The following is a 72,089-nucleotide window of genomic DNA, read 5'->3' as shown; positions in this document are numbered from 1 at the left end:
AAAACTCATACATCCTCTTTGAGTATTCAAGAGAAGTCGTTGGTAATATTCTTCAATATTTGCTGCAAAAAATTTGGTTAAAATCCCACTTTTAAGTTGTTAAATGAATTAAGCTACGCTATTTTAATTATTATGTAGCTACACATCCACATAAGAATAATTTTCCTAAACAATATAGAAAAATAAAAAAATTGTATAATCTACAGATTATAACTGTTGAAAGTTATTTGAACATTTATTTTCTAGTGTAGATAAATCGAATAAAATGGACGTGGGGTATAGGCTGTTAAGATTTTAAATTTAAATTATTAAATAAGTAAGATCAAAATTGAATATAAACTCGTCATTACCTGTAGGTACATGAGTCTTCCAATTGCGAAGCCTTTCTTTCGAGGAAACCACTTTGAAGAATCGTCCTTCCAAACAAACTTGGTTGGAAACTCAGCATAAGTCAGACTTCAAGCATAGGGATATGACATGTTCGCCGCCATCCATCCCAAAAACATGGACTTATGAGATATTGCTCTTTCGACGATATCATTCACATTAGAAGTTTCACCATAAACCACATGTTGCTTATCCACCAAATGGAATGGAAATCTAATCACAAATGGTTCTTTCTCTTGGATTTCGTATCTAAATAGACGCCAGACTGCCTCACATGCCGAAATGTACCTACAATTGTAGTAATTCCTAATTTTCCTCAACAACTTGTGTGGCTTCTGACGGATCACCAGCATTGTATAGAGTAGTTGTTACGTGGTCATTACCCTTGTGTACATACTTAAACAGTTACTTAATAGAACTTGTTTGGCATGTGTATTCCACATTTATGTGGCACCCGAACTTGAGCAACAATTCTGGATTATACGGAACAATGAACCTATTGTCTAGTACACATTCCTTTTCTTTACTGTTCGACCGTTATCAATACGCCTATATTTGGAAAATCCGGTCTCATCAATGAGTGTTCACTGTCTAAACTCTTTAGGATAGAACTTTGAACATGATCCATTCTTTATGCAAGGTGAATTCTTGTTGTACGGACCACATGGACCATATACCATGTAATTTTGAATAGCTCCATGTAGATTTGGCCTTTTATTTTCATCAGGAATCTCAACTGTTATAGATTTGGCCTTTCATTTTCACGTCAATTTCAGAGAGGAGAGGAGAGAAGTGTGGGAGTGGAAATGGGTTACGGGCTTAAGCCGTTGGGATTCAGTTTTTTTTTTTAAAAGTCAAAACGGCACCGTTTGGAGGAGTTATTAACAAACCGAAAACCCTTTAAAAAAAATCAACCAGTTCTAACGGTTCACCGATTAATCACATATACGACCGGTTTTGTAATGAGTTTTTTTGTCAGACGATTTACTCATAACATCTGTTAAGTCATTTTTAAATTTTATAAAATTATTTATAATAATTACAAAAAGTGCTCATAATAAAAAATTTCAAAATTTTATAAAAATATTTTATTTAAAATTGTTAATAAAATCTTAGTTGTACTCTGTTTCAAAATAAATAATTATAATGATATTAGTATTTTATACAACAACCCATACAAAAAAATTTTAATTTCATACAATATTTTTTTGTTCATTTTTAATAGCTCATAAATACAAAAAAATATTGTACAGAATTTAAATTATTTTTGTATTAATTTTTATATAAAATACCCATAACATTATAATTATTCAGAAGTTGCATATAATTCGAACCTTATGAATTTAATTTACTACGTATTTGCCTAAATCGAATTTATTATAGAGATGCAAATTCGATTTATTTAATTTAATTTATTTTTGTATGTGGTATGATTTGATTGAAAGAGCAACAATTTATAATTTGACCTAGCATCAATAAATGCAAATTATGATTTGATTCTTCTATAATTTTATCTAGCATCAATAAAATTCCACTATCACTGTTTTTTAAAAAAATTAAAATCTAAAACGATGGTTAAAAATAAATAAAGAGGATAGATTTAATTCTTCTATAATTGTATGCATTTTTTTTTTGATTTGCGTTTTTATCACAATCTACAAGTTCTATGTTTTATAACTTAACGATAATTCATATATAGTATATAAATAAATTTAATTAGAATAAATAACAATTTATTTATTTTATTTTGACTTTATAAATGAAAAGACTAATTCACCAATATAACGAATTATAATTAATGTAATATAATTAATTAAGTAATATAAATTATTATAAATTATATTAATTATATTAATATTTAAATATCTAATCATATTAATTAGTTGATATAATTAAGTCAGTGCAATAAATTGTATTGAATGAGTTAAAACAATTAAATCGAGAAACACTCTCTAAAATATGCCACGTCAGTTTCACCATTAAGTGCAGACATCCGATTTTTATATAATAGAATAGATTCAATTAGGCATAATAACTACTTTGTTTCCATTTGTAAAACAAATGTAACCACTTATTATACTAATGTTAATTTGTAGTTTTTCTTCTAATTGCAAGAATATATTTTCTTTACAAAAGAGCTTTACACTGGAGATATTAAAAATATTAAAAATAATACTAAAACGGGAAATAAAATTGTATTTATATTCATAACAACTAAATGTCTAAAAATTAAAAGAGTATAATATATATATCACACAACTAATTTGTTGATTTAAATATAGTTTAAAGTAAATACAAATATATTAAAAAATATTACTTTTCACGCACATATTATTTATATGTTTTATATTTTTAATTACGTAAGCTTAATTAGTTTAGGTCTTACTAATATAAGTAAATATATAATGTGATAAGAATGTATTTAGAATTATATTATTTTTATTTCGTTTTTCTAAAAAAAATTAAAAAAATAAAAAAGGTTAATATTTTCATGTATTATATATAATATTTTAAATAAATTATATTTCAAAATATTTTGATGAAAATTTATTTTATATAATAATATTTTTAACAAAATTAGTTAATTAATAATTTTTTGAATATAATAATCTAATTATTTGTCAAGTAATATAAAATAAAATTTTAATTATTTTATATTTTTATGTTACAGTTTAAAATTTTATTTTAATATAATTTTTTAATATTATAAAAATTTATTCTATAATAACTAATTTTATTGAATAAAAAATACTCATATTTTTGTATTTATATATTTTATATTTAATTAGTTAAGAATAAAAGATTCTGTCGCCATTTAAAGTATTACGTATTAAAGTATTGCCATTGATGAGTTTGAAAAACTCTAAATTAATATTAGTGATGAATAAACATTATTAATATGATTAATTATAAAATTATTAATTTGAATTTGGTTTATATGTGTTAATTTAATAACTTTGTTATGCAGATTCTGATGTTGGGCCGAAAAAATTGGCTAGCCCAACATGAAGCCAAACATTCAGCTTTACCCAAAATTTGTAATACAATAAGTGGCTGAATTGTTTCTTTGATTAGTTGGGCCAGAACTCAATCATTATTACTATTAGTCCAAATTAATTTTTGCTAGCTTGTTTGGTCCGAAATGAAGAAAAGAGAGAAAGCAAATGCTTCTTGCTTCCAACGGATCTCTCTCTCATGTGATGGATTCCAAATTTAATTCAATTATCATTAATCACATGGGAACCATGAGAGAGAAATTAGCAATTGATTTGATTGTTCTCATCAATGCTACACGCTACCTAAAGCAAGAAAAAGGGAAGTGAATTAATTCAGTTTGATTTCTTCATTCAAATTCATTAAAAGCTTTCTCTCTTCTCTCTCATCTCTCCTCTTGCATTCGGTCATTTCACAGAGAAAGCTTGGAAGCTTTTGCAAACTATCAGAGTGATGAAGAAGAAGCTAGAAGCAAGCTAAAGACCATTGTAATGATGGCAAGAAAAAGAAAATAAAAAGTATGCTGCGGCTGAGATCTTCACCAAAAACGGGTAAGATTTGGTGAAGTAATCTCATGCTCTCCATATCCAAAAATGAAAGAAGATGATTTCGGTCAGAGAAAGAAGATCCTTAAGGGATGGCTTGTCTCAGCTTTTGATCAACCACCACAGGAGGTAGCTACAGTAGCTACGTGATGGAGGATACAGAAGTTTAAGCAGAAGAATCTGTCATCATCAAGAACTCATCAAGGGCTAAGGATCTTTCTTGGAGAGCAAGTCAAGATGGATGACTCGGATTGGTGAAGATTGGTGCAAAAGAAAGACACAGAGGTAATTGCATGTTGGGTTATACATTCAGTTTCCTCTCCTCTCTCTCTGGCCGAACCGGTTTGCATGAAGAAGAAGAAGTTGGCTTGGTTCAAGAACTTTAATCTTGGAGGCTTCCCCTTCTATAAATAAGGGAGAACAGCCAAGACTTGAAGTAAGGAGTGAGAGTGCAAGGCACAGAGTTCTTATAGCTTCCCAAGTTAACAGAAGTTCTTCTCCTTCAATATTTTATATTTTGTATTTCTCTATTTAATTTTGTCTGTCTTGAGTCTCATGGAAAAAGGCAAACAGTGAGGTTTGTAAGAAAAAGCCATAGAGCGGAAAAAGACAGAGAGTGCAAAATTAAAAGAAAAAGCCATAGATGTCCTTAGATGGGTTAGCACTTAGCAGTTGAAAACTTGGCAGTAACCAAGTCAAGTTCAGGATTGGGGTTTAGATTCTGGACTTGTCCCGGATAGGAAGGGTAGTTCCTAGGGAGAATTGGTGTATTTAATCATGAAGATTATAGTGAAATTCCATCATTGTTGTGATGGAGACTGGATGTAGGCTGCATTGCACTTGGCAGCTGAACTAGGATATATCGTGGTGTGATTCTCTCTCTCTCTCTTCTACTCCATTTCTGTTTCTGCTGCATAGGAGATAAAATCAAAAAATATCTCGTGCCGGATTATGAGATAAAAAGAAAAAGTCTCGTGGCTGGGTACGAGAGAAAAATCAAAAAGTCTCCAGAAGTTGTTTCAAAGACCAGCAAGTTTTAATAAGCGAAAAAAGGGGCTAAGATTCAACTCCCCCTTCTCTTAGCCACTGAAAACCATCAAATGGTATCAGAGCTTGGTCTCAAAGAGATCAAGCTTTGCAGCTTGGAGAAAAGATCCAGATGGCAGAGAACAGTGGCTCAAACTTGGTGTCCTACAATCTGACAGAAGGACAGTCAAGCAATAGACCTCCTCTCTTCAATGGGAAGAACTATACCTATTGGAAGGAGAGAATGAAGATTTTTGTGTAAGCTGTAGATTACAGACTATGGAAGATCATCCTGGAGGGTCCTCAATATCCAACCACCACAAGTGCTGAAGGAGTAGTCTCACTTAAACTAGAAGCCAATTGGACCGAAGAAGATAGAAAGAAAGTGGAGCTCAATTCTAAGGCTATCAACTTGCTCAACTGTGCAATCAGCTTCGAGGAGTACCGACGGGTATCACGATGCACAACGGCAAAGGAAATCTGGGATAAACTTCAAGTCACTCATGAAGGAACCACCATAGTAAAGAAGACCAGGATGGACATGCTGAACAGAGAATATGAAATGTTCTCAATGAAGGAAGGAGAATCCATAGATGAAATGTTTGAAAGATTCAACATCATCATTGTTGGCTTGGATGCTATAGGGATTAAGTATCCCGAATCTGTGCTTCTGAGGAGAGTTTTAAGATGTCTTACAAAAGAGTAGGAAATAAAAGCGTTGTTAATATCTGAGAGTAGTGGTCTTGATTCTATGACATATGATGACTTGAGAGGAAATTTACTTGCTTTTGAAAATACTTACTTGAAAAAGGATTCAAAAAGAAAAAGAATAGCTCTTACATCTGTTTCTAACTCTCTAGATGATGAATCCAGTGATAACTCCTCTGAAAATGAATTTGTGTTGTTTGCCAAAAAATTTAGGAAAATGGTGAAGCTCAAGGAGAGAAGCAAGGAAAGCAGCTCTAGGAAACAAAGGAAAGATTTCAGCAAGTTGATATGTTACAACTACAAAGAAACTGGGCATTTCAAATCAGATTGCCCTAAGTTGAAGAAAGAGGAGAAGCCAAAGAAGGGAAAGAAGAAAGGTCTGATGGCTTCTTGGGAGGACTTGGAAAACGATTTAGAAGATGATGAAGAATCAGAAACCAAATCCCAACCATGTCTTATGGCAGACCACGTTGAACAGGTAGTCATTCATAACCCTGACACTGAAGCTCTTCATCTTATGATAGATCACCTTTCTAAAAAAATTAGATGCTTCTTGCTTGATAACCAAGATCTTGAACAACAAATCACTATTTTTAAAGCAAAAAATAGTTTTCTCAAAGATAAATTAAGGTAGGCTGAAGCTGCTGTTGAACTTATTGAAGAAAACAAGCAGCTAAAAGCCCAACTTAAAAGTTGTGAAAGTGATCATTCTGTTGTTGCATATATAGACTGTTTTAAAAGAAATGAAGAGTTGCTTAAAGAGGTCAATAAGCTTAAAGAAGACTTAGCGAAGCTCACTCAAAGTTTTGAAAATCTAAATCAAATCTTGGCTAGTCAAAAACCTTTTTATGATAAAGCTGGCTTGGGTTTCCTCAAATCTGTTGAGAAACCTTCTTTTGAAAATATTGCTTCATCTTCTAATTACAAGGTTTCAAAACCCAGCAAGCTTTAACAAAACAGCAACCCCAAGATTTTGTAGACTATGTAACCGAAATTGCCACTTTCCCATTCAATGTTTCTTTGGTGAAAGAATAATTGGTGACAAAGTTTAAAAAGTTGTTTTTTATTATAATGGATTGGGACATAGGAGATGGTTTAACGTGAAAGGATCCAAGAAAATTTGGATACCTAAGGTCACTTGAGCTCATTTTGTAGGTATGCCTAGCATCCAAGCGGAAGGACAATATGTGGTACATGGACAGAGGATGCTCTAAGCATATGACCGGAAAGACAACCTTCTTCATAAAGCTTGATGAGTATGATGGAGGATTTGTCACTTTCGGTGATGATGGTAAAGGAAAAATAGTGGCTATTGAAAAAGCTGGTAAAAGCTTCTCATCTTGTATAAATGATGTTCTTCTTGTTGATGGTTTGAAACACAATTTACTAAGTGTAAGCCAATTGTGTGATCTAGGATATGAAGTTATTTTTAGAAAGTTTGTGTGCTTAGTTATATGTGAAAAATCTGGGGATATTTTGTTTGAGGCTAAAAGATGTAATAATGTGTATGGATTGACTCTTGAAGATTTAAAAGATCAAAATGTAATATGTTTTACCTCTCTTGAACTGAAAAATGGCTATGGCATAAGAAATTGGGTCATGCAAGCATGTACCAAATTTCTAAACTTGTTAAGAAAAACTTGGTAAGAGGAATTCCAAACATTAAATTTGATAAGGATATTACTTGTGATGCTTGTCAATTAGGCAAACAAGTAAAAACCTCTTTTAAACTAAAAGATAAAATTTCTACTAAAAGGCCATTAGAGATGTTACATATTGATCTTTTTAGTCCAATAAGAACTCAAAGTTTAGGAGGTAAACACTATGGTCTAGTGGTGGTAGATGATTACTCTAGATTCGGTTGGGTACTTTTTCTTGCTCATAAAAATGATGCCTTTTATGCTTTCTCAACCCTTTGCAAAAGAATTCAAAATGAAAAAGATTTAAAGATTGCCCATTTGAGAAGTGATCACGGAAAAGAATTTGAAAACCAAGACTTTGAAAAATTCTGTGATGATTTTGGAATTGCTCATAACTTTTCATGCCCTAGAACCTCTCAACAAAATGGGGTTGTTAAAAGAAGGAATAGAAGCCTTCAAGAAATGACTAGGGCTATGCTATGTGAAAATGAGATTCCAAAATTCCTATGGGCTGAAGCTGTGAATACAGCTTGTTATATTTTGAATAGGACTATTATTAGAAAAGGGCTAAAGAAAACTTCTTATGAGCTATGGAAAGGAACCCCTCCTAATCTTAAGTATTTCCATGTTTTTGGATACAAATGCTTTGTACTTAACAATAAAGAAAACCTTGGTAAATTTGATCCAAAATCATGAGGGGATGTTTGTTGGATACTCCACCACTAGTAAGGCTTATAGAATTTACCTCAAAGATCATAGGACCATAGAGGAATCCATACATGTTTCTTTTTGTGATTCTAATTCAATATCCAGTACTGTGATAGAAGATGATACAGATTGTGAAGATACTGTCAACAAGGAAACCAGTGAAAAAAATCCCAGATCTGCCCAAAATAAAGAATCTGTCCATCCAATTTTGTCTCGTCAGGATGGAGGAGACATTTCTGTTTTGTCTCCTAAGCCAGCAAGAGAATCTGAAAAAGATCAACCCACTGAAGCTCATCAAAGCTCAACATCACTCCGGAAGCCAAGAGAATGGAAGTCCATGAGGGGTTATCCTCATGACTTTATCATTGGTGATCCCTCTCAAGGTGTGACAACAAGATCCTCAACCAAAAAGTAATCCGAACCAAGCAATTTTGCCCTCTTGTCACAAATGGAGCCCAACAATGTAAAACAAGCTCTTGAAGATCCATCATGGGTCAAAGCCATGCAAGAAGAGCTTGCTCAATTTGACAAGAATGAGGTTTGGACACTAGTACCTTATCCGGATGGTAAGAAGGTAACAGGTACTAAGTGTGTTTTCAAAAATAAATTAGGTGAGGATGGAAAAGTTGTTCGTAACAAGGCTAGATTAGTGGCCCAAGGTTACGATCAAGAAGAGGGTATAGATTTTGATGAGTCTTTTGCTCCGGTAGCAAGAATGGAAGCAATTAGGTTGCTTCTTGCCTATGCTGCCCATCAGAATTTTAAAATGTTTCAAATGGATGTCAAATGTGCTTTTCTTAATGGCTTTATTGATAGGGAGGTATATGTGGCACAACCCCCCGATTTTGAGGATAAAGAATTTCCAAACCATATTTTCAAACTCTCTAAAGCTCTGTATGGCCTTAGACAAGCTCCAAGAGCTTGGTATGAAAGGCTTAGTGCCTTCTTGTTGGAAAATCAATTTCAAAGGGGTGCCACCGATACCACTTTATTTATTAAAGCATATAATGATGATATTCTTCTAGTTCAAGTTTATGTGGATGACATTGTGTTTGGGTCGGCCAATGAATCCTTGTGTGAAGAGTTTGAAAAAATCATGACTAGTGAGTTTGAAATGAGTTTAATGGGAGAGCTAACATTCTTTCTTGGCCTCCAAATTAAACAAACTCCTAGTGACACCTTTATTCACCAAGGAAAGTATGCCAAAGAATTAATAATCAAGAAATTTGGCCTAGAAAATTCCAAACCAATGGGAACTCCAATGCATCCAAACACTAAACTTGAAAAGGATGATAATGGTAAAGATGTGGATGAAACAAAGTATAGAGGAATGATAGGTTCACTCATGTATCTTACTTCCTCTAGACCGTATATTGTTCAAAGTGTGGGTGTATGTTCAAGATTTCAATCTCACCCAAAAGAATCCCATCTTTCGGCCGTTAAACGCATCATTAGATACATTAAGGGAACTAGTGATTATGGCTTATGGTATCCAAAATCTGATGATTTTTGTGCAGTGGGATTTTGTGATGCAGATTATGCGGGAGATAGGGTGGATAGAAGGAGCACATCCGGTATGTGTTGCTTCCTTGGAAGCTCACTCAATATGTGGTCAAGCAAAAAACAAGCCAAAGTAGCTCTATCCACAGCCGAAGCTGAATATATTTTCGCATCTGCATGTTGTTCACAATTAATTTGGTTGAAAACACAGTTGGAAGATTACAAATTAAAAATCAATAGTATATCCTTATTTTGTGACAATATGAGTGCTACAAACATTTCTAAGAACTCTGTTCTGCACTCAAGAACTAAGCACATTGAAATCAAATATCATTTTATTAGAGAGCATGTGCAAAAGGAAACTATTGATATTCAATTTGTAAAATCTGAAGACCAACTTGTTGACATTTTTACAAAACTCCTATGTGAAGACAAATTTTGCTCTTTAAGAAAAAGTTTGGGAATGATAGAATTAAGCTCTGTTGAAAATTTGTGAATTTTTTATTCTGTTTGGTTTTGTCTCGTAGGAAAGCAGGAGACAAATTTCAGGCTGTGATGAACGGGCCATGATTCAGGGGGAGACTGAACTGATGTCAATTATCTTAGGCCCCACCAAATCTCTTTGACCTTACTCTGACCCGTTTTTGAGTTTCTCATTTTTTTAATCACATTGTTTTTGGAAGGTGTCATATCAAATCTTGTAGAAAAGTGTTGTTGTCAAATCAAATCTTTATCCATCCCTCATCCCTTGATTCTAGGAGCTAACCATTCAATTTTAATTTTAAAATCCCTCATTGGTTAATAACCGCGCTCCTTAATGGGTAATAACTACCCCACTTCTCTCTCTAATCAGCATTTAATGCTCCCTTAACCTCCCACCTTTCTCCACTCACCTCGGCCTCTCTCTTTATCTTCCTTCTCCCTTCTCCATTTTTCTTAACATGAAAAAGAAGGTTGCCCCAAGGAAGAGTAACCGAACTCCCTTACCAAAAAGTCCCCCATTCTCAACTCTTCAAACCCATACACACATTCATATACACTCCACATCCTCCTCATCTCACTCACCATCATCCAAACAAACTAAAATAATGAGAAGGAAAGTGATAGTGCAGAAAACTTCATCAAGGAGAAAGCCTGGAAAGAACAAGGATCCAATCATGGAAGAAGAAGAAGAAGAAGAGGAGTCTCAAACCTCCATTCCTCACTCACCACCGAAGAAGGCAACACCACATGCGTCTGCTCGAAGCTCTCAGAAGACCAAAAGTTACGTGCTACGTAACACAAAGGAACCACCGAACCTGGAATCCCTGGATTTCAAGAATAGATACAACAAAAGTCATTCTCATTTTGATCCTGGAAGGTTCAATTCTTGTGCATCTTATGAGTTTTACAAAGAGGTGTTGAAGAAACGTCACTTGTGTGCTTCATACATAGTGAACCTTGAATCTCTTGCTACTAAAGGAATCGACTTTATCACTCTTTTTGAGAATATGAAGTGGTCTCCCTTGTTCAAAATTCAGAAACCTGTATACCATGCCTTGGTCCGATAATTTTATGCAAACATGAGGTTGATTGATGGTGCGATTCACTCCTATGTGAAGCGGATTTACATGACTCTGAGCAGAGAAACTATAAGCGCTGCCCTGGGTTATGTTGATGAAGGTCCAGCAGCTTATATATCAGAAAAATGGGATTCTCAAGTTGGAGTCACCCTTCAGATTGCTCTGCAATAAATCTGTGAGAATCTATCTGGACTGGATGACACGATTCCAACTCACAAAGCCCTTGGTCCAGAAAGAGCTTTGCTGCACAGAATCATTACTCACATTCTGACTCCACAAAGTGGTTCACACAATAGAGTAACCATTTCTGATTCTCTTGTGCTTTTTGCTGTTATTACTTCATCTCCTATTTCCTTTGCATATCTCATGGTTAGGCATATGTGGGAATGTGTTAGAAGCACCAAAAAGGCTAACATTCCCTATGGCATATTTCTTACCTACATCTTCGAATATTTCAATGTTGATCTAACCAATGAAGATGTAGAGAACAAAGTCTCATCAATTAAGGGAGGAAGAGTTTCAGGTAAAAGCACCAAAGAAAAACAGTCAATGCCCACTGACAGTGATCTTGAGAGCCGCCCAGCCGAGCCATCCAAGGTGGCAGAATCGATCAAGGCAGTCTTCACTGAGTTTTCTAACATGTCCAATTTGATGGTGCAATCATACAAGGCCGCTCGTAAGCTAGCATTCGAAAATGAAAAAGTTTGGACAAAATGCCAAGAAAGAGTGGGACTGATGCTTCAGAATTTTGAAGAAGAATTTGGGGCTGCCGATGATAATGATGCAGATGGCTTTGAGTACAATTTATCTGATGATTGATCACTATGTTTCGTGTTGATTTCTGGCTCTGTTTGGCTTATTTTGATACTTCGTAGGCTGTTTGGATACTTTAGACCTGTGACACTTTGTTAAACTCTTAGTTATTTTTGTGCTGTTTATATTTTGGATATTTTGCATACCATTGTTTTTTTTGCAGGTCCCCTTTGATGACAAAAGGGGGAGGAAAGAAAGCTGAAAAAAAGTTGAAAGAAACAGGGATACAGGGGCTGAAATCCTTTTGTGATTAATGATCACCCCTGTGCACAAAATATGTTTTGTTGAATTGGTTGCTGGATTGAGAACTTAGTTGTTTTTGATTATGATCTGTTTTAGTTGCTACAGTTGGAACTTTGTTACTTTTGATAAATCCTTGTATGTTCTGATGTGTTGATGCATCATGCTCTATTTTGTTGACATATTTGTTACATTTGGGATTTAGTTGTGACTTGATAATTCCTTATGCCTTGATATGATTATGCTTGATTAAAAAATATTTTAATTGCTATAAACTAATAATTAATTTGCTTTGAAATGGTGGCTGAAAAATGTTGTTTATTTAATCAAATATTTTGGCAAGTAGATTTTTGAAAATTATCAAGTGTTTTATTCTTTATGTACTCTGTACTCAAAATATTATTGATTGAAATTGAGCAGAAAATCATTTATATGATAATAAATGAGTTTTGTTTATCAATCTATTTCGGCTCATAAATCAAGCTATTCAACATTTCAAAATTTCATATGTTGAATACATAGTTACGTTGCCTTAAGCTTGATTTTAAAAAGGTTACAGGTAAAGCTTCCCTTGGTAAAATGGCATGTATTAAAGGGGAGTCATGTAACAATTTGGAAGGAGAAGGAATCCTAATATTCAAAGGGAGTACTCTAATTCTTGATTTCTCTCCATTTTAATTTTTTAATAATGTTTGTCATCAAGGGGGAGATTGATGAATTTGAAAAACTCTAAATTAATATTAGTGATAACTAAACATTATTAATATGATTAATTACAAAATTATTAATTTGAATTTGGTTCATATGTGTTAATTTAATAACTTTGTTATGCAGATTCTGATGTTGGGCCGAAAAAATTGGCTAGCCCAACATGAAGCCAAACATTCAGCTTTACCCAAAATTTGTAATACAATAAGTGGCTGAATTGTTTCTTTGATTAGTTGGGCCAGAACTCAGTCATTATTACTATTAGCCTAAATTCATTTTTGCTAGCTTGCTTGGTCCGAAATGAAGAAAACAGAGAAAGAAAATGCTTCTTGCTTCCAACGGATCTCTCTCTCATGTGATGGATTCCAAATTTAATTCAATTATCATTAATCACATGGGAACCATGAGAGAGAAATTAGCAATTGATTTGATTGTCCTCATCAATGCTACACGCTACCTAAAGCAAGAAAAAGGGAAGTGAATTAATTCAGTTTGATTTATTCATTCAAATCCATTAAAAGTTTTCTCTCTTCTCTCTCATCTCTCCTCTTGCATTCGGTCATTTCACAGAGAAAGCATGGAAGCTTTTGTAAGCTATCAGAGTGATGAAAAAGAAGCTAGAAGCAAGCTAAAGACCATTGTAATGATGGCAAGAAAAAGAAAATAAAAAGTATGTTGTGGCTGAGATCTTCACCAAAAAGGGGTAAGATTTGGTGAAGTAATCTCATGCTCTCCATACCCAAAAATGGAAGAAAATAATCTCGGTCAGAGAAAGAAGATCCTTAAGGGATGACTTGTCTCAGCTTTTGATCAACCACCACAGGAGATAGCTACAGTAGCTACGTGATGGAGGATGCAGAAGTTTAAGCAGAAGAAGCTGTCATCATCAAGAACTCATCAAAGGATAAGGATCCTTCTTGGAGCGCAAGTCAAGATGGATGGCTCATATTGGTGAAGATTTGTGCAAAAGGAAGACACAGAGGTAATTGCATGTTGGGTTTCACATTCAGTTTCCTCTCCTCTCTCTCTGGCCGAACCAGTTTGCATGAAGAATAAGAAGTTGGCTTGGTTCAAGAACTTCAATCTTGGAGGCTTCCTCTTCTATAAATAAAGGAGAACAGCCAGGACTTGAAGTAAGGAGTGAGAGTATAAGGCACAGAGTTCTTATAGCTCTCCAAGTTAACAGAAGTTCTTCTCCTTCAATGCTTTCTATTTTGTATTTTTCTGTTTAATTTTGTCTGGCTTGAGTCTCATGGAAAAAGGCAAATAGTGAGGTTTGTAAGAAAAAGCCATAGAGCGGAAAAGGCAGAGAGTGCAAAATTAAAAGAAAAAGCCATAGATGTCCTTAGAGGTCCTTTGTACATCTGTGTTGTGTTTCATGATTCTGTGGGAATCCCCTTGCAAGTTAGGTTAGCACTTAGCAGTTGAAAGCTTGGCAGCAACCAAGTCCAGTTCAGGATTGGGGTTTAGATTCTGGACTTGTCCCGGATAGGAAGGGTAGTTCCTAGGGAGAATTGGTGTATGTAATCATGAAGATTATAGTGAAATTCCGTCATTGTTGTGATGGAGACTGGATGTAGGATGCATTGCACTTGGCAGCTAAACTAGGATATATCGTAGTGTGATTCTCTCTCTCTTCTACTCCATTTCTGTTTCTACTGCATAGGAGATTAAACCAAAAAATATCTCGTGCCGGGTTATGAGATAAAAAGAAAAAGTCTCGTGGCTGGGTACGAGACAAAAATAAAAAAGTCTCCAGAAGTTGTTTCAAAGACCAGCAAGTTTTAACAAGCAAAAAAAGGGGGCTAAGATTCAATTCAACCCCCTTCTCTTAGCCACTGAAAATCATCAGCCATTTAAAGCATTTATTTATGTAGTAGGATATTCTGTATTTATTAGAGTCCATCAATGCTCTTCTTTCATATTAGCCTTTGATTTTCATCTAATTAAATCTAATGGTCTATATAAATGTGGCGCATCCAATAAACACATAATTGTTGTGCTCGTTTTAGACATACCATGTTTAAAGTTTAAATTTACCAAAATATAACTTTTGGGGTCAGTCTAAAATCAGCTTAAGTCTTTTGGGCGTTTCTGATGCACCATGGTATTGGAAACGTTGATTTAAATTGGCGGAAAGTCCAATGATTTACATTCATCACAAGAATAACTTGCTAGAAATTAGGGAAATAGATAGCAAGTCTTTGAATATTTCAAAACCATCCCAAGTTAATCGTGAGGCAAATGAAGCATTGAAAGCGGCAGCAAAACCCTACCCTACCTTCAAAATCAATTCATAATGTTATGAAAGACTTTCGACGACATGCTTGGAAATAAAATCTTGGATGATGGTTGCTGGCTTCACCAACGGCAACATTGAAGAGAAGAGACCATGACACCAATCTCGACGATGGCAACGAGAATGAAGAAGAGGAAGATTACATGTTTAAGCAATGACGAGGTGGCGGACGACAGGGACAACCAGTGATACGGTGGTCATTGACGTTTATGCCACCTCTCTAACTGCTTCCTCAAGTTCTCGCTTAGCAGGCCATTAGTTTTGTTCTAATTAATTTTTTTAAGATTGCTTTTGGTTTTAAATAAAGCTTTCTATTCTTGATTTTATTTTGTAAAATTCTACAAGTTTTTCATGTAATTAGATCTTCACTAATTGTACTTTTGAGATTTGAATCCGCACAAATTCTTTTTTTTTTTTTAATTCAATTTCAGAACAATAACATATTCAACTTCATTGACAAATTCTTACCCATAAGCGATGTTAGAAGTTAGAACCGGCATTGGAGCTAGTTTCATTTATCCATTGGTTGGAACAATAAGCACCATGCCAGGGCTTCCAACTAGACCATGCTTCTATGACATTGATCTTGATACAGGCACACAGCAACTGAAAAAGTCATTGGTCTCTCCTAAAATCAATGATTAAACCTTAAGTGGCACATGGATGTTATTGATGACATTTTCTTTTTCCAATTTTGTTAATGTTATGTTGTATCTTCTGGTTCATCTGTATGAATATGAATAATGACATAAAGCATTTAAGTAGTTGTTGGGACTCAAATTTCAAGAAAAGAAGGTTCTACACTAGAAAAATTAAACTGCATCATATCATATGCAATTTAGAATTTGCTAAAACAAATTTATATTTCAAGGCATATTTATTCTTGGTATTGTTGTACCTTTTAGTTTTGTTATAGTGAGATGAGTATGTTATGTACAGGTTGAAATTGTATGTTCATCTTTCATCTAGCATTCATAGAAATAAGGGCATTCCTCAAATATAATTTTTTATTTAGTATTGTTAATCTGTACAAAACAGACCAGGGTTCATTTTTATTTGCAATTAATAGTCAGCTCAAAACATAGATTGAAATTAAATAACCAGGTTGCATAGTCATTTCTCCTCACTTTGAAGCATGCTTACACCTTTTATTCTTTTTTTTTACATTTTCAATTTTTAAGATTGAATGAGCCTTAAAGAATTCTGAATAATCATTTAAGCAAGATGCTTCAGATACCAATCCTTTTAGCTAAATTAATTGCATTATATATGAATAAGTGCTACATCACAGCAAAAAAAAACTCACAAGTCAAAAGAGTTGTTACAAATTCATAAAACTTCGTTGATTCCACTCATCCTTCAGTCTATGTCTCTCATCTGAGAACTATTTTCAAGAGTAATCTAATCTTTGTTATTGTGGCTAAAGTTATTTCTCAAGAAACAGATTCATAATTGAAATCCATATTCCATACCACTATTGAAATTTAAAAGTTCTGAATAAAAAGAAACAAAAATCAAGAAAACTCGGAGGATTTATGGAAGTTCTTTTGTAGTAGCAACAACTTCCTTGGTGATACCAAACTCTTTGTATATCTTCCCTGCTGGAACACTTGCTTTGAAACGGTCAATGCCTATGGCTTTCCCCTGTCTGCCAACAATCTTCTGCCAACCGAATGTTGATCCAGCTTCTATGCTAACTCTAGCCGTTGTAGCAATGCTTTGAAAAGATCAATTCATATTTTGCATCTTCTAGCTCTTTATTCACGGCTTTAGCTCAACTCCTTCAATAGAAGTTCTTAGAAGTTGAGATTCTGTTGAGACAAGTTTCTGGTAGCATCAGCAGAGCTTTCTAGAGTGTATGGCTAAAAGTTGAAATCAAATAAGAAGCATGATCAGTATTCCAGGCACCATTTGATTGAAGTAAGAATGTGAAATGTGACAATGAATATGCTATTAACTCCTTCGGACTATTCTATATGCTAATTATTAGTTATATAACACTTCAATAGATTATCAATTCCCAGTTCCCTTAGGACAGCTTCTACCTCAATAATTAGTAAAAGAAACAGCACCTTTTTACACAAAATTTGATTCTTCATTATTGTCTGCAACCAAATCTGTCATAAGATACAGCTAAAAAATTTGAAAATGATGTGCCATCCAAGGAATTAGCCATTATGTCATATGATGAATGGAATGACCAAGAGAGTTCCCGGACCTCTGTCCTCAGAATGTAAGAACGTGCTGAAAATCTGTTCAACTCAATCATTCAATGTGTTATTGCATAAGTCACAGCTCTCATTGACTATATCATATATCACTAATTAACTCAAGCACAAGAATAAAAGCACTAATACACAACAATGAAGATCCACAAGAATGAACTACCTTAATGAATCAAACACTTATCAGATTCATGTCATGCCAATGAACATAAAGAGTGCATCAAGTTAGCATTTGCAATGCTGTGTGACAATCAAATATGAAAGGCATTCAAGTTATCATCATAAATGAACACTTTCAAGTTCCAAGAACAAATAACATGGAAAATGGAAACATTTGACATAAAGACAGATAAAACTTCATCTGCTCCTTCATCTGTTCCTTTTTACTGCGAATGAACGACGGGAAGAGAGAGGCTAAGAATGACGCCGCAAAATGGGCGAAGATCGGCACCGAGTGTTGGGCTAGACGACGACGGGGACGATGAAGACCAGAGAAGAGTGGAGTAGGTGATGGTGGCTCTGTGGATAGATAGGGGAGTGTATTAAGTTTACATGGAAAGAAATTAGGGTTTCATTGGATGAATTTTAAAAATATGTGTGGCAAATGTAAAAAAATGATAATTATTATTAAACCCCGTATGGGCTATATTCATAAATTATTTATTGTGCATATCTGAAAAGCTCAAAAGAGTCGAGCTTATTAAAGACAAACCCTAACTTTTGCAAAACGGATACTAAAATGCAATTTTTTCTTAATCTATGTAAACCGCGACGGGGGATCCACAGTTTACAAATGCACGTAAACCGCTACAAGGGTCTCGCAGTTTACGTTGAAACCCAAATGCACGTAATCTGTTATAAGAGTGTCGCGGATTATGTGGGAATTTCAAATGTGCATAAACCGCTACAGGAGTCCAGCGGTTTATGCTTTGCTATAAATACGGTTGAGGATGTCACGGATTATTCAGTTTGGGACATTTTCAGATTCTAGAAAGAGAAAGTGACGTTTTCTAGAGAGAATAGGAGAGGAAAAGTGTGGGTTTCTTGAGTTTGTTGGGACCGGGACTATGACGGATGAACGCAGTCTTTACCGTTACTCAGAATACTTTTACTCAAGAGAATCACTTATAATAAACACATCACCGTAAACGAACAAAAAGAACAACTTGACTAAACATTCATACCGACAACAACATAGACTAAAACAGGGCAACAACACAGATAAGGAAAGAAAAATGAAACTTAATCATGACAACTTGATGACACCTATGTCTCGGCTCTGGGTGCGGATCCTCGCTGAGGGCAAGTCCTGCGAGTGTGTTCTGTCTGCATAGCCCACATCGCTTCGGCCTACTAGTATCGGCCTCATCCATGGTGTTACGGATTCTGGTTGACCTTGGTCGCCCTTCTCTGGCACGTGTCATGTTAGGATCAGGAACGATAGTCAGACCGCCGTAAGGTGGCCATAGACCCTCTGAAACAGGGGGCAAGAACCCCATCCGGTATACACTGAACACCTTACTCATGGTATAAACCTCATGAACGTACGTAGCCCAGTCCAACCAGGACTGAGCACAGCACGCAATCGCATGGCAGCACGGGTAATGGAGAGCTTGAAAGTACCTGCAGTCACAAGTGTGATCTCTGAAGGAAACCCGATACGTCCCCAGCGAGAAGTTTCCTGTAGGAGTCGTCTCAGCCACAGTATACTTAGACTGATGTCTGTCAAACAGAGTAACAGTGAAGCACCTCGAATCCTTCAAATTGTGCTCTATCGCCTTAACCAGCGCCTGGCAAAACCGGTGGCCAGATCCCAACTGCGCCTCTGCTGTCTGTCCTCAGATGACAAAAAGCTCTGCTAGCCTCCCATATGTAGACTTCACTAGTGCAGTAACTGGCAGATTTCGTGTCCCCTTCAATACAGAATTAACACACTTGGAGATGTTCGTCGTCATATGGCCAAACTGTTTGCCTCCATCCTGGTGTTAGGTCCACTTATCGTACTCCAATCGATTGGCCCAATCACATATCTACCTCAGTCTTGGCATACGCTGCATTCACGAGCAGCCGCCTTGCATCATGGTCCTTGAAACTGAGGGCAAAATTAGCTGCAACGTGTCGAATACAAAACGCTCAATATGCATGAGGCGGTAGCCAACCACTGTCAGGTGCCTCCAGTATAGCCTTAATGTCGTTGTGTCTGTCAAAGATCACTAGAATGCCTTCTTGTGAGGTCACATGTTGATGCAAGTGAGATAAAAAAAAAGGCCCATGACTCAGCATTCTCCCCCTCCACAAATGCAAACGCAACGGGCAAGATATTAGAGTTTCCATCTTGCGCAATAGCTAGAAGCAAAGTCCCGCCGTACTTCCCATACAGATGAGTCCCGTCAATGCTCACTAGTGGCTTACAATGCCTAAATGCCTCAATGCATGGAGGGAATGTCCAGAAAAGACGATGAAAATACTCTGTAGACTCATCAACCTGATCACCTACACGGACTGGAGAAGTCTTCAACACTGCAACGGTTCCATCCCTCGTTGCTTGCACCCCAAGGATCTACTGGGACAACTCGGCGTACGACTCTTCCCAATCCCCGTAGATCTGTGCAATTGCCTTCTGTTTTGCCTTCCACACCTTCCTATAACTAGGCCGGAATCCATAGGTTGACTCAATAGCTTCTTACAACACCTTTATTGTAACCGATGCATCCGCCCGAACCAACGGAAAGATCCTCGCACAAATTACGTGGTAGTCGAGCTGTCGGTGGTCACTCGAAATTGAAGTGGCCAAGTAAGTGTGAGATCCATTGTACCTTCTAACTTCCCAGTTACCCTTACGCTACCGAAGTGTGATGCGAATCATCCACGTGTAGCCATTCCCAAACTCCTTGCATCTTCCATGGTACTTCAGATGATCTGACTCCATAACCCGATACTGAACTCCACGTCGAATGCTATAATCCTTAACACTTATCACATCCTTCTCCTTACTTTGGAAAGATTGGTCAATCTGAAATTCCCTAGAAATATTGCTCTCGTGTAATCTTTGGCCTCCAAAGGTGTGTACTACATCCGGTTGTTGGCCCACTGCTTCCAAGTTCAAGGTCGAGAAATGTGGTGGTTGTTGGTGGGACCTAGAACTGTATGGTCCCTGAGGTGCAAGTGGGGCCGCTGGAGCCTCATCCTCACTATCCCCCAATATGTGATCGGGCTTATCGTCCGAATCATCTTCCCACATCGCATTTTCAACATGATCCAGCTCACTGTCGCCAAAAAGACCAGTAATCGAACTAGGTGACCTAGCTGCCGATGGTGGAACAGATGGAGGTGCAGCCAACAGATAACCAGGTGCAACGACAGGCATCGAAGTGGAAGCACCCCCGACCATCGTGGACTACGAATTTGGCACTGATGCCTCGGAACTGTCGACACTGTCTTCCAACTTGGCATACAACTCGTGTATTCTCACCTCCGGAAAACTCCACCGACAATGAAACAAAACCTGCATGTCTTCGTCCAACCCTAACACAAATGTTTCATACTGTACACCACTTGACATAACCGCAATCGGAATCTTGTAGAACACCTTCTTCACCCACTTGGCCCCACACAACCCTGCCTTTTGTAATATGCTCATCTTTAGATCCGCCAAAGTATTCGTCGAACGGATAAAAAATACTCAGCGTTTCTTTATCAGTGAACTTAACACCATGACTATTACTTTTTTTTTTATTTTGCCAGAGTAGTGGACTAGAACCAAAAAGCTCTCCTCTCTATCCATTTGAGAAAGTGTAAAAATGACTCTCTATAAATGCACCACTCCCTCTTGGCTGGTATATATAGGCCAATTTGGCAAAGCATAAACCGCTGGACCCTATAGCGGTTTATGCAAATTCGAAATTCCCACATAATCCGCGGCACCCCTATAACAAATTACGTGCATTTGGGTTTCAACGTAAATCACGAGACCCCTGTAGCGGTTTACGTGCATTTGTAAATCGTGGGTCTCCTGTCGCGATTTACATAGATTAAGAAAAAATTGCATTTTGGTATCCGTTTTGTAAAAGTTGTATTTTGGTAAATTTAAAGGCCAAACAATTTATTCTAATAAATTGCCCTATTTTTTACTATGTGTTCTTAAATTAGTATATATTTTATTTATTATTATTAATTTTTATAATATAAATTCCATTAAAAAGATATAATTAAATACAAAAAGAGTACTACAGAAAAGTACTAAAAAATTATAACCAAAAGAATACTAAATTTTAACACATAAATTTAAATTCTTTTAAAAAAAATTATAGTCAAAGGTGTTAAAATAATATAATTTTAAATGATATAAATTTATGTCTTTTTTTTTAGTAATTTTTGTCTAAACATAATTTTAAATAATGTAATCCAAACAACATTTATTTTATTGAAAGCGTGTACCAGAAATATCGGTGTTTTAGTTGTTTTAACCGTTGATCTGAATTATAAAAAATATATATAATATATATTAATTGAAATTAACGGTTAAAACAACTGAAATACCAGTATTTTTAGTACACTTAAAATTTTTCCTATTTTAGGATAATCTATTTTGAAACGTTTATCGTACGGGAGGAATGGCTGTCATTAGAGGTGCTTCATCCATCCACGGTTGCTACTGAGTAAAACATATGTTTGATTTAATGAAAAAAGCTCGAGACATTTACGTTCTGATTTTGATAAATTGAATTTGAAACTGTTCAGTGAAAGGATTTGTCACTGCATTATCATCATTAATTACCTTGCGCTTTTTATTCTGAAGCTCGTTGGTTTGAACCCATTCAAGAATCAGCTTCAACAATTGTTTCATAGCTTTTTTTTTCACCACTCAATCGCTTTTTTGTCAAAACATGAAGAAACCGTGAGATTCCTGTTGTGGTTTTTGGCCATTCCAAAATTTAACGTAAACTACCGGCGTGCATTTAGAATTTGCGACTCCTCTAGCAGTTTCTATAGATTTATAAAAATTGCATTTGCGTATGCAATATCCAAAAATTATAATTTGATAATTTTGGTTTCTAATTAATTTATTTGGGTAACTTGCTCTAAAAAATATACAAAATTAAATAAAAAATAAAGTTCTATAAAAAAATATGTATTAATAAAAATAATTAAAAAATTTATATGAACAACGAATAATAAAAATTCTATTAAAAAATAAAATAATATACATCAATGCATATAAAAAAACTTCTAAACAAAAATATCCATATTATTAACCAAAAAAAAATAATAGATAAAAAATCAAAACTTAACAAAAGAATACTAAAATAATATTAAAAAATATTTATTTGTAAATCATAGTCATGCAAAAAAATTTAAGAATTTTGATGATTATTTTTTGGTATTTCTTATTGTAGATGAGATTAAATGATAAAATTAATAGAAAAAAAATTCTTCAATTAATTTTTTAATTTATCAATTGAACGCAAAAGCTAACTCCAAAACTCCACCATCATCGTCAACGCAGAATAACAAAAAGAAATCATCTTTATCTTTATCTTGGCCTAGCAGCCTTTAATTTATTTTGCAGGTATTATAGGCATTTTTAGACAAGTATAAACCGCTATACTTGTCTCGCGATTTATACGTATTTCACATTTACACAGAAACTGCAAAACCCCTACCGTGATTTCTGTCCATTTGCAATTCCAATATAATTTAAAAACCGTAAATCTCCTCTCGCTATTTATATAATTTACTGAAAAGTTGTATTTTGGTATACAATATGTAAAAGTTACATTTTGATAGATTTCGAGCTCAAATATTTTATTTTAATAAATTGTCCTTATTAATATTATATAAGCTATATAAATTAATAGCAACCCTGTTGTAATTAAATTAATTTAATTCTTATATGTTCTAATGTAATTTAAATAATATAAAATCATAAATATTGTTATAAAAATATTTTCAAAAGTGTGGTTGCTAATTGAGAGAAAAGAATAATATAATTTTATAATTTAATTTAAAATTTAAAATTTTACTCATTGGTTATAAGTATCTAAATCATATTAATTAATTAATACTATTATTTATGTATTAAATTTCGCAAAATTTACATGTCCACAATGTAACAACAAATGCCAACCAATTTTAAATTTTAGCAAATGTAAAATTTTCTTTATAATTTTCACGCCGGTTAGGAAATTTCATCTACTCTATTCCGAGTTAAACTCTAAAATGGTACTTGAGATTGACGTCATATACTAAAATCGTCCCTGAGGTTCCAATTGCACCAATTACGTTCTTGAGATTGAAAAAAATACACCATATTAATCTCTGACCTATTTTTTATTAACGACATGATGACGTGGACTGTAAGTGATACATGTCACTTCATGATTTGGCCACGTGTAATGGTATAATGATGTAGTGACCAGTGACATGTGGCATGCTGACGTGGATGGTTGTGGCACGTGTCACAATGTTATTTGGCCACGTGTCCGTTTGTGCCACGTGTCGCAATAGTATTCGTCCACGTGTCATCCATTATGTCATCGTTGTATATGCACCAAATTAGTCCCTCACCTTGCATTAAGTGACTCATTTTAGTCCCTGAAATTGAATGTCGTGCACCAAACTAATCCCTTCACCAATTTTTTCTCATTTTTTCTATAAATTTAAAATTCTCAATATTTTTTAATGCATTAATTTTAATTCTATTTTTTCACATGTTCTTCAAATAAAAGTGTTTTTATAAAATATTTTTTCTCTTGCGAATACCCTAACCGCCGACTTGGAGTTGACGTGAAGGCTTTTCAAGCACATTCACTACCATCTCCGACCTCTTTCAATACTTTTATAAAATATTTTTTTTCTTATGGATGCCCCTAATAACCACCGTCTTGGAGTTGACATGAAGGCATTTCAAACTTCCCTCATTACTATCTCCGACCTCTTTCGTTTAGACTGCAAAGGTCAAAGATGGTAGTGAGGGTGCTTGAAGTGCCTTCAATCTAGCTTATTAACACATAACGAAAACGTGTATTTCATACGAAAAAAATGTTTATTTTAATTATTAATTTCTTGTTAAAAACACATATTTTTTTATGAAAAAAATGTGTCTAATCAATCATATAATTATTTTGGGTTAAGTATTGTTTTGGTCCTTCACGTTAAGGGTCGGAATCGAATTCGTCCCTGGTGTATATTTTGATTTAAAATCGTCCTTAATGTTATATTTGGTATTAAAATCGTCCTTTTTGACCATCTTACCCTTATATTCTCTCACCTCTCTAACTTCAAACCCTATCTTCTTCACTCTACCGTTACAACACAAAACACATAGCGCAACTCCTTCTCCTTCTTCTTCTTCAGACACAACAATCACTCTTCTTTTTCTTCTTCACACACAACCATCACACACCACCACCTCCTTCTTCTTCTTCTCCATCACACACAACCGCCACACACACTTCACCTCGACGGCGACCTCCACCCTGATGGCGGCGACCTCCACCCCAACGGCGCGGCGACCTCCAAGCGCAGCAACGGCCAATGACGACCTTCACCTCTACGGTGCAGTGATCTCCAAGAGCAGCAGCGGCCAACGACGACCTCCACCCCGATGGCGATCTCCAAGAGCAACAACGGCGACCTCCATGCTTTTTATAAGATAAAGTTTCATTCTTTCTGTTTTAAAAAGAAATTAAATATGTTGTTGTTGTTAGATTTGGAAAATTTGATGTTGTTCATCATAATCCCTAATTTTCTAATTTTTATTGTTGGTTTTGTTTTTATTCTTATTTATGGATTTTTGGATTTCTGGATTACTGGTGTATTTTTGTTTTTGAATTTTGTGTTTCTCTCTAATTTTTGTTCTTTTTTCTTGTATTTGATTGTTCTTGGTAATTAAAATGATAGATTTTTTATTTTTGTAATTGGAGATGAATTTGAGTATTTTTAATTCTTGTAATTGAATTTTGTTAACTGTATTAAGATTTAAAATTTTGAGTTTGTTAATGGAAGAATTTCTTCTATCTTCTGGAAGAAGAAGAACAAGAACAGAATTTGTTCTCCTGGAGGAAGAAGAACCAGAAGAATGAAATGGTAAAAAAAAAGGAGTATTTTTAATTCTTGTAATTGGATTTTGTTAACTGTATTAAGATTTGAAGTTTTGAGTTTTGTTAATGGAAGAATTTCTTCTTCTGGAAGAAAAAGAACAAGAACAGAATTTGTTCTCCTGGAGGAAGAAGAACAAAAAGAATGAAATGGTGAAAAAAAAGAGTATTTTTGTCATTTAGGAAAAAAATATATTTAAAAGGACGATTTTAAAATCAAATACAACATTAAGGATGATTTTAAATCAAAATATACACTAGGGACAGGTTCGATTCCGACCCTCAACGTGAGGGACCAAAACAATACTTATCCCAATTATTTTTTTATAATAACATACTTATATATTACAAAATTTACCAATGTTAAATTATTAAAAAAATTATATAATTAAAACTAAAATCTTAAAATTTTTTATGAAAACACTTGTATTTAAACAATATATGAAAAATAGAATTGAAATGAGTGTATTCAAGATATTAAAATTTTAAATTTAAAAAAATAAGAAAAAATTGGTGAAGGAACTAGTTTGGTGCACAACATTCAATTTCAGGAACTAAAATGAGTCACTTAATGCAAAGTGAGGAACTAATTTGGTGCATATACAACGATGACATAATGGATGACACGTGAAGGAATACTGTTGCGGCACGTGGCACAAACGGACACGCAGCCAAATAACATTGTAACACGTGGCACAACCATCCACGTCAGCATGCCATGTGTCACTGGTCACCACATCATCATACTATTACACGTGGTCAAATCATAAAATGACACGTGTCACTTACAATCCACATCATCATGCCATGTCATCACGTTGTTAATAGAAAATAGGTTAAGGACTAATATGGTACATTTTTTTTAATCTCAAGAACATAATTAGTGCAATTAAAATCTCAGAAACGATTTTAGTACATGATACCAATTTCAAGTACTATTTTGGAGTTTAACTCACTCTATTCCTCTAATCAATTTTTTACCCATCCAGACCACTTAAACAAATTGATAAGAGATCTTCTCTATCTTATGTCATCTCTGTAGCATTATATACACATGTCACTTAGAAGATGACTAAAAAGGAATACCTGTATTCAAATTTGTACCTTATAATTCACTAAATATTATGCAATTTTTCCTTTTTTTTTTCTTCTTTCTTTCTTTCTTTCTTTACATAACAAGATCAAATAAAAATTCTAGTACAGTAGGGCAAAGATTCTTCATCTTCTTTTTCTAGAATCATTTATCTCTTTCCAACCAAAGAGAAAAGAAAGAACACCTACACAACTTGTAACATGGGCTGGCCACCATTGTGGAAATTTTTGGGTTTCAACGATCATCTAGTAGAGCCCAACATTCTCGTTAGATAGTTGATTTGGATAGTAATTTTTATACCATTTATAACATACATTTTTGGGTATATCTTAAACGAGCACAGTAATTATGTGTTTATTGAATACGACACATTTATATATACTATTAGATTTAATTAGATGAAAATCAAAGGCTAATATGAAAGAAGAGCATTGATTGACTCTAATAAATACAGAATATTCTAGTACATAAATAAATATTTTAAATGACAATACTTTAAATGATAATAGAATATTTTTTATTCTTAAATAATTAAATATAAAACATATAAATACAAAAATATGAGTATTCTTTATTCAATAAGATTAATTATTATGCAAGAAATTTTTATGATATATTAAAAAATCATATTAAAATAAAATTTTAAACTGTAATATAAAAATATAAAATAATTAAAATTTTATTTTATATTACTCGACAAATAATTAGATTATTATATTCAAAATTTATTAATTAACTAATTTTGTTAAGGATATTATTATATAAAATATTATATATAATACATGAAAATATTAATCTTTTTTATTTTTTTTATTTTTTTTTAGAAAAACGGAATAAAAATAATATAATTCTAAATACATGCCTATCACATTATATATTTATTTATATTAGTAAGACCTAAACTAATCAAACTTATGTAATTAAAAATATAAAACATATAAATACAAAAAAATAAAAGTATTTTAGAAATATTATGACATGTGTACACTAATTTTTCATATATATATATATATATATTAGGTCGAGTTAGAGAATAAAAAATTTAACTAAAACAATAAAAAATATTTGGAAATAATAAAAATAAAAAATGATCCTATTATAAATATATAGTTTTAAATATTATATATATGAAACTTTGAATGTTAATTTTAATAAATGAAAAATATTTATTTTTTTTGTATTTATATGTTTTATATTTTTAATTACGTAAGTTTAATTAGTTTAGGTCTTATTAATATAAGTAAATATATAATGTGATAGGCATGTATTTAGAATTATATTATTTTTATTCCATTTTTCTAAAAAAAATTGAAAAAAATAAAAAAAGGTTAATATTTTCATGTATTATATATAATATTTTAAATAAATTATATTTTCAAAATATTTTGATGAAAAAGTATTTTATATAATAAAAAAGTATTATATATATCTTTAACAAAATTAGTTAATTAATAAATTTTGAATATAATAATCTAATTATTTGTCAAATAATATAAAATAAAGTTTTAATTATTTTATATTTTTATGTTATAGTTTAAAATTTTATTTTAATATGATTTTTTAATATCATAAAAAATTTTTGTCTAAGACCCAAAACTTTTGAAAAGTCTTATTCTAAATTGATTTCAATTTATTTATTCATTAAAGACTTTAATTTTAAAAATTATTTAATTAAAGCTAATTAAATCAAGTTTAGATAATTAAATTAGAATTTTTCTCTAATTTTATAATTGTTGGATAATTTTCTATATTTGAACTATAAAATTTAGTAATTACAAAATAATAAGAATTTTGTATAAATTGATTTAGAGAATTGAGATTTTGGAATTTAATCTATTTTAATCTTTATGAATAAAAAAAATTAATTATATTATCTCTAATTATTGAATTAAAGTCTTTATTTAAAAATAATTTATAAATTAATAAATAATTAAATAATACTTTTACAAATATTATTAATGGATTAAAAGTTGGTTTTTTATTTTCAATTACTCCTAATTTTAGTGAAATGACTAAACTACCCCTAACCCTAATGAAATCCTAAACCACCTCTCCCCCTCCTCCAATAAACGAAAGAAAAAGAAACCACCCACACTAACACATGAACTTCAGCCAAACAGAAAGGGAAGAGAGGAGAGGGATCTGCGGGAGAAGGGGAGGGGAGAGTGAGGGCGGCGCCGGCAAGCGTCACTGCCGCCGCGCCGTCAGGTCGTACAGAGAAGAGAGAGGAAGAGATGAGGAAGGAGAAGAGAGAGAAGACCGCGCTGCTACCTCGCCGCGGCTCGCCGCGCCGTGTCGAAGGAGAGGCGTCGCCGTTTTGAACCCGCGTCGCTGTCACTGTTGATTGGGCCAACTGAGGGAGAGTGAGAGAGGAACAAGAGAGCCCACGGTGGAGAAAGGGGAGATGCCGCCACTGTACCCGTCGCCGTCGACCCCGCCGAGCAGAAGCTTCCATGGCCGTTGCCGTTGAGCTCACAAGTAAGAGAAAAGAGTTCGCAGGTGAGAGAGGAAGGTGTTGCGCCGCCGTTCGTTGCTGTTCAGCCACCGCCACGCCTTGTCGTCGCCGGAGTTTCCACCGCGGCTTCTCACCGCCGAGGGGAAGCCTTGTCTACGTTGCTGCCTCAGTCGCCGGTGAGTTGTGCACCGCCACCAGAGTCGAAGACAGCGCCAGCCTTGTTCTGATTTCAATTCTCCTATTCTTGAAACTGTAACGCTTTAAACCTTGCTCTGTTTTTATCTTGTTCCTCTGTTCCTTCCTGGCTTAATTATAGAATTATGGATTACTGTTTTAGTCGTTGCTGGTTTACCGTTCGAAAAAGGCATAATTGATGCTGAGATCGTTGTTGTTCTTGCTCTGAGAGAACTGATGTCACCATTGCTGCTGTTGGTTCTGAATCCTATTACATTGATTCTGGTTTGCTCTTCTCCTTAGTTCTGACCTATTTGGCATGTTCTATTTTGTCTTTTAATTACCATGTTCTTGTTTTAATTCAATTCTGATCTTTGAATTGGTTTGAATCTTCCAGAGCTATGTTTGCTTTTGATTCTTATCCAATTCGAATCCTTGTCTCGCTGCAACCATCGTCACTGCCATAAGAGATTGACAATGCTGCTGCTTCAGTTGCGTGCTTGCTGCTGCCATAAAAATTAAAAGAGAAGGGAGTTACCACGTTTAATCTATGTGAATTCAACTAATTGAGGTAGGGGTTTTCTTAAAATTTATTTTATCTTACAGAGTTATTATAAATAGATATTAATGGGAGAAACATATATCTGTGATTATGATTGTCTCATAAATGTGGTTGTTTGCTGGACTGAATGACTGATTGTTCGATTGCTTGAGTAGTTTGTGATTGCTGAAAAGAAATTAGTTTAGTTTGTGATTGTTGAAAAGAAATTAGTTTAAAAGGTTATTTAGTTGATTATTATGAAAAGTGGCTTTCTTGGTTTTGAAGCTATTTTTTATAATGTAAATGAATCGGCTCTAAAAATGATTTGAAATATGAAACTGAATTAATTTTGAAAATGGTTTAATTTTGAGTTAGTCTGACTTTATAAATGATTTAGTATATGAACTGACTTGATTTTAAAAAGAGATTTATTATTGGCATTGACTCGCTTTGAAAATAATTTGATATTGAAACTGGTTGAATTTTGGAAATGATTGAGATTTGGAAATTGTTGAGAAAATGTTGAGAAATGTTTGGATGGGACTCGAAAAGGGTGGCAGTGTCCGAGTTTTAGAGGAGATGCTGCCGAAATTTTATAAAATTGGAAGTTTTATTTGAAGTAATTAATTAAAAAAATTTGTTTTTAAACATTATATGTTTTAAGATTTATTTATTTATCAGAGAAATAATTATATTTTGATTTGGGATTGTTAATGGATGGAATGGAAAGAAGGATGATGAGGATTTTCTTTAAAATATGATTTTTGAATGAAGTTGAAAATGAGATTTGGATTGATGAATGATTATGATGTTGAGAATGTTGAGATATGAACTTTGAATTATTCACATGGCTTATAAATTTGAATTATCTGAGATACGAGGTTCTTTGGATAAAGTACCATGGCTTGCCACCACGTGTACCAGGTTGAAAACTCGATACTCTGTTGACCCTACGACGTAAGTGTGACCGGGCACTATATAAATTCCCGGGAATGTTATCCCCATTGAGCAATATTGATTTTTGAGAAAAAGCTATGCATAGACTCTTGGAAATGCACGTTGGGGGACAGTCTAAGGACAATTCAGACTTGTCGGGTTGGCTGGATAACCGACAGATGAGTCTCATCAGCCATAGGACAGGCATGCATCATATGCATTTGTATGCTTTGCTTGGGTTTGAACTTGTTTTGGTTTGCCTAATTGCTAAACTGTTCTTAACTGCTATTTGAACTATTTGCTGTAACTGCTACCTACTTGTGCTTTCCTTGTCTGTCTTGCCTGTGTTTGGCCTGGCGTGCTACATTTGAGAATGAACTTTGGTGCTGAATTAATGATTGTGTTGTTTGATTGCGTGGTTGGTTTCTAATTGAGATTTTCTTATAAGAAAAGAAAGATTTTGGATTTCTGAAAGATTAAACATTGTTTCTTCGAAAAGGTTTTGAACGATTACCTATTGGTTTTTTTAAAAGATTCATAAGGCAATGATAATCACTGAACTTGAAAACAGATTTCTTATTAGATATCTTCTTATGACAACTTTGGAATTCCGTGGTGAGATCGTGTGGTTAGGTTCTCACCCCCTACAGCTTTACCTTTTCAGGAACCAGATGAAGAGGCGTAAAGAAGAGTTATACTGAGTTTGGTTTATATGCTGTTGTGTTAATTAGATTATTTTCTTCCCTCGTCTTTGTTATTACAAATTTGCAAGAGGGATAGGAGTTGTATGTTCTATATGTATATTATATTATGAGATATTATGTAAGGAGTCTTGTATATGAATCTATGCCTGCTTGCATTTTTCTTAAGATAAAGTATTTATTTCCGGTTTTCAAAGAAATCAGCGATACAGTGTCGAGTCACAGGCTCCTATTTTAATATTTAGTATGTAAAGTAGTCGTAATACCTCTTGTTATCAGAGTAGCGCAGTCGGAAACGTGACTTCTGATAGTGAGGGTGTTACATCTTGCATAATAATTAATCTTATTGAATAAAGAATACTCATAATTTTGTATTTATATGTTTTATATTTAATTATTTAAGAATAAAAGATTCTGTTACCATTTAAAGTATTGTGTATTAAAGTATTGTCATTTAAAGCATTTATTTATGTACTAGGATATTCTGTATTTATAAGAGTTCATCAATGTTCTTCTTTCATATTAGTCTTTGAATTTCATCTAATCAAATCTAATGGTCTATATAAATATGGCGCATCCAATAAGCACATAATTGTTGTGACCAGTGAATACCAAAAACAAACATACATGTCCAGTTTACGAGTTTGAAGATATTGTTTGGGAAAAATTTCAAGTGTACCGGGAACACCGGTGTTCCAGTTGTTTTAACCGTTGATTTTAATTAATATATATTATATATATTTTTTATAATTCAGATCAACGGTTAAAATAACTAGAATACCGGTGTTCCCAGTGCTCTTGAAACTCTTCTGTTTGTCTGTTTTGGGATTCTAGATGTCATCACAGTTTTGTTCTTAATGGATTGACAAAACTACTCAACTCATAAAAGATGTGTTTACAAGATATCCACACTCTTATAATAAGACATGTTTCATATTTTCTCCAATTGATTCATGATCTTATATAAAAATTTTTTTAAAATGACAATATTAGTAAAATAATAAAGTGATACTTTAATCATTTTTAAATTTATAACATTTATTATTTGTGAGCTCTACTATTAATTCAAGAGTGATTAATAATATACTTTTTTCTCTAAAGTGACAATATAACATTAGAGGAGGCGAATCCAAAAAAATTCATTCCTAAACTCGGACCATTTTCACATTTTGTGTTATTGAAACAGTCAATGTGTATGCTTGGTATACGAGTTATAGTCAATTCGTTTAATCCGCAATTTACATCACTTAAATGTATAATTTTTTTTATTTGTAGTTTTAATGAATTTTTTAATTCGCACAATTCAACTCATAGGTTAAACATATTGAACTCACGGTTTAATGGGCAATCCATTAGCCTACTTTAAGTATATATAACTAGTGTATATTCGCGTATCCTATACGGAATAATATATAAAATTATATAAAAAATTTTATTAAAAGATTAAATAAAATATATATAATAATTATTATTATAAATATTTTATAAAGTTATAATTAAAATCAAATTCTCAAGATTTTTAATATTAAAATATTAAAAATAATTAGTATTTGTCTTAATTAATTTGAGTTTGTTAAGTGATTATCTCACTTGTCTGCTTAAACAACTATTAGAAGTTAAAAATTCGCCTTGTGTGTGTAGCAATCTATTACCTAACGGTAAACCCTTAATAAGTGAAGCGTCAATACGTGGTTAGACTTTGTAGTACCCGAATACGCGGGTACCCGTCCCGTCCATACCCGGTTGGAGAGGATAATAGCTTGACCCGAGTCGGGGCAGATTTTGATTAGAATAGGACATGGTCGAGTTTAGGGTGTACCCGCCCAAATATATACATATAAACACTTTTTAAGAATTAGAATTTGCCTCACATCACAGAATCACTGATTCACAGTCCATACTCTATAGCCATGTAAGAGAAACTCACTCATCCTCCCCCAAAATCTTCTTCTTCTCGGCTTCTTTACAAACAATCTCATAGATTCCATCATCATTGTTGCTGAATCCATCATCGCCTACTGATAAATGAATATCTTATACCTTTTTCATAACATTTTCAAAACAATACATATATATATTAATATTTAACCCTCAGTAATCTGAACTAATCTGGCTCAATCTATTAATATTTAACCCTCAGTAATCTGAACTAAATGGACTAGACTACCCGTATATCCACCTCTAATGCTAAGGGCACGTTATATGCATATCTAACAGTTTTGTCTACACCTCTTTTGTGCAGTTTTTGTTTTTGGTGTTCAAAATTAGGCAAAGTCTTCGGTATAGACACCAAGATAGTATCTATATGTGTAGATAATGGGTGGCAGGCTGTGGCGATGACATGTGGTATATGGAGGAGACAAAGTGATCAGGCCTTAACAGGAGTTGCAGGAAAAGCTGATGGGAGCACGTGAGGGAAGGTCTTTGGTTAGATGGAGTAATTAGGTGTTAAAACTAGTAATCAGTTTTTGCTGATTAGGGGCCCAAACCTTGTGGCCCGTTTTTTGTTGTTGGACCAAAATATTTTGATGCTTTTTTTTAATCTGTTAACAAAAAAAAGGACCCAGGTAAACCCCAAACCTCGCTCGTGACCCAACCCCCTCCCCTTGTTCCCTGAAACAATCATTGATACACGTACAGGAGAAAGCAGATTCAAAGAAACCCTCACGGTGTTGACCTCCGCCTAGCCCTGCATGGTCGCCGACTGACAAAGGTCCTTGGCGCCGACGCCGTCCAAGGTCCCAAGCACCGCAGCTTCTTCCTCCATCCTCGCCGCCTAACCCAGATCCTCCATCGTCACCGCCTGACCCAGTAACTCGGCAGGTCCTCGCCGGGTCTTCATCTTTGCTGGCTTCTCGGCATGGACCCAGGTTAGTGGCTTATCGTCCTCATCTTCACTGAGGGTGTGGTCTTCTTGAATTTTTGTCTCTTTTTTTTCTTCAAGTCTTCTTCGGTCTTGCCTTGCATTTTTGTTCTGAAGTTCGGTTCTTGGATTCTTCTTCTTCGATCTTGGGTTGGGTCTTGGTTTGAAGTTTGATTCCGTCTGTTATGTGCAAAATTAGTTCTGTGAAAATTTATATGTATGGTTGCTAAGGGTGAAAAGTCACTCTGTTAGGCGGAGTTTACACTGTATGGTTGCTAATGGCAGAAGCTTACTCTTATGCTAATGGTGGAAATTTGTATATTATTGGATGCTATAAGCAGAATTTGAATGTCTCCGAAGTACTTGGATTATTGGATTTGAATGTCTCTGATTCATTGAGTATTGATTTGTGTTTTTGATATGAAATTTGTGATAAAAGATAAGTGACTTCTCGTGATTATGAAATTTGTGTTTTTCCTCAAGTTAATTTTGGTTAATGTGATTTAATTGGTGTTTAGGGCAGGAACCGAAGAGGTTTTTTTAATTGGATTTGGAAGGTGAAATTTGGTTGACTTTTGGTTTAATTTGGTAACAGTGTTTATGATTGGGTTTATCTGGTTTTCATTCTTTTTGAAGTTGGTAATAGTGTGATTTCCCTTTGCTGTTTTGTAGTGTTTGTTGCCGAATGATGGTTGTTCTCTCTTGCCTCTGTTTAGTAATCTGTATTGAAATTATGTACATTTTCAATGCATATTTGTACATTTTCATTGATATTATACCTTGTGAATAAGTATCCGATTAATTATTATTCCACCGTTGTGGTTAAAATTTTTGTCTAGTTGATGATTTGTGTACCGATTTCCTTTACTTGAATTTGTAAAGTTGACTGTGTGTTATATCGGTTTGCTGCTGCCCTTTTAAGTTGCAAAATTCTTTAGGGTTTTGCAATTTCAATTGGCGGATTAGCTATGTAGGTGTTGTGGTTCTCTGTTTGTTAAATTGTTGTTGTGTAGAGGTTAAGGCTGTGTATGAATATAGCAGAAAAAAGTTATTATTTAAAAAACCAACTATTACAACTTAATAGATGGAGTGCTATGGTGGGATGGGCAAGGCAAACGGTTTGTCTCCAGATGAAAGTGAAAATGAGTTATGCCTTTCAAACAACGACGTTGTTGACGAGAATGACTTAAGAAAGGTTGAGTTGTTGTCAGATGAAGATGGTCGTGAATATGGTTACGTGACTGGGTTGACTGCAGAGGACATAATGAAAAAGGTGTTTCGAAGTGAAGAGCATGCATATGAGTTTTATGGTAGGTTAGGGAAATGCAACGGATTTGGGGTCCATAAGGGAGACTATGCAAAGGATGAAGATGGGAGTGTAGTGAGAAGGAGGTTCTTATGTAATCGGGCTGGCCTAAGGGATGGAAAACACTACAACAGACTAGACAGGAAGAGATGCCATAGGCCTGAGACACGCACGAATTGCCAGGCCCTGATGTCTGTATACCTTGATAAGGGTAGCTCGGTTTGGAAGGTTCGAAAAGTAATCCTCGAGCATAACCACGAGTTGATACCGACGGGAATGGTTCATATGATCTGAAGTTTTCGGGTGATATCGGGTTCTGCAAAGGCCCACATGAATGGAATGCATACGTATGGGTTTCCGACATCTAAGATATTGGGGTACATGGCTGGAATTGCGGGTGGTTATTCTTCTTTGGGTTTTACCAAGAAAGACGCATATAACTATATGGATCGGTCGAAGCGTGCAAAGGTGGTTGATGGAGACATGAACGCTGCTATAGTATACCTGGAAGGCAAGGCAGCTGCTGATCCCATGTCTATGGCCCGGTACAATTTGACTGATGAAGGTATGTTGGGAAACATGCTCTGGGCAGATGGTCCTAGCAGGGTTGATTTTCAACACTTTGGAGACGTAGTTGCATTCGATTCGACGTATAAGAAGAACAAGTACAATAGACCCCTTGTCATATTCTTAGGTTCAAACAATCACAAGCAAACAACAATTTTTGGTTTCGGTTTGGTTTTAGATGAGACAATCAGTTCATACAAGTGGATGTTGGAGAACTTGTTAGAAGTCATGTGTGGGAAGCTGCCCTCTGTAGTCGTTACCGATGGAGATGAATCAATGATTGCTGCAGTTAGGGAGGTGTTGCCCCGGGCAACCCATAGGTTGTGTGCATGGCATCTGCAGAAGAATGTGACCTCGAACAGCAACGAGCAGATGTTCCGTGATGTCTTTGCCAAGTGGTTGTATGCTGACATGGAGGTTGAAGAGTTTGAGTGTGAATGGGCACAGGTTGCTGAACAGTATGGGTTACTTAGGCGTTACAATTGTATGAAAAGAGGAAGATGTGGGCAAATGCGTACTTGCATCGCAAGTTTTGCGCTGGGTTTCGCACGACGTCTCGGTGTGAGGGCATCAATTCCCATCTTAAAAAATTTCTGTCGTCTAGGCACACTATTCTAGAGCTTGTGCAAAACCTGGAGCTACTAGTACGGGAGTACCGGAACAATGAGCTGGTTGCACAGTTCAGTTCAATTTACGGTATTCCCGTTATGATGACCCGTCTTGATCCTATCGAACAGTTTGCTGCATCGGTGTACACGAAGGTCATATTCACACAAGTGAAGAAGGAGATTGAGTCTATCTCGATCGTTAACTTCGTAAGCAAACGAAGGGTCTCAACAACCATGGTGTACACGGTTGAGGAGTATGGATTCCCCGGGCAGAATGTGGTGGCATTGTACGATCGAAAAAGAGGTAGGTTGGTATGTCGATGTGGATTTTGGGAGAAAGAAGGTTTTCCTTGCAGGCATATGTTTTTTGTCATGAAGCACGAGCACATAAAAAGAATTCCCGAAAGCTTGATTTTGAGCCGATGGAGGAAGGATGTGAAGACAGTCAACGAATACATTGAGAAGACGGGACTAGAGGATGAGCGGGGTTTCTTGTTGAGACATGGAGCCCTGCATGCTGCTTCGCAGTGGATGTTGTTCGTCGGATAAAAAAAAAACGATTTGTATAAGAAATGCATGAGCGGGATCAGGCAGATCTGCTATGATCTAGAAGCCCGCAGTGGCAATGACACGATGGATAGGAGTCCGAATGCTGCCGGTGCTGTTCGGGATCCAACCGTTGTGCGCACCAAAGGGGCACCCAGCACACGGGGACACAAAGGTAAAAAAAGAAAGTGCACGAGATGCAGGAAAACTGGGCACACAAAGCGGAGGTGCACGGAACCACAAAAAATGTCAACCTCGACACGATATAAACACTGTCCCAAGAAGGAAACGAGCGTTAGCAAACTCGAGGTAAACACTTGGTTGCAAACCCTATATTCACTACTTAATTAGTTTTACCTCATTAAGTAAGCAATTTTATATCAATTTTGTTGTCATGTAGGTTGTTTCTCCGGACTTTGACGTGCACGCTGATCAAGGCAAATAGTTAGAAGAGGGAGATGATTGTCGTATTGAGCAAGATGGCGGAGCTAACGACAGATGGGACCATGTAATAGGCACAGCGCAAAGCCAAACCAGGAACATGCGCGGAGTGGCTAACACCGTCGACTGGAACATAGAGGTAATCGACTTGTGGCTTGGTAATCTCTCTTTTGATTGTTCCTCGTGTTCTGATTTCTCCATCCATAGAACATGCTTTGTGGCAGATATTGTGTTTGGGAATTTCTTGATATTTTATTTCATGGCGCTGTTTGTATTATGAGTTTATGGGTATGGAGCTTGCAAATTAGCTGCATGTACTTGATTTTGTTATAGTCATCGTGGAGTAGAAGTAATTACTATGATTCATTGATCTTGGATGAGTTTGGATTAATGTGAGGTTCTTCGTTGTAGGTGTTGAAAATATTGCGGTTGTTACAAGATCGCTGTTGAAGGTATCGAGCACATGGTGTTCTTTGTATGGATGGAAAAATGTTTTATACGTTACCAACTTTTTAAGGGTTCTAAATTTCCTTTGTTTGTATTCCGTTAATCTGGCTGATGCCCGGAATCGTGCAGCTGCATCCAAGTTAGCATGAAAAGTAAATTATGGTGTTGTTATACCTATATATATTGGATGAAATACTTTTGCAGTTGAGGGCATGTTGAAAGACAGCAGCATCTCTATTTGTTAGCCACGCAATTTATAAATTTATTTCAATTTTCCTGTTCCCACTTTTCATTGCATTTTAAGGCTAAAGAAATATCAGATGATTTACGATCTCTCAGGTCCAGGAATTTGTATCTTCAGGCATTGGCAGCGCAATGTAACCCATCGAGAGAAATATAAGTTTTCATACATTTGTCTCAACCATGAACATGCATGCACTAAAGTTAAGTTCGCCCAGTTGGAGTATTACAATTTCACCTTCATTTAGTTATCTTTTCTTACTGTACTAGTAAACATTTCTCGAGTGTTAGTTAATTCCAATTCTCGAGTATAAGTTATTTCCATTATTGACATGACATGTGTTTTCTAAGTTTGGTTTACAAGATATTCCTAACTGTATACCAAGATCTTGTATAGGTAAAAAATGTTATAGAGTAATTCAAAGGTTTCTTTATTAAGTAAAAAACAACGACAATTAAAAATTTTAAAAACTTTAGTTACATATTGTCTTGAAAGAGAATTAGTTAAGTTTATTAGTTCTAACATGTAACATATACAATTAAAAGTTTAACGATAATCCAAAACTTTGATATATTTATAAATACTAACATAATTAACGCTTAACTAAATTAGATATCCCGGCTAGATATGTAGGGGTGTTGTGTAAAAGGTTTCATTGATATTAGTCAAGGCAGGTGATTTAAAATCCATCACAATTTAGGAACCCTTCTAATGGGTTCAGGCCATCAGTGTGGCACATCTTTTCAATTTAATTACCAACTTTGGTAGCCCAAAATAAAATACCCCTAAACTGCATGCAACATAACAAAATCAAAAGGTTGCATGCAATGATAGAAGGAATATTTGGAACAAGAATAACACGTCAGGAGAACGAAGTTCGTCCCCACGCTTGAGGAGTTTTCAAAAAATAACAACCCTCTACTACGTTAACTTAGATGGTTAGGCTTTGGCTGCTCATGCTGCCGGCTGCTGCATCCTCTTGCCCGCCATCCTTCGCGTCACATCCATCGCTGTCGAGGTAGCTCTTCACTGAGTTATCCCAAAAATATCCAGCCTTCTGACATACCTCCTTCCTCTTAGGGTTCGACTTCGACATAACCAGATCCACGGCCAACCTCATCCGAGTTTCATCATCAACCCTCTACAAACAATAAAATGAGCCACTGTGTTATTTCCATACAGGTTCAAAGCTTTAGGGCTTTTTCAAAACATATTGCATCACAGAATGAAATATAAGTCACAAGATCACATAAACCCACGCCATAGTGGCCAGGAAGCAAAATGCAGTCAGGTTAAAAGAACACCTATACATACCTCCAAGTCAAAGAATCCCCATAGGTGTGACAGCTCCATCCATTGGGCAACCCAGATGCCACAATCATTGGAGTTTGGTGCTTGTTGACCCGTCGCAGGCTCTAAAAACTTGAAATTCGTGACTTGTGGTGGTTTGATTTCTGGCCTCTCATAGAACTTTCCTTCTCGCAGCAATTGTTGAATGTACCTGGCCTGCAATGCCAAATAGACATGAGACTCAAGTATAGTAAAATTAAAGGATGTTGGTCATCTTTATTAAGTATCACAAAAGGGATTGTGACACGGTCAAACTACCACAAAATACATCTGGTTGATCCTGGCGGCACGCGTGTTTTGTGACTTGAGAGAGTCTAGATAAATCAGGGATTCATTCTGGATATCGATGATCATTAGATACCAATGACGATTTAAGTGCATCGGTACAAAGATCTGCGGGAAAAAAATAGTTTAACATTCGGCAGGGACATCTATAGATGGATGAAACCACAAGTCCATAGTCCTTTGGAATACAGGGGTATACCTTCGTGAGATCATCAGCCCGGCCCATGTAGTGTTCTCTGATGAAGGACAATGTCTCCTGGCAGAATGCGACAGGTCAGGGCCACCTGCTGCAATATCAATGTTGTCCGTTAGTTTCCATATTGGCACTCGTGATTACAATATACATAAGAGAAGTTGAAGTTGTTGGTAAAGGGTTGCTAAAACATCGTTTAAAAACTTAATATAGTTGAGCATGGTTAAAATAAATTCGGGCGGACAGATGACATCTTTCGGTGTTGAGGCAACATACTGCAAATGTCGTTGGAAGCCACCAGATGCGCCTATCTGCTCGCTCATCAGTCAGCATAGTAGCCAGCAGAGTCAGCACCTGCACATAGCGTCACAGGTGACGTAAAAAGTTATTGTTAAAACAAAGCTTATGAATACAACTGATTAAACTAAGACAAATAAGAGTGAGCCGACTAAATGGTAGTTCCGAATACTTTACATCGTCCACAACTTCCTCTCCAGATCGCAACGTCCACAAAGCTTGCCTGTCTCCCTGGCAATGTTCATTGGGGATCAGCACCTCCCTGCAAGGTTCCATCAAGCGAAATTGGAATCAAAGAAACAAAACTGTAGCAAAGAATAGTTGGAAAATATAGCAGCAAAGCAAAAGGGAATAAATTTATTGGGACTTCAACGTAAAACTAGGAATGTGTGAAACACATTACAACAAATTATTCATTCTGGTTATTTGTAATGCATGGTTTTGGTAATTATTATATAGCAAGTAGTTTTCCGTTGGACTTGATGAATCTTTTAATTTTTAATGGAGTTGGAAATTTGAATGGAAAGGATCAACCAAAATTCTAATTTTTTTGGGCTGCAGTATATGTAGTTTGAAAACGGGCCTAAGGCCTTCCTTTAATTTTCCATTTCTTACAGAACTTGAATTTTTGGTGGGCTAAACACGCATGCTTCTTTGAGTTTGCCACAAATCGAAAAATAAATGGGTTTGGGGGGTGGGGGAGCAGTTGTACTAAACTTTATGGGATTGAGCAAAAAAGGGAAAACTTTGGTGAGGAGCCATGCACAAAGATATGGATGTTACCAACTAATAAAACCTTAAAGTAATTAGCCAATAAGAAATACACAGTGCTAAACATATGGCTTATCGTGATACTTCATGAAAGAATCAAATTAATGATCTATCATCAGGAATGAAATCACGAAGTTAACATGCATACGGTGATGGCTAAAGCACCTTTACAAACCACAAGGACATGCAAGTAACAAGTGCAAAAATCAAACTTTTAAAGTAAGTTGAAGAATGAGGGAACGTACTTCATCGACAGCTTCCGACCGAAGACGTACGCAGCGATCGCTAACTCAACAGTCATAAAGTTGACACCGGCGGGAGGGCGGAACACAACCTCAATACACTGCACAGGTTTCCGGCATGATATGTTATTTCTCCCACTCATAAATGTCGTGTAAACAACACAAAGGCGGGAACCAAGGAAGGTTATAGGACTTACGTGCGGGAGGTCTCCACCGTCCATGAAGCCCGGTGCACCAACTCGATAAAAGAGAGGGACTTCCTTACCAGCGTTGGCGCGAATGGGGTATGGACTGGAGTCATTGCCAGAAACGAACTCTAGCCGCCGCTACAAAAAAAATTTCAAATGATTCCGGGAAACAAAGAAGCATTAGCTCGTGATAAAAAAAACTATACATGTTAAGAACCTCCAAATAATACAGTGTTCATGTGAGAGACCATCAGTGAAGAGGTTGCAGCATTGCTACCTTGAGTGGTTGTTGCTTCACAGTGGTAGACTGTGCTACTGGCCTTGTACCATTGTTGTTGTCAGTATTTTCTGCACCGATCTTGGCTATTATAGCATCGACATCGTTGGTTAAAGCCACCTCGTCGACATCGTCTGAGGCCAGCTTCGGCTTTCGGTGCCACTCCATCTTTTGTTTCTTTGCATCGTGAATAGCAACACCTTTAGTTGAACCATACCTCTCTTGGTGCGTTAGCGGCCTTTCTCGTCCTTTTGCATATTCCGACCACAGTATCTCTAGTAGGGTTCCGTGACCGTCAACAGTACGCTTAAGCTTCTTAATCTCCCCTGCCTGGGTCTCAACTATAGACCTAGTTGCTCCATCAGATCCGAGCAAAATCTGGAAACCCAAAGAAAACAAATGTCATACAAAAAAATATACACACGGTTGAAAGATAAAATTACCAAGAGAGGTCCATTTGGAAATGATCCTTATGCAACCCACCTCACGAACTTTGTTGAAGACGTCGACGACAGGATCATCTGATGTGGAAAATGCCTCCTCGGTCACAGCCGGCATCTGCTTTGCCTCTTCCACACTGGAGTCATCTTTCGAGGTCACAGGAGGACCCCCAACCTTCTGCACAGTAGCCTTCCCCTTGTTTTTCATGTCTGCCTCCAACGACCCAGAGCAAAGAAGATTGCATCAACGTACTTGGCGCCAAGTTTACACGGTCCAAATAATGAGATTCTCAGATGCAGTATCTTGGAGATATGAAATACCTCATAAAGAAAACGTTGAAGTAATGGGCTTGTAGATGATAGGGCCCAATTGTTGTAAGTTCATGAAAAGAAAGGCTTGGAGTACTACAGAAAATTCACAGTCTAAAAGAAGCACACGGTAGGATTAGACAGCAAAAAGCACTAAAGGATAAAAGGAGGTCCATTTTAGAGAGAGAGGGTTTGAGAAGTAGGATTTTTGCTTCGCACACATTCCGAGGTATTGAATATGTGATGTTGCTTCCAAAACACCCTCTCCTACTGCAACACTCAACCCTACAAAAGATTGATTGATTGAATGCAAATGTCATCCATCAAGCCCACCTTGCAGGGCCGACTAAAAACCTATATGTGCATCAGCTTGCGACTACATCTACTGCCACCACATTATCAATTTTTGGTCCGTTAGTTTATTTGTAAATTAGTCAACAGAACCACAAAATTATGGCACCGTGATTTCTGCCTTTTGAGTTTAACGCTGGTAATTATGGAACAAGTTGGATCCAAGGATCTAGTAGACATTAACATATCTTAGGTTGGAAAAAATGTTGAGGCTGAAGCAACCTCTTAGAAAATACTAATTTCTTTTGAGCAAACAATTTTTCATTAGTATACCAACATGAAAGAGTTCACTGGTCAGAATGGAATATTTTGTTATTAGGCAAAAAATAAGAGATCCTCTTTTGTTCCACTCCTTTGGATATTACTTGTGCAACGACTTGGATATAAATTATCATGATAACACTTGTAGCTAACCCCAGAATGAAATGGCATAAAATTAACGACTAGATTTAATATAAGTCATTACGCAAAGCATGAACAACACAGCAACAGTAATATCAGTCTCAATCGGATATTTACCAGCCACCCAATAAGTCTAGCCAGCAATGAAACATTAACAAAATACAGCCAAATTACTAGTTCTAAAATACACTAACATAGAAATCCCAAAGGCTGGAATACCTCCATCCAAAACATGCATTACATCCTCGAGCATGCAACCTATTCCTCTAACATCTCCCCAAACATTTCAATTTGTCCAGAAAGTTCCTCATTTTCTTTTTCTAGTATACGAATTCGCTTCCATAATCTACCCACTTCCTCGGCCCTTGACTGATTCAAACTTTCTTTGACCCGGCTCAAGATACGATAGTTGTAATCATGAATGGTATAACCAGTAGCAACAAGAATTTTATCTAGCATTGTGAACAAAACTTCTTGACGAGCAACACGTTCCTCATAACACAAAGGACCATGAGCCACGAGATCTATACCTCTGCTATTGTGAGGCAGGACCACGGTAAATCCGAACAACACACGCTCATCGTTCGTGTTGATTTCCTGAGGAACAAAAAGCGGAGAACCTATTTGAAAAAATGAACACGCCCTCATCAACATCAACTCCATATCTTCCAGATACACAAAACGGTCATCTGTCCCCGTATCCTTATCTGCACGAGCCAAACCAATTTATTATTTTATAATAAATTAAAATCTACATCATTACCAAAACTCTGCATTTACAGGAGTGCTACATGAAAAAAACCGATTCAAAATTAAAAAATATAAAAATTATCCTCGTGCTCACCAGTCACTCCAGTGGGGTTGCTCCCACCACTACCATCTCCACAGTCCAAATTCTCAGCAGCCATGACGACGGAAGAAATTTTCTGAGATGAACGGAGTGAATAGAAAGCACCTTCTAGCAATTTTGACGGTCTTCTTCTCAACGGTTGAGCATGTGGTGTTGGCCGACGAGCAGGAGGAGATGTGGCACTACGCAGCCAAGCCAAGGCTTCCGACAGATCATGGAAGCCACGGTGTTCATTGTTCCGGAACCCGTTCACCTGATGCTCGCATTCCTCCCATGATTTGTAAATGCCTGGGACACGTCCTCTTCGAACAGCATAGAAAGGAAAACGACCAGCTTCGGTCGCCATGAGCATTAACACATGCAACGGTTGAGGTATCTTCGAAGATTACAGAGAAAACCAAGAGTACTGACACCACTATGAAAAGTATGAGAAAGGCGTTTTATACTTCATAAGAATGAGGAAAGTATTTTATACTTCTTTTTATCCATTACCACCCCTCCCCCTCCCACCGGCCTAAAGAAAATAAAAGTGAATCCAAATGCACATGTTACTTTAAACAAATTATATTCACATAAAATGAAAAAATGATTTTTTTTTAAATTGTTTGTTTACTCACATTTAAAAATATGTGTTATGAAATATAAATTAATAAAAAATTATAGATAAGAAATACGACGACTGAATCAGCAAGTAAATTAAGAAATAAATTTTTAAATTTAGAAAAAGGAAAATATTTTAAAAATATTAAACAAACACTCAATCCAGTAAAATTTATTACGTTCTCAAAATACAAAAGTTTTAAAATGACAACTACAGAGGAACAAAAACATAATATTTTATATTTATAACTAATAATGAAAATAAGAAAATATAAACAAAAACATATAAATATATGTTTTTATATTTGTATAGTTTATTATAGTTAATTAACGATAAGATAATCAGAATTTAACAAAAATCAAATATGTGAAATTCTCTATATTCACTTGCATTTAATTTCATTAAAATCGCGACTCGTTTTTTTAGAGAAATACATAACTTTGTATTTATTTTTTGGCCTTTCCTGTGTGCAAGAAAATTATACTTGTCTCTAGAATTGTCAACCAATCACACCTTAATCATTTGGTTATTATTTTATGATATAAAATCATACAAAAAATATTAGACAGTGAATACCTCATGTAATTTTAACCAATTCTTAACGTAACTTGGATACATGATGCAACTACTACTCAATTGAATAGGAAAATAAGATATTTGCTTTCTTTTCCATTATATTTGTTTCTTTTTTCTTTATAAAAACCAATACATATGAATTAAAAACTGTATCAAGGACCATGATAACATGTTACTTTCTTGAAACAGTAATAAAAAAAAATTAAGAATCCTCAACTTTATTCATTAGATAGGTAATCATTATATGTAGTAACTTATATTTCCAACAAATGTCATTCTCAAAATAAAAATACATGCTGTTCACCCCCAAACTTGTCCACTCTATACTTTCATCGTGATTTGTGCAATTGAAAAGCTTCTAATGTCCTCTTTGACTCTTTTGATAACCCATCCAAATCTCCTCATTTTTTTGTGAGACCTAATCTCTTCTACTTGAACTCACAGTATATACTAGATGCATCATTATAACAACCCAAAACCTCCCACAGATAAAGATAATAATAATAATAATAATAATAATAATAATAATAATAATAATAATAATAATATCGTAATTAAAATAATAAATATTTGACATGCTAACAATTTCACCATAAACTATACACTTTATTATTCTAATTCATTCCATTTTTTATAAAATACTATTTATTTTTTGTCATTTTTATCGGTAAAATCGTTTTATATAAATTTATTTCAATTTTATGTCTCTTAAAATTTGTAATAAGAATATGAAATGTTTAATATCTTCACTTCCTTATGGATAACTCGTTAAAAAAGGTTATTAAATAATAATGTCAGGTTATGATTAATTTATTTATTCCTTGTTATACCCTTTTCTTTTGAATTTTTTAATACTATTTTGTTTAGTACTCCATTTAACAAAATTTATTATTCAGTGTCATAACATCAAGTTTATATTTTTTCAATAATTTAATAATAACCATGGGTTTAGAAGTGAACTGCTGTTCGAACTACTTAGGTTATTAGACTACTGAGTCTCTAGTCCAACCACAAGTCGGCGATTAAACGAGTTCACCTGCTGATATATAGATAAAAAATAAAAAAATTACTCAAACATTTATAATTACTATTTAAAACACTTTTTTTATTTATTTTTTTATAATTTTTTAACTCAAATAAAATTAAATAGTACATTTCATCGAACATGTCATCGTGTTCTCTCCTCTTGGCAACTTGAAAATTGATATGGAAAGACGAAATTTCCAAGTCGGATGTAGCTACAGACTTTAATGAAACCGATTCGCTGACCTCATACAACAATATCCTGCAAGTGAAATGCTCTTCCGACACAAATTAAGAAACTATCAACTTAACAAATTCACGACAAGGAAAACAATAACCAAATCATCATTCATTCGAAAATTCAAAACACAACATTCGAATTATTTGAGAAGAAAATGGCAAGTTGCTATATTCATACACAGCCTTAACCTCTACACAACAACAATTTAACAAATAGAGAACCATAACACCTACATAGCTAATCCGCCAATTGAAATTGCAAAACCCTAAAGAATTTTGCAACTTAAAAGGGCAGTAGCAAACCGATATAACACACAGTCAACTTTACAAATTCAAGTAAAGGAAATCGGTACACAAATCATCAACTAGACAAAAATTTTAACCACAACGGTGGAATAATAATTAATCGGATACTTATTCACAAGGTATAATATCAATGAAAGTGTACAAATATGCATTGAAAATGTACATAATTTCAATACAGATTACTAAACAGAGGCAAGAGAGAACAACCATCATTCGGCAACAAACACTACAAAACAGCAAAGGAAAATCACACTATTACCAACTTCAAAAAGAATGAAAACCAGATAAACCCAATCATAAACACTGTTACCAAATTAAACCAAAAGTCAACCAAACTTCACCTTCCAAATCCAATTAAAAAAACCTCTTTGGTTCCTGCCCTAAACACCAATTAAATCACATTAACCAAAATTAACTTGAGGGAAAACACAAATTTCATAATCACGAGAAGTCACTTATCTTTTATCACAAATTTCATATCAAAAACACAAATCAATACTCAATGAATCAGAGACATTCAAATCCAATAATCCAAGTACTTCGGAGACATTCAAATTCTGCTTATAGCATCCAACAATATACAAATTTCCACCATTAGCATAAGAGTAAGCTTCTGCCATTAGCAACCATACAGTGTAAACTCCGCCTAACAGAGTGACTTTTCACCCTTAGCAACCATACATATAAATTTTCACAGAACTAATTTTGCACATAACAGACGGAATCAAACTTCAAACCAATGTTCTGAAAACCGGTTCGAACCGGCCAGTCGAACCGTGAACCGGACGCTGAAGCGGTTCGGATAATAAGAAAAACCGCAGAATTTGAAAACCGGCCTTAAACCGACAAACCGGCCGGTTATCGGTTGGCGTGTTGTGGGAACCCTAATTCCCTTCTCCCCTTCGCAGCCTCCACTTCGTCCAGCCTCCAGTTTCTCAGTTCTCATCACTCCAGCCTCCCACAGAACAGAACAACACCCACGACTCCACGAGGCCCTCAACGCACTCACCGCCGTCGCACTCACCTCCGTCGCGCCTTCAGCACCGTCACGCCGTCACCAGCGTCGCGCCGTCAGCTCTGTGGCGCTGTTGGGTCCGTCGCGCCTTCCGATACCTCGCGCAGTCAGCACCTTCCCGCCGTCAGCTCCGTCGCGCACACAGCTCCGTCGCACCCTCAGCCACTTCGCATGTCACCTCCGTCGAGCTCTGCCTCTGAGAAAGCAATAGAGAAGCGTTGAAGCGTTGAAGCGTTGTCCTTCGAGCTCTGAGAGAAAGCAATAGATTTCCTCATTTCCAGGTAATTTTTAATTTAGTTATGAACATGATTTTGTGATGAAATCTGATTCTGATGAACTGAACTCTGATGAACTGAACTCTGAGTCTCTATTCTCTGAAACTGTTATGAACTGATTTTGTGATTTCATTGATTCTGGTGAACTGAATTCTGATGAACTGAACATGGCTGTATCTAGATTGTTTGATGAACGGCCTATATGGTCCAAAAATGCTCTTACTGAACGCTTGCTTGATATCGGCTTAAGATTTACACATAGCAAGCTTAGAAGGTGACTTGCCCAAAATCTAGTCATTGGCTTTTTAATTTGCAGCAATTGAAATGCTAGATACTTGTGCAGTAACCTTTTATTCTTTATTCTTGTAGGCTTTTGTCTAGAATTTCCTACTACTTTTCCAATGGACCATTTCTAAGGTTCTGGATCAAGAAAGGATATTATCCACGCAAAGATCCTGATTCTCGCATGTATGACTCACTCCTTATGTGTAAATTTCTTAGTATATTTGTCTGTAGCTATTATTTAGGAGTTCTTTTCAGCATTAGAATCTTATCTGGGACGGGATTGTTTTTTATATAAATATTAATAGTTTATACTTTTCTCCAGGGTTTTGAGAATGCAAAATCTTCATCATGTCAATTAGTCCTTATAGGTTTTGTTATGTATATATATATATTGGATCTGATCTGATCTTCAATTAGTCCTCATTGGTTTTGTTATGCATCCTAAAACTGGATTTTTTCATGTACCTTGATATAATAACATTTGATTTTGGTGGCTGTCACTTTCTATGATTAGTATATTGTTCTTTGTGCTGTTTTCTCATTTCTTAAGGCATTTGTTTTATTTAGGCTAAAACCTAGATGGGAAGATATATGCACCTTTCGAGCATTCCCTTACAAGATGCAGACATCTTTACAGTAATTCGAGCTTGTTGATGATTATATTCAATCAGAAATAAATAAGCCTCCATCACAGGCATCTTGCACTGTAAGTTTTGTGAACCTTTATTGAATATCTCAACTCAGATATGTAAGTTAGCAAAGTACTCTACTCTGCTCTTCATTCCCCTAGCATGAGGTAGAGTTCTATGTTAACTATGGATGATATGGACTTTGTCCTTTTTTTCTTCCTCCTTCCTCTTTGATTGAATGAGCAAATAGGTAGCTGTTTTACTCCATAAAATTTTCTTCTATTCTGAAATTGTGTGCATATTGATGTTGCTATGTTATGTTTGATTGGTTGTTTTATTTTTTGACTTTTGAATTTGTATTTGAATGAGATTATAACATTCTGGTTTATGTAGTATTTTTAATTTGAATGATATTTTAAAGTTTACATTAGAATATAATTATATTTTCATGTGTTTATTTATATTTTATTTATTATTTTATTATAAAACGGTTTATTCGGTTTAACCACGGTCGAACCGGTTGAACCTATAAACCAATGAACCAGTAGCTAGAGCGGTTTGATGACCGGTTCGGTTTTCAGAACCTTGCTTCAAACCAAGACCCAACCCAAGATCGAAGAAGAAGAATCCAAGAACCGAACTTCAGAACAAAAATGCAAGGCAAGACCGAAGAAGACTTGAAGAAGAAAAAGAAACAAAAATTTAAGAAGAAGACCACACCCTCAGTGAAGATGAGGACGATAAGCCACTAACCTGGGTCCGTGCCGAGAAGCCAGCAAAGATGAAGACCCGGCGAGGACCTGCCGAGTTACTGGTCAGGCGGTGACGATGGAGGATCTGGGTTAGGCGGCGAGGATGGAGAAAGAAGCTGCGGTGCTTGGGACCTTGGACGGCGTCGGCGCCGAGGACCTTTGTCAGTCGGCGACCATGCAGGGCTAGGCGGAGGTCAACACCGTGAGGGTTTCTTTGAATCTGCTTTCTCCTGTACGTGTATCAATGATTGTTTCAGGGAACAAGGGGAGGGGGTTGGGTCACGAGCGAGGTTTGGGGTTTACCTGGGTCCCTTTTTTTTGTTAACAGATTAAAAAAAAAGCATCAAAATATTTTGGTCCAACAACAAAAAATGGGCCACAAGGCTTGGGCCCCTAATCAGCAAAAACTGATTACCAGTTTTAACACCTAATTACCCCATCTAACCAAAGACCTTCCCTCACGTGCTCCCATCAGCTTTTCCTGCAACTCCTTTTAAGGCCTGATCACTTTGTCCCCTCCATATACCACATGTCATCCCCACAGCCTGCCACCCATTATCTACACATATAGATACTATCTTGGTGTCTATACCGAAGACTTTGCCTCAAAATTATTATAAAAAGTGAAGAATATAGAATATTTTTCTTTTATACCTGTTCAGAGTATTTTTCAGCTTTTGAAGTGAAAAAAAAAAAACACTTGCTAACTTGTTCAGCTACGAACCACATTAGGAGGGTATTTGAAGGTTGTTATCTAGATTATTTCTTTATCAATAATAGGTTTACCATTGTAATTATTTTTTAGTGAGAGTACATAAAAAGTACATAGTATATAAGGTGTAATAACTCAACAAATATTTTCAAAAGGGGATTTTTCATTCTCTCCAACAATGAGAAGAACTTATTTCTCTCCCTCTCTTAATCCCTTCTGGTTCATCAAACCATCAACATCACAGCTTGAACAGCTTAGGGCATGAGATTTTCTTCATGGTGCGGTGAGCGTGGAGAGCAACTAAGCTGTGAATCAAATTATTAAAAAAAAATTGTGAATTGAGATCAATCCAATTTTGCCATTTTCTTTCTATCCCTAATTTTTCTTTCGACATTTTCTTTCCCCATTCTTACCTCTTCCTTCAAACTCATCCAATAGAGTTTGATGAGAGGCTATTTCGCAAGATTCTTTCTTGGTGAACATAGCTGTTCCGATTAACGAGTTGGAAGGAAGAAGATCTGAATCCCTATTACTCTGTGATTTATTGATTTCTCAAAATGGCAAACATGGCAAACAGATCCTCCCATTGCAGAGGTCGTGGAGCTACATTGGCTTGCTCTCATTGCAACAAGCAAGGCCACACAGAAGATGTATGCTATAAGAAGCATGGGTACTCCTCCCATTTCTATCAATGGCAGCAACATAACACCACCATCAATCACGTGATCACTGAGGGGCATGATGATATACTCAGTGACAAACAATTCCAGCTCAATTGTCTTCAAGAGAACACTGGAATATCAAGATCTAGATTCACTCCAGAGCAAAGATTTGCCTTGTTAGAGTTGATCAAAGACAAAAGTGTGCAGCAACAACCTCATAATGCAAATCAAATTTTGATTAATTCCATTCAAACTTCCACTCCAGGTAAAACCATTGCATTATATTTCAATGCGAGAATTATGAGCATTATCACTCCAAAATCTGCACTATGGGTCATTGATTCCGGTGCAACAGATCATGTGACTTTTGACTTAAAAGATTTTTTGCAAGTTTTCAAAATATTGATCCAATCAATGTGATATTTCCAAATGGGACCAAAACTATTAGCACCATCATTGGCACAATCACATTCTCTAAAAATTTTTTTCTCAAAAATATTTTATACATTCTTTCTTTTGATTTTAAACTGATATCTGTGTCAAAGTTAATCTCAAACTTACATTGTCAACTGTTAATCAATGATAAGTGTTGTGAGATACAAGATAGATCCACATAAAAAATGATTGGCATTGCTGAGTGTATAGAAGGGTTATATACAATGAGTAGAGAACCAGAATTATCTCACTTTCCCCCTCTTCCAACAAAGCAAGCTTCATTGGCGGCAACTACGACTACTACTCATCCCACCACACCTTCACACAGTGAGCACAACAACATTTGGCATCTTAGATTAGGACACATACCCATGCATAAATTGATTTTTCTGAAGAAGTATTATCCTTTTATAGATTGTATTGCTTCAAAATTTCCTTGTGATTCATGTCATTTTGCAAAACAAAAGAAATTATCTTTTAATCTTAGTACAACTAAAATAAAAGATTGTTTTGACTTAGTTCATATGAATATCTGGGGTCCTATTTCTGTCCCTTCCAATGAAGGACATAGGTATTTTTTAACTGTGGTGGATGACAAGAGCGAATTCACTTGAATTTTTTTTATGAAAACCAAATCTGAAGCATCACAATTGGTTATTAATTTTGTGAATTTTGTTAGAGTACAATTTGAAAAACAAGTTAAGTGTATAAGGACCGACAATGGGCCAAAGTTCACTCTAAAATCCTTTTTTGCATCAACTAGAATTTTACACCAAACTTCTTGTGTAGAAACACCAGAGCAAAACAGGATTGTAGAGAGAAAACACCAGCATATTTTAGGTGTTGCTAGAGCACTGCTATTTCAATCAGGAATTCCACATTGTTTTTGGCAATACGCAGTTGGTCACGCCATTCACCTAATTAATAGGCTACCCAGCACTAACCTGGATAATGCTAGTCCTTATAAGCTTTTGTATGGTAACTTACCTGACCTTTCATATTTAAGAGTATTTGGTTCTCTTGCATATGCCTCCACATTAACAAATTCAAGAACAAAATTAGACCCAAGAGCCAGAAAAACAGCTTTTCTTGGTTTTAAATTAGGAACAAAGGGTTTTCGACTTATTGATTTAAAATCAAAGGAAATTTTCATATCCAGAAATGTAATTTTTTATGAAACTCATTTTCCATTTTTACATTCCACTAGCACTGACATTTCTGTGGTACCCATTCGTACTCCACAATGCATTGATCTTTTTCAATATGATACACCATCCACACATCATTTGCAATCACCCACACATACCACACTCATAGATTCAAATGAACATTTCTCAAGCTCAATGCACTCACCAATTTCCTCACACACCATTGCACCCATTACCACACCACACACTAACAATGCACTTGCATCACAACACTCTGACATCATACATGACTGCATTACTAGAAAGTCTGAAAGAGTCAAGAAACCGCCTGCTTATTTGAAGGACTATCATTGTATGACAACCCACACAGCTCACTCTAGCAATGTTGCCAACTCTAACTCTTTATATCCTATCTCACAATACTTGTCATATGATAAATTAACCCCAAAATATAAGTCACTTTCTCTAGCCATCACCTCAAATCAAGAACCTAGCACTTATGAGGAAGCGACTGCACATGAATGTTGGAGAAAGGCAATACAAGATGAATTGACAGCTCTACATCAGAACAGAACTTGGTGTCTCACTGAAGTCCCAAAAGACAAGAAGGTTGTGGGTTGCAAATGGGTTTTTCGGGTAAAATTCAATCCCGATGGCACCATAGAGAGGCACAAAGCGAGGCTAGTTGCAAAAGGATCACTCAAGTGCAAGGAGTAGATTATGGTGATACTTTTAGTCCAGTTGTCAAAATAACTACCCTACGAGTAATGTTAGCATTAGCAGCGGCAAAGAAATGGCATTTGAAACAGTTGGACGTCAACACTGCCTTCCTTCATGGAGATTTGGACAAGGAAGTTTATATGAAGATACCACCCGATTTGGCTGTGTCACAACCATGTTTGGTTTGTAAATTGCAAAAATCTCTATATGGGCTTAAGCAAGCAAGCAGGCAATGGAACATTAAGCTCACTCAGACTCTTGTGGATGCTGGTTATAAGCAGTTTTTTGATGATCATTCACTCTTCATCAAGAAACAATCTGAAAGCTTCACTGCCATTCTAGTATATGTTGATGACTTGGTTTTAACCGGAAATGACATTGGTGAAATCAATTCCATCAAGTAAGATTTGGATGACAAATTCAGAATAAAGGATCTTGGTGATCTCAAATATTTCTTGAGGATGGAAGTAGCACGCTCTAACTCTGGAATTCACATTTATCAGCGGAAGTACACCATGGACCTTCTCAGAGATTTTGGTTATCTAGATTGCAAGCCTCTCTCTACTCCATTTGATTATAGTCAGAAACTCTCAAAGGAATCAGGTACCATTTTAACAGATAACACTGTTTACAGACAGCTCATCGGCCGACTCCTTTACCTCACAAACACTAGACCCGATATCTCTTATGCTGTGGGACATTTGAGCCAATTTTTGGACTGTGCAACCACTTCTCACCTACAGGCTGCTTTTCGTGTACTCCGATATTTAAAAGGCCGACCTGCAACTGGTCTCTTCTTCTCCTCTACTTCTAATCTGCATCTCACTGGATTTACCGACGCTGACTGGGCTACCTGTGCTGATACTCGTCGCTCCGTTTCCGGTTATTGCTTCATGCTTGAGAACTCGCTCATTAGCTGAAAGAGTAAGAAGCAAACCACAGTTGCCAAGTCCTCTGCAGAAGTTGAATATAGGTCTCTTGCTGTTGCCACTTGTGAAGCTAGTTGGTTATCTTTCTTAATGGATTTCATTGGCTTGCCGCTTCAAAAGTCTATCACTCTATTCTGTGACAACCAGTCAGCCATTCACATTGCCAATAATCTCATCTTTCATGAAAGAACTAAACACATTGAAGTGGACTACCACATTGTTCGTGAAAAGTATTTGTCTGGTCTCATTCATCTTATGCCAGTTCGTTTCAAGGATCAACTTGCTGATTTTCTTACCAAAGCTCTGCCACCGGGTCCTTTTCTTGCTAATGTTTTCAAGCTAGGATTGTTAGATTTATACAATTCTAGTTTATGGGAGGGTGTTATCTAGATTATTTCTATATCAATAATAGGTTTACCATTGTAATTATTTTTTAGTGAGAGTACATAAAAAGTACATAGTATATAAGGTGTAATAACTCAACAAATATTTTCAAAAGGGAATTTTTCATTCTCTCCAACAATGAGAAGAACTTATTTCTCTCCCTCTCTTAATCCCTTCTGGTTCATCAAACCATCAACATCACAGCTTGAACAGTTTAGGGCATGAGATTTTCTTCAAAGGTTACTCCAAATTTTAATTTAGTTGGTGTTTATTTATCTGTTCTAGAATATTTTTATAAGTCTAATATTATAAAAATGAATTTAATATAGAATATAAAAAGTTTTAAGGAATTGGTTCAATAATTAAGTATTTTTTTTAATTCCAAAAAATAGAGGTGTTAAAATTTAAACATTAAATCGTTCATCTAATTTAATTCAAATCGAAAACTGATTAAAACCGCACTAATTTGGATTTGATTGGATTTTATTTTTTGCAAACCGCAAGAATCGGACCGAATTTCAAATTTATTCTTAAAACCGATCCAATCTAATCCAAACCGCATAATATGCTATAATATTATTATTGTTTTATTATATTTATAATTTTACTTATAATATGTTTAATTTGTTATACATTTTTATATTATTGATGTATTTTTATTAAATAAACATCTTATGATCAAAAATTAATTTATTTATTTATTTTAATTAACTTATAATTTTAATTCTATTTTTATATTATTGTTGGTCTTTCAAAATATTATTGAGACTTGTTATGTCATTGTTAGTTATTTAAAATTTGATATTGAGACTTGTTATATATATATTTTATTTGTAAAAGCACAAATCCAATCCAATCCAAACCACACCACAAGTAAAATTAGTATTCGGATTGGATGAATTTTTTATTCAAAATCGATCCAACCGCACCGCGAACACCCCTATCAAAGAATATGTTACAAAGAGGACACTAACTCCTCATAACTCATCCTAATGCCTAATAACTCACACTACAAGAAAAATGTTGAGTACCGTCTGATTTAGCGGTGACGATTACCGTTGTCTTTAGCGTCAGATTCAGCAACGAATTTGATGAGAAATTTGCCATGCCAAATAATTACCGATGAATAGTGACTTCCGACGGTAAAATCTCCGGTAATTTTTGGCAGGAAATCATGACAAATTCGCGCCAACTATAGCGTCAGATTTAATCCGATGGTAAACACGTTTAATGAAAACGCTGTGTTTTGGTGATCCGAACTACGTTACCGTCGAAAATATCTGCTGATAAACCCGACAGTAATGGTGTCCTAAATTGAAACCGCGAACCCCTCCCCCTTCATTTTGAATTCTTCTTCTCTCTCTAAACTTCCTCTCTCTCTAATCTCTCACCTCCCAATCTCTCTCTAGCCCCTACTGCCACTCCTGTCGTCGCTTCTCCAACCGCCTCCGCTGCTGCCCTGCCCTGCTATTGCTGGAAAGACCGCCGCCACTTCCAACTGCCTCGTTCTCCTTTCTCTGTTCCTGCCACATCACACCCCTCCTCTTTCAGGTTCTTGATTAAAATTCTTTCTAATTTATGTTTAGTTAAGTTTAATTTTATTTAGTTAGTTTGACTTTAGTAGTTAATTAGTTAGATTAATTTGTTGTTTAGTGGATTTTAGGTAGTTATGATAAGTTAGTTTGGTTTATTGAATTCTGATTTTAGCTAAAAGTGTTTAGAATTCTTTTGAGTTGTTGATGAAGTTGCTAAAAATTGCTGTCGAGATTGGTTGAAACTTGTTTGATTGTGTAGAAATTCACTGTTCCAATACCAATTTTGTTGAATTGTGATTCTAGAATTGTCTGAATGATGTTTAACTCTTACCTGTTTAAATGTTGGAATTATTTTGATTGTTTGAATAATTCTAAAATTCCTGTGTTAAGGTTATTTTTACTGAAAAGTAGACTGTTTTAATTGTAGTACAGCTGTGCATGAGGCTTGTATGAGTATATACAATACAAATCTTAGTGCTTACTTTTTTATAATTATAAAAAGTATTTTTGTTTAATTTTTATAAATATTTAATATTTATTTAATATTTTTATATAATAAATAAATAAATAATTCTTATAAATGACTAATTTAAGTAATTACATTGTAGTACTTTAGTTTTAAGTTGATCCATGCATAAGAATTAGCATAGTTATTAATTAATATATACTTTGATAAAACATATCATTTTATATTTATTATTTTTTATTTTATAACCTCATCTAAAATCATAAAAGTGTATGCTTTGATTCAATTTGATGTATAAATGACAAAAATGAATGTTATTAGTTTTTTTTTGTTTTCCATTGTATTTCCCAATTCGGCAGGTTAAGAACTAATTCGTTGCGGTATTGAACTCCATTTAAGGGTTTGCCGCTGGCCAATGGGTCGCTGCATGCACAAGGTGGAATTCAAACTTTCGACACTTGCTTAAGCAGACTAGTGAACTAACCACTAGACCAACCCAACTTGGTTGAATGTTATTAGTTGGTGAATGCATGTTAAACAATAGTTAATGTATAAGAGCGAAGAAAATTGAGATTTAAACAAAACTAACTCAAATTACAACTAAGCCAAGATAATGCTGTATCCAATAAAATCCACATTCAAAGTAAAAAAAAAAAAAAAAGAAACAAACATACATTACTGAAACTATCATGAACCTGAGTTGCATGCATTTAATTTATATAAACGGCTAATAATTCAATAAAAAGACAAATCAAGAATAAGAGTTTAAGATAAATGTTTAATAAATTTACTTGGTGAAAACACTTATTCATTCTAATACTTAAAGTTAATGCTTTTTTTTTCTTATGTTGTTATTTATTAGTATTAATTTTTTATAATATTAATATAATACTAATATATTTACTGTACAGACGTGACGATAGGTAATAGAGGTAGGTCCAGTGAGTCATCATGTGATTGTGGTAGAGGGCGGGCTGCCATCAAATCTCCCAAAGTTGCCCAATCATTACCTTTTATCCCGGCTACCCCGTCGACTCCTGTGGCATCACAGGCGAGTCTGTCGAGACAACAATTTATCATGGTTCCGAATCCGAACTGGGTGCCTCCGTCTGCTGTGCCTCCCGATAGATGCAGCGACTCCGTCGATAGAGCTTGCGATGGGTGATACCTCCAATGCTTCCGAGCAAGATATTCCTCTACCACCGCCCATCATCCGGCTGAGAATTTGATCCGATGTCATGTAGTCATGAGTTCAATTTTATAATATTTTGTTTATCTTTAGTTTGTCTATGTTAAGTTTGCTTATCTTATGTGATTATTACTGTGCAGTTTGTTCTGTGACAAGTTTGTACCAAACCACAATACTTACACACAGGGGATATCGGAGGTTATTAAGTACATGTATGACTATCCATGGCTGACCAACACGCAGATCTTGACTGAGACCAGAGAGTGCTAGTTTTAAAAGCGGGCGATAAGAACCCAATTTGGTTATCGTCCCGAGGGAGGAGGTGCAGAAGCTAACACAGGAGTTTCGCCAGCATCAGGAGCAATTTGAGCAGAGGTGCACGCGTTTCCGCCAGTTTAGACCTGACGGAAAAGCTGGAGCAGCTCGAGCGGCTGCAACAACAGATGGAGGAGTATAGCCAGCAAATACGCGCTAAAGGCAGTGGCGCTGTTACTACCAGCGGTGCTGCTGGTTACCCCGACAACGCTGCTGGTGGGCCACCGATAGCAGCACCTACTCTACCGCCTCAGCAGGGGGACCACGATACCGCCATTGACGATGATGACGATGATTATCAGGATCTGTAAGGGTTAGGGTTTGATGCATTTTTATTTTGTTTAGGGCACATTTTTCTACTTCTTTGACATTTTATTGTATTTATACCATTTATTTTTAATAAAATAATTTGTTGATTTCTGTTAATTTTAGATTTTTTATAACAATTTCATTAACAAGAGTTTTAATTTCATTTGATTGTTAGTTGTGGCCAAACTACGTACAAAAAAACAAAAAAATTTACTGGCGGATGTACCGTCGGATTAATCCGATAATATATTTTGGCACCATTTCGCTTCAAATGGTGCCAAAGTTATCGTGGAATTAATCCGACGGTAATCATCAATCCATGCTCGACAATCCATTGAAAACACCGACGAAAATCTGATGGTAATTAGCGTTAGATTAAAAATCCGCAGGTAAGGGATTTTCGACGCCGTTTATACCGTCAACTACAGGCCGACAGTAATGTACTTAGTGACAGATTTATTTGATTAATCTAACGATAAATCCGACGTTATTCAATGTTTTTCTTGTAGTGTCAATTTTATGAGGTTAATTGTTACATTGTAACCATCATTCTAGTATTAAATAGAAAAATGTTACAACAATAACTATATATAAACTTAAGAACATCATATGAAGAGAGACCACAATAAGACATCATCAATTAACTTATTATGATGAGTAGCTCATGAAAAAAGCAGCCATATAAAAGAAACTTGTAACATCATACAATCCCATAATATATGTACTATTCTAAATACGTGCACTCAGGTATATATGATCTCTAACTTAGTTCCTCTTGCGACCCATGCTAATTTGAGTGTCGGAGTCTTTGCAGGAACACTCTCCACTATTGGGAATGACGAACTCGGGACATTAAGAATTTGAAATAGAACAATGATGACATCATGTCTACGTTTTACAATTTTATTCAAATAACTCCTAAATTCGAAAGAGGAAAAACACTACTGAACACGGTCATAACCAAAACTAACTCTTTTTTAATTCTTCATTCCATTTTATAGAGTTTTCTCCTTTTAATGTTGTTACCAAAATAACAACTTTACACCTTATTGAACATCATAATTTAATAATGCTACACATTCAAATCTTTTTGTTAATCCAGTTTAACCAAGTTAGTCTAATATAACAAAAATCAATTATGACTAGTATTATTTCAAATCTTATTGTTTAACTTGGTTGAACTTGATTCATAAAAAGAATTGAATGTGTAACATTACTCATCATGATTATATTTATTATACCTATTTTGCAGAGTCTAATTATCTTAAGTAGTAGGGTTGTCAAACAAGCCAGTCCTAGTCCATTTAGGCCCAATCTGTTTAAGTCCGCTTCATTTGCAGGCTATAATTTTCAGTCCAGACTGTTTATGGTCAGTCCGATGGGTTCAACGGGTTGGTCTGTTTACTTTTCTATTTTATTTTTTAAAAAATTTTTTGACAAAAAATATCACTTTTAGGTAAAAAAACTTTAAACAAGCAATATTTTTTTTAGTTGATGGGTCAGATTTTCGAGTCATATCAGGAGAAATATCGACTAAAAATGCTACTTTTTTTTTTTTAAAAATGTAAACAAAAAATAAACGGACCACCCATTTATCCCGTCATTTTTTCAGGCTAATCGGGCTCAACTTTTTTAGTTCGAAATTTAAACGGACTTAATTTTAGAGGCAAAATTCACCTATTTAAATGAGTAATCGAATTGATTTGATAAATTTGATCATTTTAACGGCTCCATTGAATAGTGCTTACTAGTTCAGATTCGCTTTCATGTGTAACCCTTAGTATTAATTTGAGAGATATGAGGTGTAATAGACCTTTGATCTCTTCTACCTTTTTTTTTTTGGTCAAGTGGATTGGACAAGCCCCCAATCCTAAGCATTAGCCCCATGCTTCACACACCCACACAACACACTCACACACACTATATGGGTATTATGGGTTCTTAAACAACAACCAGCCTCAGCTGGGATTCGAACCCGGGTGCAGCTTGTAAGAGGCATATAGGAATGCCATCTGTGCTAGGCCTCCGCTGCATCTCTTTTACCTTTTTAAGACGACACTATTTTATATTTTTGCAGTAATTTTTGGGCCTCGTTCAGAACATTTTTATAAATAAATGTACATAAAAATGATGCATACATGTGATCTAAAACAAAAAGGATGGGAAACAAAATGAAACAATGACCTTGCCAAAAAAAAAATGAAACAATGACCAATTTTTAGCACTATAAAGAGAAAAAAATTATTGTTTTTCTAATCATCGTTGTACTAGTTTGCTCAAACTAACCCTCTTCCACATAATAACTTTTTTCTTAAAAAATAACTAAATTGCTAAAAACTCAAAAGTTTGCAAAGTAAATATTTTTCCAAAGAGGAAGTATAGAGAGCCAATAGAATATTTGTACAATGTATACAATGAAGGTTTAGAGATGTCTGATTCAGTATTAGAGATATAATCATTAGTGTTATTTTTTCCCATTAGCTGAAGTTTTTGGGATGAGTGATATCATGACATGGTATCAGAGCTCTAATTTTTGGAATGCGTGGAGTTCACCAAAATCAGCTTAAACTTTTGGGATGAGTGGTTTCATGACATGAGATATTTATTATCCGTAATTCATTGTACACATTGTACAAATATTCCATTAGCTCCCTAACAGAACTCTTCTCCAAAACACATGACGATCGAAAAATCAATCTTTCATAAGGGAATTCCCACTTACAAATTTCTTTTTTCACTAACTGGTGACAAATCATTAATTGAATTTAGTGCAGTCTCTTCTAAAAATAATTTTTTTGAGACGTCACTGTCTTATATTTTCGCAGTAATTTTTAAGCCTCGTCCAGAACAATTTCATAAATAAATGTACATAAAAAAATGCATACATGTGATCTAAAACAAAAGAATGGGGAACAAAATGAAAGGATGACCTATTTTTAGAATTATAAAGAGAAAAAAAAATTATTGTTTTTCTAATCATCGTTGTACTAGTTTGCTCGAACTAACCCTTCCACATAATGGGCAATGCTAGGTAACCAAAATATTATAGATAATAAATAAAGGTATATGACTAATAGTATTTGCGTTGATAAGAGAGTGTGAATCACTCTCCTAATTTAATTGACACAATTAAATTTTTTTTATCATTAATTATCTTTCCTTATTTAATTATACAAAAAGTTAATTCTAAATTTAATGTGAATCAAATTACGAAAATTTCTCCTTCATTATTATTACATGTATTTATAATTGTATATTTTTTCTTTTAAATAAAAATTTCAAATTATTATATTTTTAATTAAAAAAAACTCAAATCACCTAAATACATTTTATAAAAAATAAAATATTTTAAATTTGATCAATTTTTATTTATTGAAAATTAAAAATATCTAAAATTGTTGGTTCATGACCTGCAAAATAAAATAATAAATAATAATAAATTAGCACCAATTTATTGATTATGGATATTATATATATAAAATTATAAATATTATACGTATAAAAATATGGATGTTAAATTAGAGAATTTAACAACTTCTGGTATACAACTCATATTTTACATATAGACTATTATAAAATAAAAAAATTAAAATTAAAAAATAAAATTTAAAAAATAATTATTAACTCGTCGTATTAAAATCAATAAATAAGTATACATATGAATAGTAAATAAAAAATATTAAAATTATGATCCTTTGGTGTACATGTAAGATAATTTGAAATATATAACAAGACACATAGTTTAAAATTTGGTAATATTAATTGTAAAAATTTGTTAATTATAAATATTATATGTATGAAATTATGAATGTTATGAGTATGAAATTATGGATGTTATTAATATAAAATTTTGGATGTTATGTGTATCTTACTTAATTATGGATGTTATGTGTATGAACTTGTGGATGTTATGAATAAATTTGTCAATTGAATAAATTAATTTAGGTATTTGACATTTTTTTTTTCAAATCTAATTATAGTAAAATTTAGAAATATATGTGAATTAAAATAAATCATTTTCACTTTGAAAAACATGAAATAAATTTTTAAATTATCAAATACGGTGATTTAAAAAATTATACGTTGATTTAAATGTATAATGTCTTCAAAAATAAAATATTAAAATATTTTGAATCATGATTTATTAGTATATATGTAAAATAATTTGAACTACATAATAAAATATAGTTTAAAATTGAATAATATTAATTGTAAAAATATATTAATCATTGGGTGAGTCCGTCTGTTGTACAAATTCTTCAGCACCTTTTGCCATAGGTATTGTATTAAGGTCAAAATCAATTGTCATACAAATTACAATGATAAAAATAATTTCTTGTAAAATTTCTTGACTTATACACTATTGTGCTTGCAATGGTGTTATTCTTGTGATTTTTTAATGAATATGATTGAATTAACATAAAGTATATATTAGGATAAGTTTCATGATTCATATCTCCAATAATTGATGATAAATACCATAACGGACAAAGAATCAATTGCAATTATTTAATGTAATTGATATTATAATTACCGTTGTTAAATATAATTATTATTAATCTTTATTGTATTTTTATATATAAAAATCAAATTATAAAAAGGAATATTAAGTATTGATTACAATAGTGCCTAATAAAAAGGGATATAATTATATCATTAATTAGCAGATTTAATAAGAACGGTGATAAGTAGAATGAACGGTGATAAGTAGAATGACAAGAGAGTGAAGTAAAAAATAAAACTGTTATTAAGTGATATAAATGAAGTAAAATATAGAAAATTTTGGTTGATTATGGCTGAAAAATTTTGGTTACCAAACTTTTTCCCACATAATAACTCTTTTCTTAAAAAATAACTAAATTGCTAAAAAATCAAAAGCAAAATAAATATTTCCCCAAAACACATGACGAAAATCAATCTTTAGTCAGGGAATTCCAATTACGATTTTCTTTCTTCACCAACTTGTGACAAATTATTAATTGAATTTAGTGCAGTCTCTTCTAACCTCTCCTTCCTTACCAATCTTCACCCCCACCCTTCCAAGCTTCCTCATGGCGGCAACAAACGCTTCATTAAAAGCATCAGCATTATTGGCAAACTCAGCCACCGTGGACCGCGACGCAGGGTCCGTGTACAAAACCTGATCCGATCTCAACAACCCTTTTCCGGCCACCAAGTTCCGGTAATACTTGTTGTCGAAACTGGAGGAGGAATCGGGATCAAGAGCAACCACAACCTGTGGATCAGGGTTTTGAGGGCACTGTGTCTTTAACTGTTCGGCGTAGTTGGAGTCGAGAGTAGGGTCCAGCGGTGAGGACGCAGAGAATGAATATAAACGGTTAGAGAACTCGTTGCAATGTGAGAAGCCTATGGTGTGTGCTCCTGAGAGTGCTATCATGTCGGTTTGGGTCAAGTTGTGATTTGAGAACATTGTGTTTAGCTGCTTTAAATTGAAACTTGATTTTGGAAGGTTTCCTTCAACGTTTGATGATTTCGAAATAAGCCCATCTTTGCGTCCAAGTTCTACGTTGAATGATGGTCCCCCTAGCTGAAATAATTGCACATAACCACACAATTACACAAAAACAATGTTACCTTGCTGGTAAATTTTACAATTTTTCCAAACTTTTATAATCAACAATAATTTATATTTATATTTATAAAAAGTGTCTCGTTAGAAATTAATGGAGTATTTGTACGATGTGTACAATGGGTTATTTATTTGGCTTAATATGAGTTAAAAATGAACATCCAGGATAAAATACTACTAATTTCTCAAACACAATACACCCATCCTATTCAGAATAACCATTCAAGTACCAAAGATAAGACATTTGATATCCTACTGAATCGAACATCCCTATACCCCTATTGTACACATTATGGCTCCCTATACTTCCTCTTAAAAAAATTTAAACATAAAAAATAGATCATTTATATTTATATTTATTAAGAAAAACTTTTAAAAATTAACAGTTTTTAGTATTTTAGTCAACAATCTAATACAAACACTAAATTATCTTTAATAAATAAATTTTACTAATTTATATGTGTAAATTCTGTAAAATATAAATGCAAAAAAAAAATGCGCAAACTATATTAATTCATGTGTGTAAAATTTTATTAAATATAGATACAAATTATATATTTTTTGTATACAAAATATCTATAAATATGAGTGTAAGTTATTATTAATTAAATACCGAAAAAAATAATAATATTTATTGGTTATATAATATTACTCTTTATCAAAATTTACACACATAAATTAATATAATTTATACTATATTTATTAAAATTTACATACATAAATTAATAAAATTTATTTATTAAAAATAATTAATATTTATATTAGTCAAATGCTCGCTAAAATCACTAAAGCCTGTTGGCCACATAAAATTTCTTTTACCAAAAACGTATACAAGCTAAGTGCATCAAGCATTCAAGCTGTTTTTTTTTTTTTTTTTACTCTTTTGCTATGATTAAATTATCATTTTGACTTAAAAAATGCAACTTTTGTTGAAAAAAATAATCTTATAAGTTAAATTTGCGTTAATAATCAAAATAGTATACATAGATTGCATGTATCTGTCAATTTTGTATTGAAAAATCAGACAAATTGGTTTATGAAAAAGAAATACACCAATGAATTAGATTAGTCTTTCCCAACTATCAGTTAGAAGATGACCTTTTACAATTGTATCTTTAAAGATGCACTCGCAATTTTTAAGAAAAAATGTTGACTACTATAATAGCTTGAATAAGTATTTATTTAAAGCCTATGGTAAAAAAACTAATCCTGAACATTATCGATGGTCATATATAATTTGTCGAAATCCTTTATGAAAATATTAAGAAATCAATATTTTTAATTTTATATTTAAATCAACAATAATTAATTTTTTATAATAAAATTGTTGCCCTCTTAACACTCTCCAACACTTATTGATATTGACTTTTTTATGGCTAATAACCATCAAATATCATCAAAATTATTTTACAACTTAAGTTACTTAGTTTAGCTTTTTCTAAATAAGAATTAAAATTTTATTTTTTAGTCCTAGTTATTTTATTAAAGTTATACAAATATATGTAAATGAATAAATATAAAGTAAAGACTGGTATGCAGTTATTTTCGTATGAAATTAATAGCTAACAATCTTTAGATGATTTGACGAAATTATCATTATATAAATGAATAAATATAATGGTAGTATGAAATAATTTGTTAGCTTACGAAGGAAATAACATCTCTGGTAGCAAGGGCCAAAATGTCAGCGCATGAGACGACAGCAGGGCATGAAGCTTCAACAGCTTGCTTTGCTTTGATGACAGTGTCGAATCCATCTCCTGGAAGTGAAAGATTTTCTGAGTGATCCTTCTCTGCATCCCCATTTGCCGACGATATCATCACAGATGCATCGCAACCCTATCCATTTTCATAATTCATACACAACATTCATACTCCACCACCACTTTATTGTTGCAAATATTATATGCCATGTACTAATTATATTCTTAATTAGCTAGAGTCTTAGCAAATTTTTCTATTACCTACAAGTCTCTCAACTTATATTTGCAAATATTCACAAATAATAATAATAATAATAATAATAATAATAATAATAATAATAATAATAATAGAAGAAATGTTAGACCATCAAAATTTATTATTTTGATTATTAATTAGATATCAATATTTAAAAATATAAAATAAAATATATTATTAAATTATTAAATTAAAAAATTAAATTAAAAATTTAATTAATAATAAGTGATAATAAAAAATAATAAATTCTGATGATATTTTAATATTTTTAATAATAATAATAATAATAATAATAATAATAATAGTAAAACTTGTAATAAGGAATTTATCTAAAATAAATCTAAACAACTTTATATACATTAGATATGTCATTTTTATAAATCAATAGATTTTATTAAATAAAAATAAAATAAGATAAAAAAACGTAGATTATAGAATTTTAATAAATACAGAAGATATTTATATATAAATAAAAAAATTATATAAGACTAATTGGACTCAATATTCATAAGATAGAGTCTCGAGCGTGTTCGTTTGTTTAAAAAAAAAAACCATGAAAAGTGGGTAACGAGCGTACACGTGTGCCCTTGTATATTTTTTTATTATATTTTAATTAAAAATATTATTAAAACACTAAAATTAGCTATCAATATATATTTATGTATAAATATATATGTGATTTAATTTATTTTTAATGTATATTTATATTCTAACATATATTTTATACTGATAATTAATTTTAGTGGTTAATTTTAGTGTATAGATAGCATAATCCTATTTCAAAAGCTGTGTCCAAAGTCACCCTCAACAATACCATTTCAAACGTGCCTTTGAAATTTTCTGGTGAATGAGACAAGATCAAAGTGGAAATGGAAGAATAAATCTTCAACAACCATCCAAAATTAAAGTTAATTAATTCATGATGTGTTTAACTAATCAAACATCAATGTATATCTTATGGATGGAAAAGTATGAGGAGTCAATGGAATATTTATACAATGTGTACAATTGAGGTTTAGGAAGTATTAGATATAATCATTAGAGATACAAATAGTTCATTGTCTTCCTAGCGGCGGAATCCCTATCTTATAGATAAAATTATTTATATTTTTTTATCAATTTAAACTTCTAAAATAATTAAGTGGTGTTATAAGGTAGTATTAGAGTTTTAACTCCCTAAAATCTAAAGTTTAGAGACATAAACTTTTTTATCTCTGTCAGATTAATCTTTTAGCTAGCATAAACAATTATATACACATAATGATTGTATATATACAGAGAAGAGACTGAGTCATTTACTTTATTAAACATGACTTTGTCAAGTACATAATCTATTTTTATTAATTCAAACGGTTGAATCTAGACATAATATATGACACTACTGAAAATGATGCTTGCTTAATTAAGAAAAAAGGTAAAGTTCCTGTAGAAATTTAACATTGAAAAATTATTTCAAAAATTGTGATGCAAACATATATAAAGAATCGTGGTAACTTGGTAAAAAAATGATTATGTGAAAATGTAACATGAAAAATAAATAGTACATATACACGTACATGACAGCGCTTGAGTATATTCAGAGGAAGAAAAACACATGAGGAATCGGAAAACTAACCAATGTAAAATTATATATGCTTTCTTTGTTCTTAATTACTTGAAAGAGATGAATAGTGTTTTAACTTGAGAGACAAAAATCTCAAGATAAACAATTTCAGTAATGTTATGGTGACAACAAAACAATCAATCGAAACAATTTAAATTTATTTTATTTAATATTTATTTATTGCAGAATGCATTAAATAAAACTAAAAATAATAAATTTTGACTATTTTTTATTAATATTTTTTTGCTACCAAATATTTTTGAAATACTGTATATAGTGATGATGAGTTAGTAGTATGCAGTGGAAACCTGAACAAAGCAGTCATGGAGAAATAGACGGAGGGTTGCTTGTCCAGTTGTGAGAGTCTGAGTAAATTTATTGGTCACTGCCTCTCTAACTATGGATTCCACGTTTGGACAACTTGAACTGTAGAAATTCTCCACTAATTGCCCTTCACAACCCTTACTCATAATCATCGAAGCAACCATAACCACACCTATTAATAATGATATCTTTGCTAACAACTCCATCTCCTTAATTAATAATTCACACTGATGATGATATATATTATATTCTTCTGCTTCAGGAATGAATGAAGTAGCTAGTGGAATTGGTATCACTACTATACATATATATAGTTCTGATTCAATTAGGTTGATTAATTACTCGGTTACCCTTAACGTTAACATTATGCATGTATGTCCAATATATATAATATTAATTAGCAGGAAGCTGTCTTGGTCCAAGTTTAGCTAGCTCATTTAAGTTTAACTTGTCAAAATAATTTCTTGTTTTGTAAGTTTTCTTTCACATTTCCCCTCTCTATAAAATCAAGTTGTAAGTACTTGGTCATGCAACTATTGGGAAAGGAAAGGTGAGTCATCCTTGATTTGATTTTGACAATATTTTAATTATCAAAATAATTCTTCAAAAATTTGATAGTCACTAATTCTTTTTCCTAAAATACTATAAGGGAAAGTTTAGAGGCCAGCAACTTTTTAAAAAGTTGCCTAATATTTAATCATTAAAAGAAAATTGAATGATCTCACACCATTAAAAACACTATTGATGGCCAATTAATGATTACAAAACACAAAAGTTATATCGATTTTCCCTAACACTCCTCATACTATAAACTTAATAATTGTGAAAACATACTCTTTATTCCATTTGAATTTATATTTTAATCTAATTAGATTCAAACTATTATGATTTAAATTGAACTTATTTATTTGATTTTAAAAATGTTAACTATTTAAAACTTTTACTTTACATTTTTTTTAAATTTAAAAGTTGGATTCGATATATTTCATATTTAGAAAAAACTAATAATTAAAAATGATAAAAAATTTAAAATTTAGACAGAATATAAATCGATTCAATCAAAATCATAAAAATTTAAATTATATTATATTAAAAAACAAAGTCAAATCGATATAATATAAATCACTATCATTTGAATAAAATTGAATTACAATAAAAAATAAAAATCAAGTTGATACGATTTAAATCATAATAAATTATATCAGTTTACCTTTTAAATCAATTTAAACCATATTTTAAACACTATATTTTTTTAGTTGTTAACGATATATATATAAATATAGTTTTATCTCGTTTGCAAATAACATAAATTACAAAATTGTATTACTTATTTTATTTGTAGTGACAATGAGATTAGTAATAGAATACAAAAATATAAATAATTCATATAATTATATTATGTATACAAAAAAAATTAGTTATACGTATAAAATATATATTAAAATTAAATAATATATATATAAAATAATTAATTTAATGATTATTTGTTATGTTTACATAACATTTTCAAAATACATATAAGTATAAATATATAATTTAATTTATTTATTTGAAAAAAATCCCATCACTTGGCTAATTTCTAGTATGTGATGCCTAATTTCTAGAATTTATACAGCATTTTTGATAATTTACAACTTTTCTGCTATATCTCACACGCCCAACCCAATGGTTATCATAATTTATTTTAGAAAAGCATTCATATAAATAACAAACTTTTGCATGATATACAATTTTTGCAAGGAATCAAGAATAGCACCAAAGGACATTATATGTTGGGATATAATTTGTGTGCCATTCTTAAGTACATCTGGATATTTAAGCAAATGACTCATTCATTTTTTTTTTTTTAAATCCTAGTGGGTTGTGTACCCCATTCTCTAGAAGATAATCGTTCAAAGCTTCTTGTTAAAAAGTCAAGTATATACATGGATTAGATCTTCAATAATTGATTTTATTATTTCGTGTAGAATAGGTAGCCTTTACTTATTTCACAATTATGGAACACTAAGGATTTCAAATTTAATTTGTGAAGGGCGCGGTCCCTAGATAATATATGCAATGCATGTTGCATGCGTAGTAAATTCATACTATAGTGAATAGATGATTTTGACACCTTAACCAATCTTTTTTTAATATTAATAAGGACAAGGGCAAAAAGTAAATGGAGCTAATTAACCAAAGAATACATCACTGAGCAAACTAGATCCAACTAAAAAAAGAATTTCTGTTAGAGATAAGATTGATTTTGGAGTTTATAAGCATGATTATTAGGTTAAAAGTTAAAATGTTGGTTTTGTTTTTTTGGTCAATAAAAAGTTGGTTTAATATTGGTGTTAGTGATGCAGGTTTATTGTTCACTTCTGAGCCCAAATTCATGTTACTTAAGCACATTTCAAATGCACAAATATGAGGTCTCAGCCCAATGCCTTCAATGAGATACATTCAAAAAATAAAAGTCAAGAAAGAGGGTTTTTAAACATTCATGATTGTGGCTGAGACATGTGATGTAGTGGCAAAGATGTTTGTCTCAAATAAAGTCACACCACGATCGAATTCTAGTGGAGTTGTTAAGTTAGTGTGTGTGGGTGTGTTGTACGACAAAAAAAAATTAATGATTAGAATAAAAGAAAAAAAAATAGGACATTTGACATTATTATAAAATAACTAGCAGAAGTCCCGCGCATATGTGCGGGCAATAGTAGTGTTTGGATGGTGTAACTATTTTGCTTAAAATATTGGATTGAATACTAAAATTGTATGTAACATATATAATGGTATTTTGACTGATTTAAACACAGAGTAATAAGACATAATATAAATAAGGTGTGAAATTAAAGAGAACACACAAAGAAAAGAGCCATTAAATGTTTTAGTTATGTTGTACTATATACTTCCTTTTAATTAAAAATGTAAGATTCCAAAAATGGTGTAAACAATAAAGGAAACACAATAAACAAAAGAAATATAAAAGATAGGAAGATGATAGAAATTGACACAGTCAGTTAGATCTATGTTCTAATGGAAAATTGGAAGAAAAGATGAGTAACCATGAATATCCATTGCTTTGTTAAGTAACATTTTTCCATTTTTGCATCAAGTTGGAATATAAATGGACAGAAAGATTATAATTTAACAGAAATTTAAAATATTTGGAAGCAATCCAAGCAAGGCAGCATAAAAATGAAAGAAATCATGTTAATAGGATTCGAAAAGAGTTTAATATACTAAATAAAGATCTATTTGTCACAGCACAATATGGTTGACTTCTATGTACAACAATTTTACAAATCAGAAAAGTACACAACAAATATTTCTTATAAGCCATTTTAAATTCTTTGTTCATATATTTATTATTCCTAATAGCTAACACATAAAAGGATTGCTTAACATATTTACAATGCAGGTCAATCGCAATCTCGAATTCTGAATGTCTAATAACTGACATAAGACATGAGAACGGTAAAAAAAATCAGCAATAATATAATTAATAAAAGACAAATACAGTAAGCTATCCAACAATAAAATATTAAGAACAAATTTTATGGGCAGGTCAGAGTAAGCTATGATCTTGATACAAATGGTACAGTTGCTGTTTGAACCTCAACCCCAACTCCGCATCATCCTTTGCTAAAGGAGAGATCATGATAATAGCAATGAGACTCTCTTAATAGGTATGTTCATAACAAAGTTGAGGGACAGCAGATCAAATAAAATCAAATTATGAGTGGTTGAGAAATCATGAAACCTCATACGTGTATATTGTCTTCAGTTCCTGAGAT

At 33.8% G+C, this 72,089-nt stretch overlaps 3 protein-coding genes and 2 long non-coding RNA genes across 5 annotated transcripts; 3 read left to right on the top strand and 2 right to left on the bottom strand.

Moving 5' to 3' along the window:
• Nucleotides 1-16,373: 16,373 nt before the first annotated feature.
• On the bottom strand, nucleotides 16,374-17,932 carry LOC112755079 (uncharacterized). The gene is made up of 3 exons (XR_011874563.1): nucleotides 17,519-17,932; nucleotides 17,203-17,382; nucleotides 16,374-16,992 (listed from the first exon to the last, which is right to left on the bottom strand). It is a non-coding gene; the product is annotated as an uncharacterized lncRNA (long non-coding RNA).
• Nucleotides 17,933-35,904: 17,972 nt separating this feature from the next.
• Nucleotides 35,905-37,247, top strand: LOC112757602 (protein FAR1-RELATED SEQUENCE 5-like). Its single transcript, XM_025806157.1, has 2 exons — nucleotides 35,905-36,548; nucleotides 36,695-37,247. The coding sequence occupies exons 1-2, from the start codon at nucleotides 35,905-35,907 to the stop codon at nucleotides 37,245-37,247; spliced, it is 1,197 nt and encodes a 398-aa protein (XP_025661942.1).
• A 10,697-nt stretch (nucleotides 37,248-47,944) lies between these two features.
• On the top strand, nucleotides 47,945-49,713 carry LOC112755078 (uncharacterized). The gene is made up of 4 exons (XR_003178895.3): nucleotides 47,945-48,370; nucleotides 48,546-48,638; nucleotides 48,734-48,832; nucleotides 49,217-49,713. It is a non-coding gene; the product is annotated as an uncharacterized lncRNA (long non-coding RNA).
• Nucleotides 49,714-54,168: 4,455 nt separating this feature from the next.
• On the top strand, nucleotides 54,169-54,627 carry LOC140180250 (uncharacterized mitochondrial protein AtMg00240-like). Its single transcript, XM_072220703.1, has one exon. The coding sequence runs from the start codon at nucleotides 54,169-54,171 to the stop codon at nucleotides 54,625-54,627; it is 459 nt and encodes a 152-aa protein (XP_072076804.1).
• An 8,931-nt stretch (nucleotides 54,628-63,558) lies between these two features.
• LOC112755077 (peroxidase 55) lies at nucleotides 63,559-68,632 on the bottom strand. Its single transcript, XM_025802977.3, has 3 exons — nucleotides 68,295-68,632; nucleotides 66,072-66,263; nucleotides 63,559-64,382 (listed from the first exon to the last, which is right to left on the bottom strand). The coding sequence occupies exons 1-3, from the start codon at nucleotides 68,514-68,516 to the stop codon at nucleotides 63,810-63,812; spliced, it is 987 nt and encodes a 328-aa protein (XP_025658762.1). The 5' UTR covers nucleotides 68,517-68,632; the 3' UTR covers nucleotides 63,559-63,809.
• Nucleotides 68,633-72,089: the final 3,457 nt, after the last annotated feature.

Source organism: Arachis hypogaea, chromosome 16 (genome assembly GCF_003086295.3).
Source record: "Arachis hypogaea cultivar Tifrunner chromosome 16, arahy.Tifrunner.gnm2.J5K5, whole genome shotgun sequence".
Classification (NCBI taxonomy): Eukaryota; Viridiplantae; Streptophyta; class Magnoliopsida; order Fabales; family Fabaceae; genus Arachis; species Arachis hypogaea.
Note: the sequence above shows the minus strand (reverse complement) of the source record. Positions and strands in the feature narration are given on the sequence as shown.

Bases quoted from the DNA above. Each gene is read 5' to 3' on its own strand.
- LOC112757602 (XM_025806157.1), top strand. From the start codon at position 35,905: ATGGCTGGAATTGCGGGTGGTTATTCTTCTTTGGGTTTTACCAAGAAA. The intron at 36,549-36,694 runs GTATGGGTTACT...TCTGTCGTCTAG, and splicing joins TGGGCACAGGTTGCTGAACA to GCACACTATTCTAGAGCTTG.
- LOC140180250 (XM_072220703.1), top strand. From the start codon at position 54,169: ATGGAAGTAGCACGCTCTAACTCTGGAATTCACATTTATCAGCGGAAG.
- LOC112755077 (XM_025802977.3), bottom strand. From the start codon at position 68,516: ATGGAGTTGTTAGCAAAGATATCATTATTAATAGGTGTGGTTATGGTT. The intron at 66,264-68,294 runs GTTTCCACTGCA...GAAAATGGATAG, and splicing joins TCCATGACTGCTTTGTTCAG to GGTTGCGATGCATCTGTGAT. The intron at 64,383-66,071 runs GTAAGCTAACAA...CAATTATTTCAG, and splicing joins CCAGAGATGTTATTTCCTTC to CTAGGGGGACCATCATTCAA.